The sequence below is a fragment of the Puma concolor genome, chromosome A3 (genome assembly GCF_028749965.1).
Source record: "Puma concolor isolate L17-30 chromosome A3, mPumCon1.1.hap2, whole genome shotgun sequence".
In the NCBI taxonomy this organism is placed as follows: Eukaryota; Metazoa; Chordata; class Mammalia; order Carnivora; family Felidae; genus Puma; species Puma concolor.
This window is the reverse complement of record NC_141669.1, coordinates 92809187-92881275: the sequence shown is the minus strand read 5'-3', so window position 1 is coordinate 92881275 and position 72089 is coordinate 92809187. Positions and strand designations below refer to the sequence as shown.

Sequence of the window (72089 nt, the reverse complement as noted above, 5' to 3'; positions counted from 1 at the left end):
TCCATCATAGCCCCCATACTTCTTACTGGACATTTTATAAATGAAAAATATAATAGATGAAATTAAAAAGAAAAAAAAAACACTGAATGGATAGGCTCACTATAAGAATGGAGGGCACAGAGAAAATTATACTGAGCTTTAAATAGAATAATAGAGGGGCGCCTAGGTGGCTCAGTCAGTTAAGCGTCCGACTTCAGTTCAGGTCATGATCTCTTGGTTTGTGAGTTTGAGCCCCATGTCAGGCTCTGTGCTGACAGCTCAGAGCCTGGAGCCTGCTTGGGATTCTGTCTGTCTGTCTGTCTCTCTCTGCCCCTCCCCTGCTCATGCTCTGTCTCTCTCTGTCTCAAAAATAAATAAAAAACATTTTAAAAAATAAAAAAAATAGATACCTGAACAACAGAGAGAATATAGGCTTAAAAAAAAAAAAAAAGAACAGAGCTCAGGGACCTGTATGACCACAAAAAGGTCTCAAATTTGTTTCATCAGAGTCTTAGAAAGGGGGAAAGAGGGCATAAATGAAAAAGAACTTTAAAATAAAATGGCTGAAAATTTCCTAAATTTAGCTAGAGGCATAACTGTACAAATTCTAGAAACTGAGAAAATCACAAACAGAATAATTCCACCAAAATCTACACAAAAATTGTAACTTAAACTTCTAAAAACTACAGATAAATAAAACAAATCTTTAAACCAGTCAGAGAAAAATGACATTCTAACTATAGAGGAAAACCAATTTGAGGGGCAGCTTATTTCTCATTGGAAACCTTGGAGCAAGAAAGAACTGGTATAAATTTTTTCCATCAAAGCATGTAAAACCAGTATCCTATATATGGTAAAAGAAAATACTTTAGGAATGAAGGGGAAATCAAGGCATTCTCAGATGAATGAAAACAAAGAAAATTTGTTGCCAGGAGACATACACTAAAATTATCACTAAAGAAAGTTCTCTAAACAGAAAAGAAACAGAAGAAGAGAAACACTTAGGACATCACAAAAGAAAAAAGAACACAGGAAACAAAAATGTAGGTAAATAAATAGGCTTTTCTTCTACTCTTGAGTTTTCTAATTATATTTGATGATTGAAGTGAAATCATAACATTGTCTGAAGTGGTTCTAAATATATGTAGAGGAGATACTTAAGACAACATATTAAGTGGGAAGTTAAGATATAGAGAAATGTAAAGGTTCCTATACTTCACTTGAACTGGTAAAATGATGGAACCAGCAAAAGTGATAATTATGTCTGTGTGTGTGTGTGTGTGTGTGTGTGTGTGTGTGTGTATAATTACTTCCAGTAACCACTAAAGAAGCTGTCACTTCTTTCGAGATATCACCCCAAAACAAGGCAAATACAAATGAGATTTGAAAACATTTGTCAAGTAATTCATAGGAAGGAAGAATCAATGAAATGGAAGAGAGAGAGAGGGGGGTGGGGAGAGAAAGGACAACAGAAAATAAAATGACAGACCTAAGTCCCAACATACTAATAATTAAATTAAATTAAATTAAATTTAAATAGTCTAAATACACAAATTAAAAGATGGAGACTGGCAGAGTGGATTTAAAAGCATCACTCAAAATGACCTATCAGACAAAGGGTTAGTATCCAAAATCTATCAAGAACTTATCAAACTCAACACCCAAAAAACAAATGATCCAGTGAAGAAATGAGCAAAAGACATGAATAGACACTTCTCCAAAGAAGACATCCAGATGGCCAGCCAACACATGAAAAAATGCTCAACATCACCCATCATCAGGGAACTACAAATCAAAACCACAATGAAATACCATCTCACACCTGTCAGAATGGCTAACATTAACTACTCAGACAACAACAGATGTTGGTGAGGATGCAGAGAGAGAAGATCTCTTTTGGACTGCTGGTGGGAATGTAAACTGGTGCAGCCACTCTGGAAAACAGAATGGAGGTTCCTCAAAAAACTAAAAATAGAACTACCCTACGACCCAGCAATTGCACTACCTGGTATTTATTGAAGGGATACACGTATGCTGTTTCAAAGGGGCACATGCATCCCAATGTTTATAGCAGCACTATCAACAATAGCCAAAGTATGGAAAGAGGCCAAATGTCCACAAATGGTTGAATAGATAAAGAAGATGTTGTATATATACACAATGGGGTATTACTCAGCAATCAAAAAGAATGAAATCTTGCCATTTGCAACTATGTGGATGGAACTAGAGGGTATTATGCTAAGCGAAATTAATCAGAGAAAGACAAATATCATATGACTTCACTCATATGAGGACTTTCAGGCACAGAACAGATGAACATAAGGGAAGGGAAGCAAAAATAATATAAAAACAGGGAGGGGGACAAAACATAAGAGAGTCTTAAATATGGAGAACAGAGGGTTAGTGGAAGGGTTGTGGGAGGGGACATGGACTAAATGGGTAAGGGACATACTCCCGAAATCATTGTTGCACTATATGCTAACTAACTTGGATGTAAATTAAAACAAGAAATTAAATTAAAAAAAATAAAAAAAGTAAAAACATCACTCAACTATTTGCTGTCCAAAAGAAACTCACTTTGAGTCTAATCATGTAGGAAAGTTGAAAGTAAAGGATGGATAAAATATGTCAGGCAAACATTAAGCAAAGGAAAACAGGACTGGCTATATAAATATCAGAGAAAGTAGACTTCTGAGAAAAAAAAATTAAAAGAGACAGAGAGGGACATAATGTAATGATAAAAAAGTCAAGAAGGCATAACAATCCTAAATGTGCATGCACCACACAACAGAGGTTCAAAATATGTGAAACAAAACTAATAGAACTGAGAAAGAGAAATACCTAATTCCATAATTACAGTTAAAGACTTCAGTTGTCTTCAACTTTGTCAACAATAGATGGAACAAATGATAGAAAAACTAGACATAAAATCAGCAAGGATACAGAAGAATCTGACAATTTCCCTGACCAACAGGAATAATCAACATTCATAAACAGCTGACTACACATTCTTTTCAAGTGTCCACAGAACATGTACTGAGATGGACCACATTATGGGCCATAACACACACTTTATAAATTAAAAAAAAACAACTTATAAAAAAATCTTATGGGGCACCTGGGTGGCTCATTCGGTTAAATGCCTGACTCTTAATTTCACCTCAGGTCCTCAGATCTCACCGTTTGTGAGTTTGATCCCCACATCAGGCTCTGTGTTGACAGCGCCGAGACTGCTCCAGATTCTGTCTTCCTCTCTCTCTGCCTTTCCTCCACTTGGTCTCTATCTCTCTCTCAAAAAACAAATTAACAAAAAAGTCTTAAAATCAAACAGAATATGTTTTCTGACCACATGGAATCAAACTAAAAATCAATAACAGGAAGATCACAGGAAAATCTCCAAACACTTGGAGACTAAACAGCACAGTTCCAAATAATTCATGGTCCAAAGAAGAAGTTTCAATGGAAATAAAAAATACATTGAACTGAATTAAAATGAAAATACAACATATTTAAATTATGAGACACAGCAAAAACTGCTGAGAGGGAAAATTATAGCACTAAATGCATGTATTAGAAAAAAAGAAAACTCACCAATCAATAATGCAGATTCTCACCTAAAGAACCTAGAAAAAGAAGAGCAAAATAAATCCAATACAAGCCAAAGGAAGGGAATAATGAAAAAAATCAATGAAATTGAAAACAAAACAAAACAAAAAATCAATGAAACAGAGTTGCTTGTTTGAAAAGATCAATAAAATTGACTAACTTCTAGCAAGACTGTCTAAAAAGTGAGAAAAGTCACAAATTACTAATAACACAGGGGAAAACAGTATCACTACAGACACAATCATAAAAAGAATAAGGGAATGAACAACTTTATTTACAGACATTTGACAACCTAGATGAAATGAACCAATTCCTCAAAAAACACAAACTACCAGAACTCAACCAAAAGATATATAGATGGCAAATAAGGTCATGCAATGTGTTCAACATTACTAGCCATTAGGGAAATTGTAATTAAAGTTCAATGAGATACCGCTATACATTATCAGAATGGCTGGAGAAAAAAAAAAAAAAAAGTGACACTGCCAAATACTGCTGAGAAGGCAGAAAAGCTGGATAATTCCAACCAACATTGCTTGTGGGAACATAATACTGTAAAGCCCCTCTGGAAAACTGTTTAGCAGTTTCTTTAAAAATTGTGGGGCACCTGGGTGGCTCAGTCGGTTGAGCATTTGACTCTTGATTTCTGCTCAGATAATGATTCCAGGGTGGTGGGACTCGAGATGTATTGGGCTTCACGCTGAGTGTAGAGCCTGCTTAAGGTTCTCTGTTCATCTGCCCACCCCCTTCTCCCTCTGTCTCTAAAATCATAACAAAAAAATTAGATATGCAATTACCATAAGACCCAACAATTTCACTCCTGGCATTTACCCCAGAAAATGAACTTGTATCCACACAAAGATCTGAATATGAATGTTTATGGAAACTTTATTCATAATAGCCCCAAACTGGAAACCATTCAGACACTTTTCAGTGAATGGCACACCCTTACTATGAATACTGAAGAATAAAAAGGAATAAACTATTGACACAGGTAACCACCTAGAGGAATTTCCAGAGAATTATGATGAGTGAAAAAAATCCCAAAGATTGTATATTGTCTGTTTCCATCATATAATATTCTTAAAGTGACAAAATTACAGAAATAAGGAACAGATTAATGGTTTCCAGGGATTGAGGTGGGGATGGAAGCATGATGAAGTGGTGAAGCTATACAGGTGTCCCTGTGGTGATGGAAATGTTCTGTATTTTGACTGCCTCACTGTCAATATCCTGGTTGTGATATTGGAGTATAGTTTTGTAAGATGTTACCATTGGAGGAAACTGGGTAAAGGATACACAGAATCTGTGATTATTTCTTACAATTGCAAGTGAACTGGAGTTATCTCAAAATAAATAAGTTTAAGTTTTAAGAAGTTTTTAAAAAAAGTCCTGAGAACTTGGTATTCACTTCTCTCTCCTGACAAAGAACAAGCTGAATAGATTGACAAACCAACAACCCTTCATGGATTCATAAGAGATTGGAAGATACAGGACAAACTGCTGCCCCCAATATTGGAGAGACCCAGAGGCAAGTACAGGGGGTTATGGTTTACCAGAACAGACACTAGCAGAAACTGCTGCTGGAGCCAGTGTCAGAGAAGGCAAGCCTAAACTTCAGTTGACAAACTGCTAGAAGCTCAGTGAGGACAGCTCTGAGAAAAACTCCAGGGAAGCCCAGGCATTGCAGTTATGCGACGGGTGTCCACACAATATTGTGAGATTGACCACTGGCAATTCAACCTGATTCCCACAGTAAATAGAGAAAATCCCCCTCCTGTTTGAGGCAGGAGGAAGGAAAAGGAACCATTTGAAATACCCCAGAGTCCTCAGTTCTTTTTTTTAAATAAAAAATAAATTGTAAGTAGTTAATATGCAATGCAATATTATTTTCAGAAGTAGAATTCAACAATTCATCACTTACATAAAACACTCAGTGCTCATCACAAGGGCCCTCATTAATACCCATCACCCATCTAGCCCATCTCCCACACACCTCCCTCCATCAACCTTCAGTTTATTCTCTATTGTTAAGAGTATCTTGTAGTGTGTTTCCCTATCTTCTCTTCCTCCCCTTCCCATCTGTTCATCTGTTTTGTTTCTTAAATTTCACATGAGTGAAATCATATATTTGTCTTTCTCTGATTGACTTACTTCACTTAGCATAATACATTCTAATTCATCCACATCATGGCAAATGGCAAGATTTCATTTTATTTGATGGCTGAGTAATATTCCATTGTGTGTGTGTGTGTGTGTGTGTGTGTGTGTGTATATATATATATATATATATATATATATATATATATATAAAACACATCTTCTTTATCCACTCAGTCAATGGACACCTGGGCTCTCTTCATAGTTTGGCTATTGTTGATAATGCTGCTACAAACGTTGGAGTGCATGTATCCCTTCAAATCTGTATTTGGGAATCCTTTGGGTAAATACCTAATAGTACAATTGTCAGATCATAGGATAGTGCTATGTTTAGTTTTTTGAAGAACGCCCATAATGTTTTCCAGAGTGGCTGCGCCAGTTTGCATTTCCACCAGCAGTGCAAGAGGTTTCCCCTTTCTCAGCATCCTCACTAACACCTGTGGTTTCTTTTGTTGTTAATTTTATTTATTTTTATTTAAAATTTTAATGATTTTTTAAAACCTTATTTATTGTGCAAAATATCATGGTAAATAATGCAAAAGTATGGCTCAGTGAACAAATTTTTACAAATCCAGCACCTGTGTAACCAACACCTATGGTTAGAAATAGAATATTGCTACCTAATTGCCTAGTGATTTTGAATATCACATAAATAGAATTATTCACTATATAGTTTTTTTTAATATCTGGCTTCTTTTGCTTATTTTGTCTGTACATTCATTCATGTTATGATGTATGGCATGTTTCAGTACTATTCCATTGTTTCCTTATACCCACTGTACTTTTCCACTTTCCTTTTGGTGGAAATTTGGATTGATTCCAGCTTTTGTCTCTTTTATTTTTTACATTTTAAAAAATTTGCATTTAATTTTTATTTTAATTTACATCCAAGTTAGTTAGCATATAGTGCAACAATGATTTCAGTAGATTCCTTAATGCTCTTTACCCATTTAGCCCACCCCCGCTCCGCACAACCCCTCTAGCAACCCTCTGTTTTTTCTCCATATTTAAGAGTCTTTTGTGTTTTGTCCCCCTCCCTGTTTTTATATTATTTTTGCTTCGCTTCCCTTATGTTCATCTGTTTTGTATCTTAAATTCCACATATTAGTGAAGTCATATGATATTTGTCTTTCTCTAACTGACTAATTTCGCTTAGCATAATACCCTCTAGTTCCATCCACATAGTTGCAAATGGCAAGATTTCATTCTTTTTGATTGCCAAGTAATACTCTATTGTATGTATATGTGTATATATACATATATATATGTATACACACACACACACACACACATATATATCACATCTTCTTTATTCATTATTGATGGACATTTGGCCTCTTTCCATACTTTGGCTATTGTTGATAGTGCTGCTATAAACATTGGGATGCATGTGCCCCTTTGAAACAGCATACGTGTATCCCTTCAATAAATACCAGGTAGTGCAATTGCTGGGTCGTAGGGTAGTTCTATTTTTAGTTTTTTGAGGAACCTCCATTCTGTTTTCCAGAGTGGCTGCACCAGTTTACATTCCCACCAGCAGTCCAAAAGAGATCTTCTCTCTCTGCATCCTCACCAACATCTGTTGTTGTCTGAGTAGTTAATGTTAGCCATTCTGACAGGTGTGAGATGGTATTTCATTGTGGTTTTGATTTGTAGTTCCCTGATGATGGGTGATGTTGAGCATTTTTTCATGTGTTGGCTGGCCATCTGGATGTCTTCTTTGGAGAAGTGTCTATTCATGTCTTTTGCTCATTTCTTCACTGGATCATTTGTTTTTTGGGTGTTGAGTTTGATAAGTTCTTGATAGATTTTGGATACTAACCCTTTATCTGATGTGTTGTTTGAAAATATTTTCTCCCATTCCGTTGGTTGCCTTTTGGTTTTGCTGATTGTTTCCTTCGCTGTGCAGAAGCTTTTTTTATTTTGATCAGGTCTCAATAGTTCATTTTTGCTTTTGTTTCCCTTGCCTTTGGAGACATGTTGAGTAAGAAGCTGCGGGCAAGGCTAAAGAAGTTTTTACCTGCTTTCTCCTCTAGGATTTTGATGGCTTCCTGTCTTAGGTTTAGGTCTTTCATCTATTTTGAGTTTATTTTTCTGTATGGTGTAAGAAAGTGGTCTAGGTTCATTTTTCTGTATGTCGCTCTCCAGTTTTCCCAGCACCACTTGCTGAAGAGGCTGTCTTTATTCCATTGAATATTATTTCCTGCTTTGTCAAAGAGTAGTTGGTCATATGATTGTGGATCCATTTCTGGGTTCTCTATTCTGTTCCATCGATCTGAGTGTCTGTTCTTGTGCCAGTACCATACTGTCTTGATTACAACTTTATAATACAGCTTGAAGTCCGGGATTGTGATGCCTCCTGCTTTGGTTTTCTTTTTCAAAATTGCTTGGGCTATTCAGGGTCTTTTGCAGTTTCATACAAATTTTAGGATTGTTTGTTCTAGTTCTGTGAAGAATGCTAGTGTTGTTAATTTTAGCCATTCTGACAGGTGCGAGGTGGTGTCGCATTGTGGTTTTGATTTGTATTTCCCTGATGATGTGATGTTGAGTATTTTTTCATGTGTCTGTTAGTCATGTGGATGTCTTCTTTGGAAAAATGTCTATTCATGTCTTCTACCCATTTCTTAACTGGGTTGTTTGTTTTTTTGGGTGTCAAGTTTGATAAATTCTTTACAGGTTTTAGATACAAACCCTTTATCAGATGTATAGTTTGCAAATATCTTCTCCCATTATGTAGACTACCTTTTAGTTTTGTTGATTGTTTCCTTTGCTGTGCAGAAGCTTTTTATCTTGATGAAGTCCCAAAAGCTCATGTTTGCTTTCATTTCCCTGCCTTCTATGACATGTCCAGTAAGAAGTTGCTCTGGCTGAGGTCAGAGAGGTTGCTGCCTGTGTTGTCCTGTAGGATTTTGATGATTTCCTGTCTCATATTTAGGTCTTTCACCAATTTTAAGTTCATTTTTGTTTTGATATAAGAAAGTGGTCCAGTTTCATTTTTATGCATGTCACTGTCCATTTTTCTCAACATCACTTGTTGAAGAGACTGTCTTTTTTCCACTGGATATTCTTTCCAGCTTTTTCAAAGAAGAGTTGACCATATAGTTTTTTGGGTCCATTCATGGGTTTTTTATTCTGCTCTATTGATCTATGTGTCTATTTTTGTGCCATACCATATGTCTTGATGATTACAGCTTTGTAAGATAGCTTGGAATCTGGAATTGTGATACCTTCAGTTTTCTTTTTCTTTTTCAGGATTTCTTTGTTTATTCAGTGTCTTTTCTGGTTCCATACAAATTTTAGGATTGTTGGATATAGCTCTGCAAAGAATGCTGGTGGTGTTTTGATAGAGGTTGCATTAAATGTGTAGATTAGTTTGGGTAGTATAGTCATTTTAACAATATTTGTTCTTCTGATCCATGAGAATGGAATGTTTTACCAATTTTTTTGTGTCTTCTTCACTTTCTTTCATAATCTTTCAATAGTTTTCAGCGTATAGATCTTTTGTGTCTTTGGCTAGGTTTATTCCTAAGTATCTTATTGCTTTTAGTGCAGTTGTAAATGGGATTGGTTCCTTGATTTATTTATTTTTCTGCTTTGTTATTGGTGTATATAAATGCAACAGATTTCTGCATGTTGATCTTATATTCTGAGACTTTGCTGAATTCATGTATTCATTCTAGAAACTTTTTGGTGGAGTCTTTCAGGTTTGCGACATAATGTATTATGTCATCTGCAAATAGTGGAAGTTTGACTTCTTCCTTGTTGATTTGTATGCCATTTCATTTTTTTGTTGTTGTCCTATTGCTGAGGCTAAGACTTCCAGTACTATGTTAAATAGCAGTGGTAAGAATGGATGTGATTGTCTTATTCCTGACCTTAGGGGAAAGGCTCTCAGTTTTTCCCCATTGAGGATGATATTAACTGTGGGTCTTTTGTAGATGGCCTTTTTGGTGTTGAGTTATGTTCCATCTGTCCCTGATTTGTTGAGAATTTTTATCAAGAATGGATGCTGTATTTTGTCAAATGCCTTTCTGCATTTATTGACAAGATCATATGTTTCTTATTCTTTCTTTTATTAATGTGGTGCATCATGTACATTGATTTGTGAATATTGAATCAGCCCTACAGCCCAGAGTGAATCATACTTGATCATGGTGAATAATTATTTTAATTTATTGTTGAATTCAATATGCTAGTATCTTGTTGAGAATTTTTACATCCAGATTCATCAGGGATATAGACACAACCAATATCTACAGGTCTATGCCAATATCCCTGATAAGCTCTCTGTCCTTAACCAGGCCATCCCTCAGGGGAAACAAGTTAACCAGGGCTTGGCCTGCTGGGGATATTGTCAGATCCTCATTGACACTGGGAAGGGAACTATACATCTTCTAGCTGGCTTTAGCCATACTGCCCCCACCTATGTGGGGCAACAACAGGGGAGCCATTTGTGAAGTTCACAGATGAAAGGCACAGGATCACTGAAAGACAGATTTAACCCTGGGACTATAGAGCACTTCCCTCCCCCACACCTACCACCACACTCTTGAAGGCATGTTTACTATAGTTCACTTTACCCAAGACATTGAGTCTGGCTACCAAGAAAAAGTTGGAGTGACAGCTCTAAGAGGCAACATGGGAGACCCCGCATCTATCATTCCACAAAGGGCATCAATTAGACAGCTCTCTGTGAACAAAAACACCTCTGGGATCCACTGAAGAAACTTCAACATCCTGAAACCTGCCAGTACCACACAGAAAGGGTAGGAACACAGCTCTTTCTTACCTGCATCATCTCACGCCCATAGCCTGTATGGTTCAGCTGGAAAGGGTTCCCTTTGCTGAGAAAGAACAGTTTAAAAGGCACAAAGAAGCACATGTAATGACTTCTTAAGTATATGAGAAAATGCTGAGTGCAATCCAGGATACAGCAGCTGTCAAAAGGCCAGCATGAGCTATGCTTAAAAATCAATGTTATCTTCAATATTATCAATATTATCACAACACCAATTTAATTATTTAATAATTTATTCAATAATTATAAAAAGTAATAATGATTTCCACAGCACCTGTTAGACTTGGTTAGGATGGTGGGTGAGCAGAATTAAGTAAAGCCTTTCTAAATTTCTGTTGTTTGAATAGAGGCTAGCATTATTGATAACCTAGTGACAAAACAAAAGGCATATAAAAAATTACATTTCTTTCCTTCTTTTTTTTTTTGAGGGGCTTAAAAGAACACTTATTTTTACCATGTAGTTCTGGGGCCAGAAGTCCAAAATGGATTGGCAAGGCTGTATCTCTTCTGGAGGCTCTTGGGGAGAATTCATTTGTTTGTCTTTTCCATTTTCTGGAGGTCACCTGCATTTGGCTCTTGGTTGTCTCTCCCATCTCCAAATTCAGCAATGCAGCATCCTTGCACCAACCTTTTCTTCTTTCACATCTGTCTCTGTCACATCCTCACTCGTTCTCTTGCCTCCCACTTTCCCTCATAAGCAGTCTTGTGTTTACATTGCACCTGCCTGATAATCTGGGATAATTGTCCCTTTCAAGATCTTCATGAGTTATATTTCTTAATACATAAAACCAATAGAAAAGAATTAAAATGAAAAATTTCTAATTACGTTCATGATTAAAGAAAATAAAATAGCTGTGTAAGGATTAAAAGTGTACCCATTAGAGATCATAAAAATGTGAGTGGATTAAATTCCTTCTTCAAAAGCAGATAATTTCATATTTTTAATGTCCAGAAATATAACATTTACAAGAGATAACTGTCAATCAAAATGACCAAGAAAGATTGTAGGTGAATAGATGGATGAAAATAGGACACAGGAACTAGAATAGATGCTGGTTTAGAAAGTTTTAGAAAATGCAGTGAGGAAGAACTGGTGCAAATACTAGCAAATAGGTTAAAGAAATTTCTTTTTGTATGACTGTTTTTCTGGAGAATCTAAGAGAGTCTGGTGAAAAATATACACAGTCACTGGGCCTGTATAAGTTATCTGAGCAGGTGTGCACCCCACCATCCATGCTCTGTGGAAGCCCAGCCCTGACATGTTTAGAACAGTGTGACTATGCAGGAGACCTTAGAAAATATCTCTTGACAATACTTAATGTCATAAAAGATGACTCATCCTGAAAATGTAGTTAATTCTGAACTTAAATGCACCCCAAATTATATATATGCTTCAAAATAGAGACATCAGAAGTCAGAAGAACCACCAGATGGCACAGACACATCCCCAATGATAGTGGGTGTCTGTGCAGGTACCTGTCCCAGCAAGTGAGAACACGCAGCCCTGAACCAGAAAGGCCAAAAAGGGAGGCACCCAGGTAGAGCCTGCCACCCTCCTGGAGTGGGTTTGTGGGACGAGGAACCATTTTTCAGGAAGTTCCAGCCCATTGTTGAGGATTGACTGTGGGTTAAAGATAGCAGGTGAAGGAGCAGGAACAGAGCCCAGCCTCCCCTTCCTCAGGAAGGGGATGAGGAACGTCCAAAGCCTTGGAAGGTACAAGACACATGTCTGTATTTTGGTCTCTGTCCTGGTTTTTGAGAGCTCCCAGGCCTCTCTGAATCCCTAACCTTGATTCAGAACTGTCCTCTTGTTCCTACTTGCTTTCCATTTGGTTCACACTTTCCTCCCTGTTTCTCTTTTCCTCTTCTCTCATTTTCTTTTCCACTTCCTTCTCATCTCTCCACTGGCCTTGATGTGGGAACAAGGTATATGTCAATCACTAAATCATGTACAGAAGCTTATCTTCCTGGTTTTGGGAATTTAATGAGTTATATACACTGCTAATGTTCTCTCTCTCTCTCTCTGTCTCTCTCGGTCTCACACACACACACACACACACACACACACACACGAGATTGTTTTACAGTGCTTGTAATAAGTTTCTGCTTATTACATTTGCATGCATGGTGACTATGTGATTTTTCAAGAAAATATTTAAGCAACAAATTGGATATGTGCAAAGAGATATGCACAGAATGATCATTATGCTGCTAATAATACTAGCAATGATTCAGATGACATGTGTTCAGAATAGAGGCTAGACTAAATCAATCATGGGACATTATTCAGCCATCACAGGTGGAAAGGTCTTGTTTATATGATGGGGAAAGAGGGAGATGGCAACAGACAAAAGACCAATGAACAAATGAATACGATTATTTCCAGTATTCATAAGTGCTAATAGAATGGGTTAGTGGGTTAGAGATTGATTGGCAAGGGGGTAGGAAGGGTGAGGACTACCCGAAACTGGTGTATCATGCAGATACCTGACATTCCATTTGCCCCACATTCAACTGTCATGTTTCCTGCCCAAACCTTCTCCAGTCTCCACCTTAGCTCATGACACACCATCTGCTGCATAAGCCACTTATTATCTAAGGTAACGTTTGACTTTTGATTCTTCTTTTTCCAGGCCTGGTTAGCTCAACCAGCTCATAACTCCAGGCATTACTTGCCCCTTTGTTTGCTTATACTCCAGCAGCAGCCATCTCCTACCAACTGCAATATCCCAACAACCTTTTCACTGAGAATCCAACCTCTGCCACTTTTGTTTTATTTCAATCAATCATCTCTCATCATAGAGAGAATATTTTAAAAATTAGAAATCACCTGGATCAAAGCAAGAATTCCTAAGTCTCTTAATGTAGCATCTTGAGAATTCACCAATATTTGAAGGGTCCTTGTCTAAGAACTTGTCTCTAAATTATCAAGCTCTGAAAGAGAATCTTTACTATGAAGCTGGCAAAATCCTTGCCATTTCCTTGGTTCGTGGTGGTCCTTTACCTGGTTTCTTTTCTAAAACCTTGTTTAACTGCCTTGCTTATGGACCAGAAAATACCCAACCAATTTTAGACAATGTTTCAGACTTTGATGTGGTGCAAATGATAATCAGGGTAAATACTGCAACAACTGTGGCTGACTTAAACTCAATAGTAAATGAATGCTGTAACTATCTCGAGCTTATTGGATGTCTAAGACTTACAACATCAATAAGTGACAAATACATGTTGGCAAAAGATATACTAGTTTACCATGTAATTAAGAGAGTCCAAGCACCCTTTGAAAGTTTTAAGCAGGGTCTGAAAACTCTTGGTGTTTTGGAGAAAATTCAGACTTACCCAGAAGCACTTTATAGCATCTTCTGTCATAAACCTGAGAATCTTTCTGCAGAAATCCTTAGTGATCTTTTTTACAGTCCGCACATTATCCAACGTACAGTCTTTGGGGTTTTGGAACAGTTATTTACAGGCTGTTGAGGATGGTAAATCTGCAGTAACAATGGAAGACATTCTTATTTTTGCAACTGGTTGCAATTCCATTCCACCTGCTGGATTTAAACCCACTCTTTCAATTGAGTGTCTTCATATGAATTTTCCTGTTGGAAACAAGTGTAATAACTGTTTAGCTCTTCCAATCACCAATACATATCAAGAATTTCAAGAAAATATGGACTTTGCCATAAAAAACACTCTAAGACTAGAAAAGGAAGAAAGTACTCACTACATTGGACATTAAATGTTTTTGAACAAAGGCATCCTTCTTTAAAAGCTGCTATTGATACTTTTTGTTTCAGAAATCTGTCCATCATCATTTTTGAACAAACTTGTCAGCTTCTTGGCCCAATAAAATTTATGATATGAACATTAAAAAAATTAGAAATCATACCATGGCAGTCCTCTATAACGCCATATTTAAGCATCTATTGTTTTGTTTTTCAAGTTTTTGGATCATCCAACAGGCAAAGCACAGTTGTGGGAAGAGGGACAAATGAGGATTTGAACAACATATGGTGGGACAGAGGGATAAAGGAGGTAATTGAATAGATGGGGCTGCTAACACCCTTATCCTATGGAGATAGGTTCAAAAGAAGTTCCTGGGAGTTGATGAATCAAAAGAGGTTTAATTATATTTTTAAACTTATACAAGTAACAAGTAGAATATCTATCGATTGATCCATCAATCAGTCCATCCATCAATCGATCCGTCCATCAGTCCATCAATTGATTGATCAGTTGATCCATTGATCCATCCATCCATCCATCCATCCATTCATCCATCCATCCAATGAGCAGAAGGGGAAAGATAAAGAGCTAACATGTGCACCAAACTCTCATCTTTTGTATCAAGAACTCACAATATCTTTTATGAGTCATGTGGAATGGAACTGAGAGGTTAAGAGTGGATTAGGCACTTGCTTGTCTGCATCTTAAGGTCTTCTCTATATTTATTTTTACTATGGAGCTTTGAAATTTTTATAGAAGTTATTCCACTTTATTATTAGTTCTATTTTATTATTAAGAGCTAGAGCATTATGGAAATAATTAACTTAGAATATGATGTTCCTGTGTATTCCCATACATCAGGCACTGGCCTGTGAATGGTTCAAAACCCTAAAATTTCCTTTTCTTTTTTTTTTTGAGTTTGACAAATCATGATGTATTCATAACAAATCCAGACCTTTCTCTGCTTAATGTTTTACACCTTGCTTATTTATATAGAGCAGATATCATTCCTTGTTAATACATACCCATGCTTTGATTGATTTTTTAGATCTCATTTCATAGTTATTACATATTTTTCAGTTTATTAAGTTTTTATCATAATTCCAGTGTAGTTAACATATAGTGTTATATTGGTATCAGGTGTATTATATAGTGATTCAACAATTTCATACATCACTCAGTGCTCATCACAAGTTCACTCCTTCATCTCCATCATCTGTTTCACCCATCCCTCCACCCACCTCCCCTCTGGTAACTATCAGTTTGTTCTCTGTGGTTAAGAGTCTATTTCTTGGTTTCTTTTTCTCTCTCATTAATTCTTTCTCTTTTTTCCTTTGCTTGTTTGTTTTGTTTCTTAAATTCCATATATAAGTGAAATCATATGGTATTTGTCTTTCTTTGACAGACTTACTTCACTAAGAATTATACTCTAGCTCCACCCATGTTCTTGCAAATTACAAGATTTTATTCTTTTTTTATGGATGTATTTTATATATATATATATATATATATATATATATATATATATATATATCTCACATATTCTTTATCCAGTCATATATATATATACATATACACACATATATATGTATATGTGTATATATACCTATATCGCACATCACATCTTCTTTATCCAGTCATTTATTGATGGACACCTGGGTTACTTCCATAATTTGGCTATTGTAAATAATGCTGCAATAAATATAGGGGTGCGCATATTATTTTGAATTAGTATTTTTGTATTCTTTGGGTCAATACCTAGTAGTGTGATTACTAGATTTTAGGGTAGTTCTATTTTTAATTTTTTGAGGAATTTCCACACTGTTTTCCACAGTGGCTGCAGAATATTAAACATTTTATTTAGTAGTCTACTATAGATACATATTTGGGCTGTTTTCCTCATGTCTTTTTTTTTTATTAGAAACTGTAATACAGTGAATAATTTTCAATTTTGTGCTGATAGTAAAGTATTTCTGTGAGACAATGTCCCAGATTGTGGAACACTGTGCTGAATAATATGTAACTTTTAAATGTTTAACAGTTATTGCTAAATCACTGTTAACAAAGACTGTTTGATTCCTACTCTGTCAGTGCGGATGAAGGTGATTTATCAACAGACCATTGTCATTGTGTTTAATTTTCCCCCCATGTATGGGAGAATAGTGACATTTCATTGCTGGGTTAACTTGAATTTTTATTGTTGAAGTTAAGCTTATTTCCACATGAGTAACACAGACATATATATTTCCTTTCTGTGATTTGTATGTTCATGACTTTTTTTTCTGAGTTTCCTATTGGATTCTTGTTTTAAAAAATTACTCCTAAAAGCACTTTGATATTATGGAAATTAAAATTTACTGTGTCACATTTGTCAAATTCTTAGCACTTGTCTTACTTCCTTCCCACTAAGATGACTATAATCAAAAAGACAATAACCAGTTTTGGCAAGGATGCATGGAAATTAGAAACCTTATATGCTGCCGATGGGAATGTAAAATGGTGCACCCACTTTGGAAAACCATCTAGTAGTTCATCAAAAAATTAAATATAGAGTTACAATGCAACCCAATAATTCCATTCTTAGGTATATACTCAAGTGTCCATACAAAAGCTTAGAATAAAGATTCATAACAGTATTATTCATAATAACCAAAAATTGGTGTTAAAAGGAAATTCAATGAATAAGTTTGAAGGTCTAATTGGATTTACTAAATGATTCATGAGTTAGGCATTACCTGTCTAGAAAGTAGAAGGGAACTCTGCTGAGTTAAACAAACAAATAAACAAGTGTTTTTAAAGGTAGAGGGCAATTGAAGAAGAAGAAGAAGAAGAAGAAGAAGAAGAAGAAGAAGAAGAAAGAGGAGGAGGAGGAAGAGGAGAAGAAGAGGCACAAGAAGAAGGGAGAGGGAGACGAAGAGGGGGTAGAGGAGGATGAGGGGTAGGAGAAGAAGAAAGGAATTTATTTGCAAGGAATAAGTTTAAGCAAAGTCGCCCTTCTAAGGAAAAAAAAAAGGGGGGCCTATCAGTTAATTTCCTAGTGCTGACCAGGAAATTCCATGTTGACTGGTTAAAGATTCCATTTCTATGTGGTTGAAACTGTAGTTAGGTTAGGTATTAAGTCTTGGTTTACTTACTTGGGGCCTTTACCTAAGTGATGATATTTGGACCTGTGGTTTTCTTTTTAACAGTAGAAACAATCAAAATGTGCACTAATTGGTGAATAGATCAATGAAATGTGGTGTACACATACAAGAGAATATTACTTGGCAATAAAAAGAAATGAAGTAGCAAGACATGCTATAACATGAATGACTTGAAAAAATGCTAAGTAAAAGAAGCCATGACCAGTAAAAGGTCAGGTATCATATGATTCCATTTATATGAAATGTCCAGAATAGGTAAATCAATAGAGAAAGAGATTAATGGTTGTCTAGGGCTAAAGGGGGTCAAGAGGCTGGGGTGACAGCTTAGTAGTGCTGGGTTTCTTTTGGGAGTAATGAAAATGTAAACTTGATTGTGGGTTTGGACATTAAACTCTGTGAATATGCTACAAACCACTGAATTGTTTACATACATGGATGAATGGTATGGGAATTAGATTTTGATAAAGTTGTTTAGAAGACTACACTACACATGAGTAGTGAACCCAGATGCATCCCAGTTGCACTTTGAACACAAGGGACACTTTGAGTGACAAGCACCCAGCTGGGCCTTTCTTCAAATCCTGATGCTGAAGTCATGAGCAAAATGACCTGTGGGTCCACGCCCATCACAGCATTCATCCACTCTCCCACCCCACAGCCCCTCTTGCCTTATGAATACCACCTTCTTCAGAAGATATGGGGTCACAAATGCCTGGGTTCCTGTCCAGACCTATGGCACAGATGCCAGGTATAATGTGGATCAACAGAGGTGGCTACAGAGAGGCCTCACCACAAGCCAGTTGTTTTCTAACAATTGATGTGTGGCCAAGGGAAGAAATGGATTCCTTTTGAGTATATTGTCTGCTTGAATTCTTGGTTCACTTTGAGCCAAGCCAATGGGGAAATTGTCTTTTACTTTTGGATTTTAAAGAGCTTTTTCCATAAAAGAGAATTTCGTCCTTTGCCAAATATGAAATATCTTCCAAATAACTTAGTCTGTGTTCCCAATCTCTTGACTCTGTGTACATGTGTGCATGTGCAACAAAATGTGTGGCCAAATCAGTCGCTCTTTACCATTTTGGTGTCTGGGTTTTATGCATGCTTAGAAAGGTCTCCTCGAATAGAGCACACAGTTGTGTTTGTGTTAACACCTGTTAGCCAGGTGACTCAAGTTTTATGTGCCTAAGATTTCCTGTTTGGAGTTTTAGCTTATATATCTCAGGTATGACCCTCATTATGCTGATTTATATTTTGTTCTGGAAACACAAATATTAATTCCCAGGTTTCTGAATTCTTGGGAGCTCCCTCATTGTCATTGTAAGCTCTAACTACAGAGTGGGATGGAGGGTGCTCCTCAGCGGAGCCTGGCTTGGGGCCTGAGAATCACTACCAGAAGAGGGAACCCCAACAAGGGAGAGGGAGGCAGAATGGGGAATGCTTATCCGGGACAAGGTTAATGATGGAAATATAGCTAATGGGTCTGCTCATTTGTTCATCCTCTAGAGGTATGTTATATGAGCACTGCCATTGCCAAATGATGCCTTCTACTTGGTGTTTCTGGGGCAGCTCCTGGCAAGCCATAGGCACCACCTCCTCAAGGGCCTCCTGGTCCCAGATTCCGAGACTGGCAGTGTGGTGCCTCATCCTGCCTCTAGGACTATGGAGTCATATAACAGAAGCCTGACAGAAATGGCCATGAAGGTGCTTTAATTCCCAAGGGGTCAATTCCAAAGCCCAGGAATTTAGAAAGCAAGGAGGTATGGAACAGGCAAGATTTCTGCACTAGGGGCAGATACTGGTGGCTCTTACTGACCTTGTGGGCCTCTGAGAGCTGAGCGACCAATCAGAGGTGCCCCACACTTGAACAGCATCAGAGGGGCTGGGCTTACCTCACAAAGGGGTCATAGATGTGACCACCTGACCAGGGAGTGCAACCAGAGGGCAGAAGCACCCTTGAGCTCAGGTCTGACTGACACCCTGACCAGGGGCATGAACTGAATGTGTTGGGGCTGGAGAGTGGCTCACGAAGGGAGCTGCTTAGAGCTCAAGTCCTCAGGAAGGAGAAAGATACCACCTGTGGGTGAGGACAGCCAGCTTAAGCCTCAGCAAGCAGGAAAGTGGTGAAGAGCTTGGTTCTAAGGTACATCTGGGGTGTAGCTGGTGGGGAAGGACTGTGATGCCTGGGTGTCCTCCAAGTATACCCTGGGCAATTCATTCAGATATCATGGAGCAGAGAAACTCATAGGCCAAAGTTAGCTGCTTGAGCAAGTCCCATGTGTATCAAGTCAGTGCAAACCATCAGGTGAAAGGCTAGGAAAGGAAAGGGAGCAGATTAACACACTCCACATATGGAAGCAAGCAGGGGAGATGGAAAGGCCATCTTGCCAGGACCTTGGGCAACTCTTTGCTGCCTCAGGCTCCCCACTGATGGGGTTATGGTGTCCACAGTGGGGGTTTGATCAAAGTTGCACAGCAGGTCAGAAGCACACCCTGGCACTGAAGAGACACACAGGCAGGTCTGCCTGTCACAGCCAGACATCCTGAGGATTTGGTTGGTGGTTCCTAGGGTGAAGACACATGGGGCCAGGATAGCATCATTGTTGTGTGGTTGACATAAGACATCATAAATATTCTGTGTTCCATGGAACTCATGTGTAGTTAGTGTCTGATGGATATCAGGTGTCTTTTCGTTCTGCCATCACATCCCTTGTTCAACTTAGGCAAGATGTACTTACTGCTTGTCTGTGATGAACACAACTTATGGATTCTGCCTTTGTCTCTGCTGGGGGAGGAAAAATTTCCTGTCTCCTTCAAGATTCTTCTAACCAGACTAAGAACCAAATTGACATGCAACAAATTGACAGGAGAAAAATAAAATTTAATTTCATATACATGGGGAACCCACACAGATATGGAAATTCCAAAGACAGGCAAACTGAGGTATGCATGTGATTCTGAATTAAGGGAAAAGGGGCAGGGTCTGGAACTTCAAGGGGAAGGGATGTAATCCTCAGGAAGAATGAAAAATAATAGATGTTTGGTAAACAAATCTTTGTTGGGCCCACAGAAACAATGGAACACAGAGAGGGCTTTGATCCAACAGGCCTTGCTAGGTTCCTTCCTGTCTACCATACCTTGTTCACAGCATAATATAGTTGTTTGTGGTGGTAGCTCTCTTTCTGGAGCAGGCCCTCTATCTAAATTCTTCTTGGGCAATTGAGGGAGGGAAGGAAGTAAAGAACTTTTCCTGAATCTACTAGATTTTGATTGTTTTTTACTTTTAATTTTTAGTTTTTTAAAGTTTATTTATTTAGGGGTACCTGGGTGGCTCAGTGGGTTAAGCGTCCAACTTTGGCTCAGGTCATGATCTCACAGTTTGTGGGTTTGAGCCCCACATTGGGCTCTGTGCTGAAAGCTCAGAGCCTGGAGCCTGCTTCAGATTCTGTGTCTCTCTCTTGCTTCGCCTCTCCCCCTCTAGTGCTCTCTCTCTCTCTCTCTCTCAAAAATGAATAAACATTAATAAAATAAAAAAATAAAAAAATAAAGTTTATTTATTTATTTTGAGAGAGAGAGAGAGAGAGAGAGAGAGAGAGAGAGAGAGAGCTCAAGCAGGGAAAGGGCAGAGAGAGAGGGAGAGAAAGAGAGAGGGAGAGAGAGAATCCTAAGCAGGCTCTGCACTGTCAGCGTGAAGCCTAACATGGGGCTTGATCATGAACCATGAGATCATGACTGGAGCCAAAATCAAGAGTTGGAGCCACCTGGGAGCCCTGGTTTTGATTGTTTTTTAAATCAAAATAATCTTCATGCTAAAGTGGCTCATTTTGAGGTGGTCTGATCTTGACCCCTACATCTCTCAAGCAATTTGTTTCTTCATTACCTATATTTAACACATTAACTGTTGTGCCTCTGTCTCACGAACTACATCCTGATTCACCTTCTGTAGTAGAATGGAATCTCCTCAAAAACAAATTTATACTACAAGCTGTGATCTACACATTCTCATCTGTTAGACTGAGGTAAGTATGAAGGTATGTGTCAGGCAGGCAAAAGTTATGACACTCAGTCAAGCAGCCTGAGGCATTTACTTGAACTCTCTGTGAGTCCCACTTTCTTCCTGTGTAAAAAGGGGTTACTCGTTATGTGGCCCGAAAGGGGATAATTAAATAAGAGAAACATGTGACATCCTTATTATGAGGCCTGGCATGACTCAATAATACTCCATAAATAGATCTCAGTGTGATTGATAGTGAGCCTGACTGGAAACAGGGGAGATGCAGGGGGTACTTTTGAGGCAGGACAAAGGCTCTGGCTGAGGATTTTCATACATGCTCCTGGAGAGGAAATAATAAGATGAGTTTTGAGACCAATGTTCTCCCTGTGGCAGTGTGTCTGTTGCAGGTCCTTATCCCATTCTGTGCATAGAAACCTGATACAGGCAGGCACCTGCAGTGGATGTGTTGGGACCTCACAGACAAGGAGGCAGGAATCTCCTGGTAGGGAAGGGAAATGTTGTGAGTGCATGGAGGCATGCATCCTTCCAGAAAGAAACAGCCAAAATGGGAAAATGCTCTGAATTGTGATTGTGATTTATCACTCCTCTTCTCTTTGGGAAAGGAGAAAGAGAAGCCCAGAAGACACAAAGATAACAGAAGTTATCCCTCTTTCACTCCTAGCAGTGCCAGGAAGATCTAGGGGTGCAGAAGCAGCAGGGCCAGCCCAGCCCAGTCCAGCCCTGGAAGGAAAAAAGGAATAAGGCGTGTGCCCCCTTGGCTGAGGTGCCATGGCCAGACTCTGCCAGAGCCTGCTGCTCCTGGTGGCCACTGTGGCCCTTGTATCTGGAAGTGTTCATGCCTGGGGCAGGCCAAAGGTGGTGAGGAAATTCCAAGACATCCCTGAAACCTACGTCTATGTGCAACAAGCACTGTGGTTTGCCATGAAAGAATTTAATAAGACCAGCAAAGACAAGTACAGCTACAAGGTGGTGAAGGTCCTGAAATCCCAGGAGCAGGTCAGTGAGCATTTTCTTCTTGCTCTTTCTCTCCAAGATGCAGTCATGGGGGTACCATTATCCATGGAGGGCCACAGAGACCAGGGAGTGGAAAAGAGCTGAGAAATGTCTTTAGCCAAATATATATTAATTTTATTTTAGGGTTTTTTGGAGGAAAATTAATTAGGATTCATCCTTTATTATTCCAGGATGAAACATAAAATATCCATTAAAATAACAAAATTGATTATAGTCATATCAGAAAGCATAGGTGAGAACCCAAGAAGGGCTCTTGAAGGGCCCAGTTTGGGATAGTTTGGGCTGGTATCATCAAAATGAGTAATTACGGGCATGGATTGTAACAGTGAAAAAGCAAAGAAAGTGCACATCCAGCTTTTGCTGAAAAAAAGGAACCAGGACAGAGAAGGGAAGGCTCTTCTTTACAGGAAAATGCCTACCTCTAGATGTAAAAGACTATGTAAGTAGCAAATCGTAATGGCAACAACTACCTCAGGCAAACATCATCAATGAATCCTACATCCACTTGGTGGGACAGTGTGGAGGACAAATTGCTGGAGGGATTCTTTCATTAATTATAAGAGGGAAAATATACCCTTACAATTAGGAAATCTGGTGAATGCCTGGCTCACCCAATGCTCATCACCAACACTGGGACAAATTGACATCATGTGTCCCTGATGTGATGTCATGGAAAGGACACAACCTTATCTTTCTATGGTGTTCTTGTCTAAAATCCATCCCCTGAAAGAAGAGAAGGAAAAACAAAATAAAATAAAATAAAATAAATAAAATAAAATAAAATAAAATAAAATAAACAAACAAAATAAAATAAAGACAGAGAGGGAGGCAAACCATAAAAGACTCTTAACTATAGAGAACAAACTGAGGGTTGCTAGAGGGGATATGGGTGGGGGTACAGGCTAAACAGGTGATGGACATTAAGGAGTGATGTTGTGATAAGCACTGGGTGTTATATGTAAGTGATGAATCACTAAATTCTACTCCTGAAGCCAATACTACACTATATGTTAACTAACTTGAACTTAAATAAAATCTTGGGAGAAAAAAAAATCCATCCCCTGAAGGTAATACGAAGGAACAGTTAGACAAATCCATATTATAGAGCATTATGTAAGACCTCTTAAAAATATCAGTGTCATGAAAGACAAGGAGAAAAAGCAGGAAAACTGCTTGATTAAAGGAGATGTAAGAAACAGGACAACTAAATTCAATGTGTGGTCTTGTCTTATCTCTTGAATAATTAAAAAAAACATATAAAAGATGTTATTGGACTAGTTGGAGGAATTGGAATATGGACTGTATCATAGAAGAGAATACCAATGCTGTCTCCTGAGAACGATGATTGGACTGTGGTTTGGGGAAACCCCAGAGAATAATCAGTAGGCACACAGAAGGAAAGGGGGTTCAGCCAGTCTGGCTGGACTTTAAGAAAGGGAAGAGAGAGTGGCTAATGGGGCATGGGGGCTACCCTGTGACATCAAAGTGACATGTAGTACAGGGATGCATTTTTTGCTTTTCTTCCTCATTTACTAGCTCTGTCCCCTCTTGCCCCTCTTCCTTCTAACCTTTGCTGTACATCCCTCCAGGTCACCAGGAACCTACTCAGGTTACTCTTTTCTTAACAGGGTCAGGAGAGAAGGCTCATTTGGCAGCTTCATCCTCTATGAGGCTGGGACATTTGACCCCTTGTCCATCCTCAACACACACACAGACTTTGACTCTCTCCCTCACCACTGGGTGGCCAAAGTAAAGCCTCATAAATATCAATTGTCTTTGGGTCTCATTTATGGTTAGTGCCTGTCCTTAATGAAGTTCCCACCTTGTCCAAAACTATACTTTCATGGACTTCTCTTTATCTGTGCTTTTTCACTTCCACAAATAAATGGTTCTGCTTTATAGGCAGGTATTTAATCAAATATACTGCAAATTCTCATGTCCTCCAAATTATAAATTATTTTGTACTGTGTGCTATTTTTTTCCCCATGAATGTACATTTTATTTCTCAGCTCATAGTAACTCTTGAATGCAGGTAAGAATTCAAAAGAATCAGGTTGAAACAGATTCAAAAAGAGGCTAGAACAGAGGCATTTGAAATTCCTTGGAGCACCTGGGTGGCTCAGTCAGTTAAGTGTCTGACTTCACCTCAGGTCATGATCTCACAATTTGTCAGTTCGAGCCCCTCACTGGGCTTTGTGCTGACAGCTCAGAGCCTGGAGCCTGCTTCAGATTCTGTCTCCCTCTCTCCCTCCCCCTCCCCCACTTGCACTCTCTCTCTCTCTCTCTCTCTCTCTCTCTCTCTCTCTGTCTCTCATAAATAAATAAATGTTAAACAAAAAAAAAAAAGCAAAAAGAAAAGTGCTTGGTGATAATTCAGATTAAACTTAGTAACACACACACAGGTTCTATATAAAGAAAAGAGCTTTATTTTACTGGATGATTTAACTTAAACGTACAAAGATCTATATCAGGAGTTAGACAATTATAGCCTCCAGGCAAGTCTGGCTTGCTGCTTATTTTGTATGCCCCATGAACTAAGAATGGTTATAAGAAATAAAAATAGTATTTTGTGATATGAAAATTACATAAAATTTAAATTTCTGTGTCTATAAATAAAGTTTTATTGAGCATTGTCACCTGAATTATTTGAGTGCTGTCTAAGGCTACTTTTGCACTGCAATGAGAAGACTGTGTGTTCTGAGCCTAAAATATTCACCCTCCAGTTCTTAAAGAAGAAGTTTGCAACCACTTGCTCTAGTTCACAGTTGACTAAGGCTCTGCTGTAGATTTTGTGCGAGGTGAATGATGGTAAAAATGAGCACCATGGGTCCAATTATATGCTAATTTGTTTCAAGAAATACAGTGCAGTACTGTAAATATATTTTCTCTTCCTTATGACTTTTTTAAATAAAATTTTGTTTACTCTAGCTTACTTTATTGCAAGGATACAGTATAGAATATATATGACACACAAAATATGTGTTAATTGATTGTTTATGTTATTGTTAAGTCTTCTATTAGTAGTTAAGTTATTGAGGAGTCAAAATTCCCACTTGGATTTTTGACTGTGCCTGTAACCCCCACGTTGTTCAAGGGTCAACTCTGGTTGCTTTTCCTTTTCTTTCTCTATTTTGTTTTAAAGTTTATTTTAAGAGAGAGAGAGAGACAGAGAGACAGAGAGACAGAGAGGGAGAGAGAAAATCCCAAGCAGACTCTTTTCTGTCACTGCCAAGACCTATGTGGGGTTCCATATTAATAACCACGAGATCATGACCTAAGCCAAAATCGAGTCAGAAGCCTTTTTTTAATATGAAATTTAATGTCAAATTGGTTTCCTTACAACACCCAGTGCTCCTCCCAACAGATGCCCTCCTCAATGCCCATCACCCACCCTCCTCTCCCTCCCACTCCCCATCAACCCTCAGTTTATTCTCAGTTTTTAAGAGTCTCTTATGGTTTGGCTCTCTCCCTCTGTAACTTTATTTTTCCTTCCCCCCGCCCATGGTCTTCTGTTAAGTTTCTCAGGATCCACATAAGAGTGAAGACATATAGTATCCATCTTTCTCTGTATGACTTATTTCACTTAGCATAACACTCTCCAGTTCCATCCCTGTTGCTAAAAATGGCCATATTTCATTCTTTCTCATTGCCAAGTAGTATTCCATTGTGTATATAAACCACAATTTCTTTATCCATTCATCAGCTGATGGACATTTAGGCTCTTTCCATAACTTGGCTATTGTTGAAAGTGCTGCTATAAATATTGGGGTACAAGTGCCCCTATGCATCAGCACTCCTGTATTCCTTAGGTAAATTCCTGGCAGTGCTATTGCTGGGTCATAGGGTGGATCTATTTTTAACTTTTTGAGGAATCTCCACACTGTTTTCTGGAGTGGCTGCACCAGTTTGCATTCCCACCAACAGTGCAAGAGGGTTCTCATTTCTCCACATCCTCTCCAGCATCTATAGTCTCCTGATTTGTTCATTTTAGCCAGAGAGTCAGAAACTTAACTACCCAGCAGCCCTGGGGGCTGGTTGCTTTTCATATGCTCATTCAAATCTCGCAACTCATTACATAGAAACTACTTTCTTGCACTTTAAAGAGGAAACAGGCACTGAAGTGTTTAGTAATTTGCTCAGGAACACACAGCTAGTATGTAGAAAAGCCAAGATTTAAACCCAGGATATCTGCTAGGAATGAGCATATGTTACTGATTAAGTGATATGAATGAAGTGTGAGTAGTGGGACACTGTAGCCGGAGGGTCAGAGGGCCTGTCTATGGCAGGGCTGCCTCAGCAGCCAGGACCCCCATTCCCCTCCCTTTTCTGGGCAATCAGGGGTCAAGATAGGGCTGATGGTCGGTTGGTGGCTATTGAGTATGATTCAGAGCAGTTTGTTTTTATGATAATTTTAACTTGGAAGTATTACTCAGATATAAAGCAGTGTTTCTTAAGTGGACGTGGATTTTGCTTGGTAGGGAATTTTTGGCAATATCTGGAGGCATCTTTGGTCATCACAACCAGAGGGGGCTGCTGCTGACATCTAGTGGGCAGAGACCAGAGATGCTGCTAAGCACCCTACAGTTCCCAGGACAGCCCCCACCACAAAGATCGATCCAGTCCCAAAAGCTGATTGTATTGACATTAAGAAACTTGTTATCCCATCATAAAAACAAACTCTAGGAGTATGTTTGGATGTTGCTGAGTTAAAAAATGGAAATGAAGACTCAATTTCTGACTCATCATTTCCTGAGGGCAGTTGGCTCTGTCCTTACAAACATTTTATATACACATATATACATAACTGAAAAAATGTAAAGTATATATGATATTCAAGAACCATACTTAGAATTCTTTCCACCACAACCATTTTGTTTTAATGTCTGGGCAACTTTTTTTGAATGTCCAAAATGCTTACTGTATTTTGTGAATTGTCTCTGATTCTTCTAGGGTCAATTATTCTGTCTAACTTAGTGATTCTCTTTAATACTTTCTCTCCCTTAAGTCTTGTAAAATCTTACCTTGTTCTCACTTTTAAATAATGAAAGTCTCCATTTGCCATTGTGCATTTCAATTTCCCCATGGGTCCCTCTGGAATACAAGGACTGGTGGGGGGTTCTGCACAGGTAAAGAAGAGGACCTGAAGTCAGGGACTTAGGAGAGTGTATCACAAGGGGTTGCTAAAAGTACCGAGGAGAGAAGCTAGAGAGAGAAGCAATACCCTCCAAGTAAATTTGAGTTCTGGGATGTCTTGTCTTCTTCCCCCAATATCTATTAAGTATGAAGATATTTTAAACTCTGCTGTTTATTTACCTGGCTCCAATAAGCAAACCATTACCTTTCTGGGGAAAGCATTTTTGGGGGAATAGTTTTCTTGCCTTATCTTGGGGACAGTTGTCATTATTTAACATTCAACATCGTGATGAGAGACAGACAGAAGGAGAGGGATCAAGGGAAGAACCCCTGCCCCTCCAGTTATCCCAAAGTTTCTGGCAAGGAAACTGTAGGAGGGAGGCAGACAGGGAGACAGTCTTAGCTGTAAGTAGTCAACGACATGCTCGTTTATCAGAGATGGCAGTTGATATCATGTATTCGTTTATGATCTCTAATTTTTAAATTGCTCCTTGACAGGTCACAGAGAGTTTGGATTACTTTCTTGAAGTCAAAATTGCCCGAACAATGTGCAAGAAAATTTCAGGAGAAAATGAAAACTGCTTATTACAACAGGACCCCCAAATGCAAAAGGTATATGCCTCAAGTGGGGGCAGTCCTTAGTTAGGTCTGTGTACCAGACTGAGAACATCAATAGGACCAATCCTGCTTTGATTTTCTAGTTTCCTTTCTAAACCATATTCTGATCATATTCAGGATCCAGGATGGCCAGATTGTAGACACAGAGATTGTTTCTATCGTTTTTATTGGTGTTTGTTTGTTTGTCTTTTGTTTTGTTTTTTGCTGATACCACCTTCCCCTAACCCCCACCAGCATGCATATAGACACCTAGTGGCTTAAAGCAATACCTGTTCATTATTTCTCACTATTGTGCAAGCTGGGCTAGGTTCAGGTGGACAGATGTAACTTTTCTTTTCACTTTTTCAAATTTGTTTTGGTTATCTTTTCATAGAAGATCCATTTTTTCTTTTTCATGTTTGAAGCTGCATATACGTATATTTCTGTGTCTTCACAGAAGACACCTATTTAGTATGTACTTAAAGCTGGCATGACACATGGCTAAGCAAAAATAATGGCAGATTAGTGGTTCCTGAAAATTGCCCAAATGTGCAAATAAAACACATCTTCATATTCCAATGAATAGTAGGTATTCTAATGAATACCAAATGCAAGTCAATGGCTACATCTAGAAAGTTGGCTATTATTATAAATTATTAGAACTTCTCTTCAATTAAGTAATATTTTTATTTTTTAAGGTTTTTAAAGTTTATTTATTTATTTTGAGAAATAGAGAAAGACAGTGTGAACAGGACAGGGGCAGAGAGAGAGAGAGAGAGAGAGAGAGAGGTGTTCTTAACTAGTTTCTTTTTTTAATATTTAATCTGTGTATGTAGAGTTTTGCGTATTTTTCAAAAGGTTCACAAATTTTGGAACTTTCTCTTGTTCTTTTTTTTCTACTTAACAATATGTTTTGAGATTTGTTATGTTAGTACAATCTAATATTATTTATGCCAAATGATTTCTTGGGTCATTTAATGTATATAGAAATTGGCTAAAATTATTTGTATTAGTGCATATTAAGCTCTTATATGACTGTATTACATTGTATGTAACTATCTTGCTATTTTACATACCTGTGGTTGTCTTAAATTTTCACTTTTAACAAGTGAAGCAGTGACTGTTGAGACAGGTGCTGACTGAGCAGGTTTGGGACTTTCCCCCGGGGCAGGGGGGGCTCGGGAGTGGGGCCACCATACTGCCACACATGCAGCTTAAGCGTTCGTGGGCTACCACATGTGACTTACAACCTGTTTTACTCTCCAAAGTGGCTGAACCAGCATACCTTTCATCAGTGGTGTGTGTTGTTGTTCATGTTCCCTCAGCACTTGGGGTTGAGTCTTAAATGTTTTCATTCTGATGTATGAGAAAGGTGATCTTGTCACCTTTTCACATTGTCACTCCCTGATTTCTAGTAAGGTTGAGATGTTTTAATATCCCTAGTAATCATTAAGCTTTTCTTTTTAATATCTTTTTTTTTTTTTCTGGAGCAATATGTGGGTCCCTGTCAGGAACCACAGCCAATCCATTGGAACCCTCTGACCTCAACTCCTCATGCCTCCCACCTCCTGCCTCTGTCTCTCCTTGGCTGAACCCAACTGGAAGCCAGAGGGTGCTCATTGATGTGGTCTATATAGGTCAGAGGGCAAGAGTGCCCACTGACACAGCTCTTGGAGGGCAAAGGCACCCTTGGCACAGACAGTAGAGGTCATAGGGTAAAGGTGCCCATTGACACAGCCCATAAAAGTCATTGGGCTTTCGAGACATGCCAGGTAGAAATAGGAGTGCAGACATGGAGAGACACATGGAGAAGAGCCAGCATGGGGGCAGGGATGGAGACAGCAAGATCAGTAGGAGTCTGTGATGTTGGTTAGGATGCTAGAGGTACTGGGTTCTGGATGTCTGTGAAAGGCTTGGTTCAAATTTTTGATGGATTGGCCATGGAGAGTGAGAGAAGAATTGAGGATGACTTCAAGTCTTGTGGGGTTTCGAGACAGTTTGCTTTCTTGGTTTCCTCTTATGATCTCATCCTCTACATGGAGCTTCTGCTGCTCAGAAGACTTCATCACCTTGAATGCATCCACTTCTTATCACATGGAGAATCCTCTCTGTCTCTGTCCTTGCACAGGGTCCTTTCTCATTTCATAGAACTCTTACAGATTTGACCTAAACACTTCCTTCAATTATTTGTTGGGATTTAGAAATGATGAAAAGGCAAACATCTGAGCTCTTTGGAATATAAATTTAAAACTTGATATGATTTTAAATAGTTATTGGCCTGATTCATTTCATGTAGAAAATTTGGAACCTTCAAAAGTATTAAATTACTTAAAATCAACTATAAATACTCTTATGTAGAGTTTACCACTGTCAATATATTGTTATTTATATTAACTTTCCTATATTTTATATTTGTATTTTGTGCAGTTGGGCTCATACTCTCTACTGTATTATAATCTAGATTTTCACTTAATAATAAGTTCTAAGAATTTCTAAACTGTAAAATTATGTGAGAGCATCATGTAGTGAAACTGTGATTTCATTTAATGGTTTTACACATTTTTCTAAGCCAATTCCTGAGAATTGGTTAAGTTTTCCTAATTTTTAGCTATTATGAACAGTGCTTTAATTAATATTCTTTATTTCTATTTGAATGTATATCTGGTTATTGTTTCCATGCAGGTAAAGTTCCTGGAAGTTGAACTATACTCATTTAGTAATTTTTCGCTTCTTAAAGATTTTTGATATACATTGTTTAAATGTCCTCTAGAATTGATCCTGATATTTTGTTTTTCAATTTCTCTTCTTTCTGATTGTTTCCTGTCTACTTTGGCTGATCCAGAAATTAAGCAATTAGTTAACTGTCTGATAAATCCACTCTCTCCCCTTCCTACCACTGCTGGGAACCAGCTGAACCCATCCCAGATGCCACTCTAGCTGGGATGCATCCCTGGACTGGCCTTAGTTCTCCAATGGTCTGTCTGGATTGCTGGTAGCTTGGTCCTATTTTATTCCTCAAGCTGATTTTTTATCAGTACTTGTATATCAGTATTTTTATCTTATATAACTTCAATTCTATTGGATGTTGCCATTCATGTTTCCATTGATATAGTGGAGGCATTCCTAGTTTATATTTTTATTCTAACTGAGTAAAGATTTTAGTTGAACTCATCCCACACCAGGAACCTGAAATTCTGCTCATTCTGCAGGCCCTGGGAAGAGCTCTGTGTGTCCCCTTAGCTCCCTGGCTGCAGTCTTTGCTTCTCATCTCTGGCCTGATTTTGACCAGCCTCACCAAGGGATACATGACTCTATACTATTCTTGTTGGGTTGTAGCTCCTGGGTAGGATTCACTGGGCTTTCCATGCAACATGGAGTCTCAGTGGGCTGAAGGGAAGTCAGGGTGGCTAGATGAGCAACAGATCTGGAAATGAGGATTTCTGAGAATAATCAGTTTCTGGGGTCCAGCTATTCTGGGGTCCAGCTATCCATGATGGCTCAGACATCCGTGATGGCTTCAAATCACATGGAGATGAATTGGCAGTGGTCCATCCTGGTTAATGAGGCTGGCTCCTCTCCCAGACGGCCTCAGGTTCAACAGTTCCAGAGACTGTGGAGGCATGACTGGCTCAGGCAGCCTTTAGCCACCCTGAAGCCAAATACTGGTACCTGGAAATAGAAACATATGTTTATTTGTTTGCTTTTTATTTTTCTTTCTTATAAGCTGATTATTCTTTTTGTCTTTTTTAGATGTTTTATTGCACCTTTATTGTTGCAACCAAACCTTGGAAATTTGAGTTCACTATGCTGAAGAAACAATGCAAAGAGGTCTAATTATCTTCTAGCATATTCAGCTGCTCTCACTTCCATTTTAAAGAAGCAAAGACACTTGCAAAACATTTAAATAAACTGACCCATTGACTTCATTTTTGTGACTTTTTTGCTTTTTTATCTACTCTTTAGGGGCTGATACTGAGAACATAATGCCTTTTTACTGTATTGATCAGCCTGTTCTAATTGACTCTGTCATCTACTAGCAGGACAATCTGCTACCAACAAACGGAAGAACGTATGAACCTGTTTCCAATATCTCATTGAACGCTGAGGACAAATTACTTTTCACTGACAGTTGTTTCTGGAGAACTAACTGGAGGACAGCTGTTTCTGGAGAACTAACCAAGCTCAACTGTTTTGAGCTCATGTGTTATTTCATCAAGGTTCTGAGGGTCTGACTTATTTGGGAGTGTTCCTTCCATGGATTTCCACAAAAATCCTCCTGCCTAGGACTCCAGGGAAGATACAGTCCAATGGTTTAGAAACAGTTTTAGACAACCAATCCAACTGGAAGATAGTTGGGTCATTTTTAGATTTGCAATGTACTTTTGGTTTTGACGTGAAGCAGAAAAAAATGCAAGGGGATGGATATTTCATGGATAGTAAGCTGTTTTGTGTATGTGTGTGTGCACAGTTTTATGTGTTAGTTATCTAATGCTGCATGTCTAATCACCCTGCCCCTAGTGGCTTAAGAAATTTAAGTCTCTCAGGGTGTCAGTGGGTCAGGGATCTGAGGGAGACTTGGTGGGGTGTTTCCAGGTGTCACTGTCTCTCTTGAGTGAGTGTCTGAGCATCTACACTCAGTCATTGACTACACTGGCCTCACATGAGGGTTAATTTGGCTCTGAAGAATCCACTTCTCAGGTGGCTCACACTCATGACTACAAGTTGACGTTGGCCATTGACAGGAGATCTCTGTTCTCCTCCATGTCAGTCTCTCCACAGGGCTGCTATGTGCTTCATATGGCTTCCTCCAGATAGAATGTTCTGAGAGACCAAGATGGAAACCAAAGGGTATTGAGCCCTTTGTGATCCAGCTTCAGATGTCACACACCATCACCTCTTCCTTGTACTATTTGCCACCCAGATTAGTTCTGGTTCAGTTTTGGGGGGACTCTACAAGGGTGTGAGACCAGGAGATGAGGATCAGTGGAGGCCATGTGAAGGTTGGTTACCACTGTGTGTGTGTTTGTGCACAAGTGTGTGTGTGTGTGTGTGTGTGTGTGTGTGTGTGTAGATGTGGGCTAAGATAATGAAGATAGTTAACATGACCAGAAAGAGGCACTTTCTGAAACCTGGATGTGGAAACTGCAGCACTAATGTGCAGGTCAAGGCCAGCCAGGGCAGTGTCAGTAGTAGTACAGGAGCTACTTAGATGACACATGTCATCTTAGACATATGAGAGTGAAGATCAGAGGCCACCTGGCTGACAGGTAAACAGTACCCACACTGAGCCTCTTTGTCTGAAGGCTTTCTCTCCACCTGTGGGAAGTGGCTGGAGTGCTGTGGAGGGAATGCCTCAGACTTTGTACCCCTGGAAGAAAACACTAAGGCATATTCTATCCAGTCTCCGAGAGGTGAAAAGACAAAAGCCCTAGTTGCCCACATTGTTAATCTGCTCACTGTTGTATACTGCTTCCCATTCCTACTTCCCTATTGTCTTCTGGTATTTTCTATAATTACCTCCAAGTAAACAACTTGCACTTGAATTTCTGTCTTAAGGTCAGATTCTGGAGGAAACAACTTCATAGTGGAGTTCAGATCCACTGTGAAGGACAGCATGGGACCACCTGAGCTATGTCTGGGGGAAGCCAGGCAACAGGACACAGTTTGCACCTTCTCGCCTCAGCCAGCAGTGGTGTCCTGGGGAAGGCACACCTTGGCCTCCATCCTCCTCCACATGGTCATGGAGCTCTGGGGACACAGTCAGAGTGGGTCTCATCACATTGCTCCCCCTACCTTGGGATGAGGATCCCTATACCTGCAGCACCTATATCTTGTACTTCTCTACTCACCTCTGCACTTAAGCCCCCAACCACTGTGGGTGCACAGCCTGAACTGCCAGCATACTTTCTCTCTTGCTCTATAACTGGAGTTAGCCAGCCCCACTTGTTCCCATGAGCAGCCCCTGGCACATGACTTTCTCCCCTAGCCCTGACAATGAGGTTCCACACATGGAAAGACCTAACACATTCACACACCCTGGACTAATTGTTTGCATCTTATCCATAATACCTGAAATATCTGGGGCAAATCAGACTGTACTAACCACAGCCAAGTCATCTGGATAGTATTAGTGGGATACTGCTTTGGGTTTAACTCTCCAAAACTACCTGGGCCCTTCTGATGCACTGAGTTAATAAGAATGAAGAATCAGGATCAAGACAGTTACATTGACTGAGATTTCTGAGTTTTTATTTCGACAGTTGGCAGGGGTATATGTGAGCATGAAGAGAACTGGAATGTGTGGATGTATAGGCTCTGAGACACTTGAGTGTCTGAATATTGGCTCATTCCCTTCCAAGATTCGAAGGCTCATTAAGTCTAAGCCTGGGCTACTGGTGTGTGTGTGTGGGGCAGCTGCCAAAGATAAATTGCGTCCTTCTCTCACACTTCTCTGGAAATTGTGTTCTTTAGAAGTCACATGGAAGCCAGAAGCATTGGCTTTGCCACCATGTCCTCGTTTTCCCTTTGATCATGAGAAATTTTGAAAAAAAGAGAGTCAAAAATGTACCTTGAAGCAGGACATGCTCCTTTTCTGGGCTAGACAAGGGCCAGGGAGAAACCCATGTCTGAATCCCATGTAAGGTATTGAGATCTGAGGGGTATCAGCATCAGGGACTGGAGTAGATATCTGGAATGTACAGAGTCATGCTAAGGCTCACGCATATGGCAAGGACTGCAGGCTGCTGGGATATATTCTCATGTACATCACCTGCCAGCTCCCCCTCCCCCAGGTTCCAACCCCCTTATCCTTCTGGCCCCAACGGGAGAAGTCTGGGCATCCTCCAAGTCCTCCTCAAGCTTTCCACTTTGTTGTTACTTTGTGTTCAGTCCTGTATTTATTTGAGGCTATATCATGACCCTGACACCCTGGAAAAGTTGAGGAAAGTGTCAATGTCCCCTGGAAGTTGGTGAAGTGGCCACAGAGCAGAACACTATTAATATGTGAAGAGCATTTGATAGCCAGTACAGCTATTTTCAAGGCTTCAGGTCTTGACCCAGAGACTGAGGCTGACAGGTCAACCAACAGCTAGGGTGGTGGAGTCAACACTTGACTCACATTTCAGGAGAAGAAGGAGCCCTCCTGAGACTAAGCCATGGACTGGGCCTCTTTTCCTTTCTGGGAATTGAGACCTGGCCAGGCAGCTGAATTATGTTTCTAGCAACTTGCTGCCTCTGTCTCTGCCTCTGGCAGGGCTTTGCCTAAGGACCTACCTCATGGCAACAGTGAGTATGCAGAAACCCATTTCCCTGTGCCTTTAACACACAGACTCTGGAAAAGAAGCAGGCAGGACCACCCCAAACCAATAAGGATGGACGGGGTAAGGGAGAGGGGTCTTCCCACAAGAACTGGTCTCTCAGTCCTACACTTATTACAAAGCTGGAACACCTGAAACATGTACTCACCCTCAGGGCCTTGGGCACAGTAGAAACTGTGACAAAATCCCTACTCTCTGTAGATTCCCATGGGAGGAGGAGGGGTGGAACGATTAATGAAGCCCCACAAATGTGATCTGGTACAAAATTTAGTGAGACCCTGCCAGGAGGCACAACTTGATGCCTTACCTTGTTGGCTCCACTCCCCCAGTTCCAGGAGGTGGGATGAGCTCACAAAGGGCCTGGACAGTTACCTCTCCCATTCCCACCACAGGAGACTGTCTCCTAGAGCCACCTGATGGTACTTCAGTAGAATTAGTGGAATTGACTGTGGAAAATATGTTGGGATCACAGTGGATAAAGAGGTCCCTTTATGCTTCCCTCTGTGGATTGAGGCACAACTCAGAACAGAACAATGTGGGAGCAGGCAGGAGGGTGGTGGGTGGGAGGATCTTCAGAAAAATCTACTCAAATCTGGGACTAGGTGGGGGTGCTGTGGGACAAGATCACAGCTGTGTCCATGCTGAGTGATGCTCAGCCAGCAGCAAGGATGCCCACTGCCAGGCTCTCCCCCGTCTCTGTCTGGAATAATGGGAAGCACATCCAGGTCTCTATGGAGGATAAGCCCTGAAGACATCTAATACCACATGTCTGCTGAATCCCCAGTGAGACCCTGTGAGGCAGACTGGAGGATGTAGATAATTCATTTCGGAGATGATCTCAAGGGCACACACAAAAAAAAGGGAGGCAGTGGAGGGAGAAGTCAATGTGGCTGTTGTTATGGGTCACTGAGCAGCCATGGGTTTTGTCCTGCAGGAGAGTGTGATACCCTGTGGATCTTGCCTCTGACAGCCTCTCTGAGGCTGGGACAATGGGCTCTTCCACACTACAGCCCCACCTGGGGATGGAATGTTGCCTTACTTCTCCCCACTGAGGTGTGCCTGCTCTGCTTCTGGAGTGCCACTTGTACAGAGGAAGCCCTGAGCAGAAATTGAGGGAGACAAGGACATTGGGGTGAAGCAGGGAATGTCAGCCACCGGGTAGTCCATCTGCATGGGCACTGAAGGGATGACTGGTTAGGGGGTGCTGCCACAGCTTGAGAACCAAATGTGGCCCCTGTCTGTGTGTAAATACAGTCTGACTGGAATACAACACCCTTATTTGTGTTCATATTGTCTATGGTACTTTTGTTTAAATTTTTTTTTTAACGTTTATTTATTTTTGAGACAGAGAGAGACAGAGCGTGAACGGGGGAGGGTCAGAGAGAGGGAGACACAGAATCTGAAACAGGCTCCAGGCTCTGAGCTGTCAGCACAGAGCCCGACGCAGGGCTCAAACTCACGGACTGCGAGATCATGACCTGAGCTGAAGTCGGCCGCTTATGTCTATGGTACTTTCAAGGCAACACTGGGGAGTTGAGAACAAGACCATTGGACCCTCAAAGGACAAAAGTTTGCCAAATTTTCTTCTAGAAGATTCATGAGACAGGTGCCACATTTGTCCTGAGGGCCAAGGGCCTGTCTGGTTTCATCTTTTACTTTGGGTTGCCTTCAGGGTCATGGTCATTGCACATCTGGAGATGTAGGTCATCCCCCATGAGCCCAGAACAGCAGCTCAGAAGCACTTGTGCTTCTAGATTGTGCCACCTGGAACTGGCCCAGAGGTCCTAGAGGGAAGAAAACACACACTTGGGACCATGAGGTTTCCCTGCTGGATGATTCCTTCACTTGCTCATCCCCTCCTTCTGGAACCCTGACACACAAAGCTTCTTGAAATGCTGATTTTTAATGATCTATTCTATATGAAAAAAAATGGACAATGAGGAATTTCCATAATGGCTGGAAGTGAGACCCAGGCACTTGCTAGAAAACAAACAGAGCTGGTGTTCCACAGCCACTGAAGAGACACCTATAAGGAGCAACTGGATCCAGACCAGCCAGAGTCAGGCAGGGTATAGCAGCACTCAATGGAAGCCCTCGAAGCAAACATTGCACAGGAGTTTGAAGGTGGTTTCCCAGGGTATAGTGGCAATGGTGAAGAAGTCGTTGAAAGTCTGAGGGATCAAGCACAGGTGGAAGGTGAATGGAGAGTGGTGGAAAACAGAGGCTCTAGCTCTCAACACAGCACACATCCCAACCACACCTCCTGAGGTGAGCAGCTGGGGATGCAGACTGTGGACCTCAGGTGCATCTCTGCCTGAGCCCTGTCTGTTTTGTGCCTGGGGCCTTGTCCTGACCTCAAGGGATCCTGTACCATGTTCTCATCCTTAGACAAGTGGACTCCAGGGGAACACTCAGGTGGATGCAGTGTGACCCAGGCCCCTAGTAGAGCATTAGGGTGCTCTCTCCCAGGGGATGCTATGTCAGAGTAGCCCCTCGTACCAGGTGGTCATGTCCCCGAGCTGGGGTTCACCATGAACTTTTCCCCTGGAGCAGCAGCTGATAGATCAGTGGGATGCAGGTCAGGGCATGGGAGGGAGGAGTGTGGGATTCTCCTCAACCCTCACACCATCATGCACTCAGCAGAGACAAGAGAACCTCAGAAATAGCCACAACAGGCCAGGCGATGTAGCCCATCCTGACATGCCCCTCTCCTGAAGGCAGGAAAGGGAGATGGATAAAGCTCAGAGAAGGGACTTCCTGTCTCAGCCCCAGGAGACATGGACCCTTGTGGCCAGGAGCAACCTGACCCCACTATGGCCCATGGGACAGGTGCTAGAATGAGGTGAGTGGACAGAGTCAGTTATGACATTGGATAGGGGCCTACCAGTGGACCCTGGGCCTGGCCTGCCTGGCTCATTCCTACTGCAGCACCAGCCACGGGTGTGACAGGGCCGGTTTCTCCCTCACTCCTTTGTGTTCCAAGGAATGGCACTGTTATCTACTCCCCCTCCCCCTCTGCCCCAAGCTGTAACCTTAGCTATGTAACACAAGGGGCCTTCTGTGTGTCTTACATTGTTCAGCTCTGGGCTTTCTTGGAAGGGACAGTTGTCAGTGTCATCATCAAATTTCCCACATTTGGTTCTGCAAAGCTCCAACTACATGGAGAAGGCCAGGCTCTTTTCTATCTGTGGTACATGGAGACATTAGATGCCAACCCACCATGGTTCTGTTGAGCAGCTGCTAGTGTAGATCCATGTAGTGTAGGGAGAACTCAAACACTCCCCCACTAGGGAGGTGCCTCTGGGGCTGGGTCAGCTTGCTGGGGGTAAGGCCAAGCTTGGGGAATTCACAGCAAAGAGGCCTGTGATTGGTATTCAGGCCAGGGGGAGATGCCAGCTGAGTCATACACCATTAATACATCACACCCTGGAGCTCCAAGTCCCTAGATGCCCCTGGGAGACCCGGCCTGACATCCAGCATGCTTCTGAAGCTGCAGCAGCACTCCTGGGGCACAGGTGCCCAGTGCCCAGTGTCCAGGTGGGTGTTGGCTCTGTAGAGTTTGTTGAGTAACATCAGTCCCAGAGTGGGAGACTCATATACAGCCCCATTGTCACACCTGCCACCTGCCAAACAATAGGAAAAGGCCCTGCAGTGCTGATGGAACACTCCCATGTAGGCGTGCACACACCCACACATGAACATGGCTTCTGGATGCTTCTTGTCTTATTACAAAGTGCTGCTGGAATTCTCTCTACTCCTCTCCACTCTATTCTGCTTCATTCCATCCCATACCCTCCCTCCACATTGCATTTTCCACAATACCCAAGCTCAGTGCAAGTGCAGATCTGGGAAACCCACAGCAGAGGTGCAGCCTGAGAGAGCTTGGGTGGCAGACCCAGCCGGGAGCTGGCACTGCAGCGTGTGTGAGTGTGTATGTCTGTGAATGAGTTTGTGTGTGCACATTGGGGGCCCAGGACTTTCCTCTATCTCTCTCTGGACCTCTGCCCTGAGGGCCAGAGGGAAGGGCAGTAGGAGCTCCACCCTGCATGAGCTCCAGCCTCTGTGGACGCTGCAGTGGCTCCCTGTGGCTCAGCCTAGAATCATACATTCCTGGGAGGTCCATCCAGGTCTCTGTAGAGGATGAGCCCTGAAAACGTCTAGCATACATGTCTGCTGTAAGTCCCCAGGGAGACCTTGCAATGAAGACTTTATGGGGCAAGTAGTGCATTTAGGAAGTGATGACAGGGGACACAGAGAGGAAGGGAGCCAGAGGAGGGAGAAAGTTAATGTGGCTGTTTTATGAGTCACTGAGCAGCCATGAGTTTTGTCCTGCTGAAGTGTGTGAGAACCCTGTGGTTCTCATCTCTGGCTGCCAGTCTGAGGTTGGGACCCTAAGCCCTTCCCCACTGAAGCTTTTCCTGGGGGTGAAGTGTGTCCATAGTCCTTATCTTTCCCCACTGAGATGTGTGTCCTCTGCTGATGAAGTGCCACTGGTACAGAGAAAGCCTTGCTAACCAAAGCTAGGGGTAGAGGAAGATATTGATGTGGAGCATGGAGTGTGAGGTCCTGGGGTCACCAGCTGCACTGGCACTAGAGAAAAATCTGTGTGGGGGTGGGAGGCATCCATGGCCTTAAGGACAGAATGCGATCCTTGCCTGTGTGTGTGTAGATACAGTCTCACTGAAAGACAACATTGTAATATGTGTTCACATTCTCTATGGAACTTTAAAAGCAATGAGACAATGATAATAAGACTAATGACTTACTAAAGCAGAGGTCCTAGAGGGAAGAGAACGCACACACTTGGGACTATGATGTTTCCCTGGTGGAGGATTTCTTCACTTGCTTGTCCCATCCTTCTGGAACCATGCCACAAAAAGCTTCTTGGAATGCTAATGTTTAATGATTTTTCTATATGAAGTAATGAGGAATTTTCACAATGCCCCAATAGGAGATACCAGATATTTACAAATAAAGAGAACAAAACTTGGACCTAGTCAACCACTGAAAGGCCACCCACAGGACAACACTGGTGTCCCAGAGGAGAGCAGCCAGAGCCAGATGGGCTGGAGTCTCATTTGTGGAAGCCATCCAAGCAGGTCTTATTCCAGAGTTCAAACAGTGTTAACCAGGGCTCACTGGCGATGGTGAAAAAGCAGGTGATGATCTGAGGGTCAAGCACAGGGATGGAAGGTGAGTGGAGAGTGGTTAGAAATAGTAGCTTCAACATTAAACACAGCACACATCCCAATCACACATCACAGGATGAGCAGCTGAGGGGCAGGCTGTGGCCCTCAGGTGCATCCCCTTGCCTGTTCTGGACCTGGGCCCTTGTCCTGATCTCAGGGACTCCTGTGTCATTTTCTCATCTTTAGGCCAGTGGTCTCCAGGGGACCTTTAGGCTGACCCAGTGTAACCCAGACCCTTAGTAGAGCATTGGGGTGCTCTCTCCAAGGGGGTGCTAGCTCAGAAGAGCCCATCACTCCAGGTGAGGTATATCCCAGAGCTGGGGTTCACCTTGATCATTTCCCCTGGAGCAGCAGCTGATAAGTCAGTGGAACCTGGTTAAGGCATGGGAAGGAGGGTCATGGGCCCCTCCTCAATCCCCATCCCATCGATTCTTTTCTCAGTGGGACCTGAGAAAGCCATTTTGGCAAAGGTCATGTTGCCCATCTCAATATGCTCCCCCTGAATTATTTAGAAAAAGGAGGTCAATAAAGACCAGAGAAGGGATATCCTATGGCCTTCCCAGGAGACCTGAATCCTCGTGACCAGGAGCAATCTGATACCACTGTGGCTTTGGGGACAGGCAGCTAGCATGGGGTGAGCATTCAGAATCAGTTCCCAGATTGGCTATGGATCTACAAGTGGATCTTGGGGCTGGCTTTCCCAGCTGGCTCCAACTGCAGCACCAGCCATGGGTGTGACAAGGCCTGAAGCTCCCTCACTCCTCTGTGTCTCAAGGAATGGCACTGTCATCTTCACCACCTCTCCTCAGCTCCATGTTGCATCCTCAACTGTGTAACCCAAAGGACCTGCTGTGTATCTTACATTGTTCTTCTCTGAACTTGCTTGAAAGGGACAGTTGTCAATGTCTTCATCAAATTTCCCACATCTTGTTCTTCTAAGCTGAAGCTCAAAAGAGAATGCCAATGTGCTGTCCTCCTTGAACTGTTACAGACATGGACATTAACATGAGAACCCACCTCATGGTACCCTTGAGCAACTGCTACTGTAGATCCATGCAGTGTAGAGACAGCCCCAAACACTCCTCCACTAAGGAGCTGCCTTTAGGGCTGGGTCAGCTTGCTGGGGGTAAGGCCAAGCTTGGGGAATTCAGAGTAAAGAGGCCTGTGGTTGATATTCAGACCAGGGGGAAATGCCAGCTGAGTCATTCAGCATTAATACATCACACCCACTGCCCCATGTCCCCAAATACCCCAAGGAGACTGAGCCTGACGTCCAGCATGCTTCTAAAGCTACAACAGCACCCCTGGGGCACAGGTGCCCAGGGCCTGGCAGGGTGTTGTCTCTGTAAGAGTTTGCTGAGTAACAGCCCCAGAGTGGGAGGCGCATCTACAGCCCCATTGTCACACCTGTCACCTGCCTGACAATAGGAAAATGCCCTGCAATGCTGCCGGAACACTCACATGTACACACACATGTGTGAGCACACACGCACACACACACACATAACACACACACACACGCACACATGAACATGGCTTCTGGATACCTCTTGTTCTAATACAAAGTACATTCTGAATTTTTTTTATCTCTTCTTCACTCTATTATGCTTCATTCCATCCCATACTCCCCACTCCACCCTCCATTTCCCCCAACACCCAAACTGAGTGCAAGTGCAGATCTAGGAAACCCACAGTAGAGAGAGCCCAGCCTGAGAGAGCTTGGGTGGCAGACCCAGCTGGAAGCTGGCATTGCAGTGTCTGCAGAGGGTGGAGCTCATGCAGGGTAGAGCTCCCACTGCCCTTCCCTCAGGCTCTCAGGGCAGAGGTCCAGAGGGAGAGAGAGGAAGGTCCTGGGCTCCCAATGTGCACACACAATTCTCTCACAGACATACATACTTACACACACTTGCTGTATGCTCACACTCACAGACATACTACACACTAACCCACACTCACTCACACTCATACCTACACACACAAAAAGTCACACACTCACTCAAAAATTAATACTAACACACATATACACTTGCATTCAAATTCACTGAGACACTCACACCCACACTTACACACCCCAAACCCCTTCATACACACACAACCAGACTTGTTCCTGTTAGAGCCCCTGTGAAAATGGCATTCTTGGCTGCATTCTGTAGACTCTCCATTATAAGAACAGTACTCCAGGATTGAGAATCATGGTCTAGGAAGAGTATGGGAGGAGTGCAGAGAAGAGGCCCTGAGGTCACAGTGGCTGCTCTGGATGAGGAAGAATCCTTTCTCCCTGGATCCTCCATCCCCACTCCCACCTCTCTTGGTGTCTGTTCTCTGTTCCTGTTTGCATATGTTTTCTTAGAATATTTCTTCATTATGTCTCCTCTGCATTTCTCAATCTGTCTCCTTCTCCTCCTTTCTGTCTTGGTCTTTGCCTTACTCAGGATCATTTCATAGGACTACCATTCCATAGTCCATATTTTGATCATCAATAAGTAACTTCTAAAAATGATGAAGAGGAAAACATCTTACATGTGGTATACATTGAGCTGGGTGTTTGCATTTTTAAATTGTTTCTTTCATAAAACTGTAACTAACTGTGGTGTTTGTATTTTTGCTGTATTACGGACTTCAGATGGTGAACAATATCCCTAGATAGGACCCCTGACTGCACCTCTGATACTGACTTCATAGCAAGTGCAGGTAATTAGGCCAGAAGATGTGGTACATACCTGCTCTCTCCTGGGCTTTAAGATGCGCACCAGCCTGTAGGCATTTGTATCATTGCTCTGCAGGTTGAATATGTGTATGGCATACTCCACAGTTGCAAGTAAGTAGCTCATTGTAGGTTTTTCATCTTCACTCTCTACTTCTTCCAGGAACTCAGAACCTAAGAGAAGCAGCAGCATGGCCCAGGGCAGAGCCCACCGGCACCACCAGTTTGGAATGACTACAGATACTTGGACACCCATGGCCTTTGTCCTTCTAGCTCAGGCTCCCACTGAGCCTCCTTGGGAATTGGTCCAGTATATCAGCTTCAGAACAACTCCTCCCTCTGGATCTCCTCTCTGCTATTATACCCTGTCCCTTCCCGCATGTCACCCTGACTCCCCCATCCCAAGCTGCATAATTGCCTCCTGTCTAGAGACAGGGGCAAGCTCAGGCAGGGTGGTTTGGAAAGAACCAGCAATGAGAGGGAGGGGTCCCCTGTAGCTGATTTCCAGACAACCTCTCCCTCAGCACCTCACTGGAGAGGGACTTCATTTGTATGCCCCAGAATCACAGGCTGAAACAAGGACACAAGAGCAAGAGGTAGAAGTGGAAGGTGATCCCAGGGCAGAACAGTAGAACGAGAGCCACTGAAACAAGGACAGAGCCAAAAGGTTGAGTTAGTTGCTAAGAGTTAGCTTTGGGAGAGACAGAAGTCATCCTGTCCAGAGAAAATGAGTATCCTGTGAAGGAAAGACCACGGAGGTCTTGATGGGTCCATGTGTCTGTGTCCCTCCTCAGCTTCCCAGCCCACCTTGAGCAGGAGAGCAGATAAGGCTCATTGACTCCTGGGATTATGCCAGGCTATGGAAGTTTGGGATCCCAGAAGCAGGAGGTTCCAGCTGAGCTCACTGCATCTCCTTTTGCACTTCTCAGCCATGTGCTCAGCCTGGGGGCCTGGCTGGATGATGTAAGAGTCCTCTCTCCAAAGGTGTTGCAGCAGGGTGACCCTTGACACACCCTGGGCCTATAGATCCCTTTGTAGGAATTTGCTCTAGGGGAGGGAGGGTGGAGTAAGAGACAGACCCAGAGCAAAGCCAGTGAGCTTCAAGATAGCTGAGCTGTGACCAGTAGGTGAGCATAGGTGCCCTCTAGTGGCCTTGGTTCTCAGGGTTCAGTGGACACAATCTCTTGTGTGCAGAGTCTGGGTTCTAGAGAAAGACCCTCACAGCCTCCATCTGGAATAGCAAATGAGGCTCTGGAAGAACTAAAGAACACATCTTTCCAAACAAGGCTTCAGCTCTGTGCCTGTGAAAGGCTTCAGCACATGTCTGCAGCTACTTGTGAACTCAGGGGGACCAGAATGCCCTGAAGGCCTGTGGACACCCAGGACCCTGGACCTTTTCCTCACTCAGGATTCTGACCCAGTCAAGTCTGGCAGGGCTGGAGAGTTTGCATCTTCACCTGCTCCTGGGGGATGCTGCTGGTCCTGGTCCTGGACCACATTTTGGGGAGCACAGTTCTGAGTGAGTCCCTGGAGAGGATGCCGCTGAATCACAATGAGAAGTCACCCAAGTGTAGGGCATGGGCCCAGGCTGAGGCTGGTTCGTAGAGGCTGCAGTGGATCAGGGAAGGGGTTGCCACTCCTTGTCTGCTGTAAGATTTCAGACCCCCAGGCCTCAGTGACCATATAGCTCTATGGATGGAAAAAAGGCTGCTTTGAAGCTGGCAGCCTGTTCTCATGCACAGAGGCCCTCAGAGCTGGTGTCCTTCCCAGGATGAGGCCTCTCAAAACTCATTCTCACATTAAACAGTGCCCATGAATTGACTGATTCATTTTTTTTTCTATAGTCCGCTATTGTGGTAAGTGTTGTGCCAAATATTTATTTTTTATGTAGTAAAACCTTGGTTTGCGAGCATAATTCATTTTGGAGTGATGCTTGTAATAGAAAGCACTTGTATATCACAGTGAATTTCAAGAACCATTGGCTCAGTTGTGATCATGTGATGTTTGGCATCACATAGGACTTGTATTACAAGACATCACTTGTTTATCAAGTTAAAATTTATTAGAAATGTTTGCTCAGGTTGCAGAACACTCGCAGAACAAGTTACTCGGAATCCAAGGTTTTACTGTTTTTATTTTTATACCTGATTATTATTTCTTCGTAAGCAAATTTTCCAGATGTTCAATTGCTTATTTTATATTGTTTAACTTATTCAGAATTTTGAATACACATTTTGTAAATGTCCCCTGTAATTGTTCTTGAAAAAAAAATTTTCCCAAGTCATATTGATGATGATTCTATCTACATTGGCTTCTCCAGACAGTAAGCAATTGCTTTACCCTCTGATTAGTCCAAATCTCAATCACTGACCTTTCTAGGAATTCTCTGTACCTGTTTACCCATGCTGGAAGCCCCTCCAGCCTTGATATAGGTTGCTTGGTGCTATTTTCCCCTTCAGAGTTACCCTACACCTTTATATTTTTTAAAACTGCAATATACCTGATGCTGCCATATATGTTTCCATGTCATGGAGGTATTCTTATTTTCTTCAGAGATGTGGAGAGCTTTGATGAGTCTCACACACATGGCAGGGACTTCAGACAGCTGGAGTAGGTCCTTATGTACATTACCGGACAGTCCATTGTCCCCTGCTCTAGCATTCTTCCTCCTTTCTTTGTTCCCTAAGGGGGAAGGCTAGGAAGCTATTCACCACTTCATTGCTACTTTGTGTGCAGTCCTGTATTTATTTTACCTAGGATGTGTCCAGACTCTAACACCGTGGGAATGCCGAGAGTAGTGTCCAGTGTCCCCTGGCTGGTGCAGAAGAGACCACAGAGCTGAGCTTTTGATAATCAACATAGGTATGCTCTTCTAATGTCCCACATGATTCCCGACTACAGGCCTGGGAATTTATTCCTGAGAATGTTTGCCAGAAATCTTGGCTTTCAGGTGGTTCCAGGGAATGGAAATTGCCCCTACCAACACATAGTGTCAGGTGTTCATGTCCAGATATGTCTTGCCTTCCAAGGTTGCCCAGTGTTCTGGCTGTTATCATTGTGCGGGGCCAATTTCTAGCCCCCATTGGTGAAGCTTGGGAACAAAGCCTGTCCCCACAGCCTATGAGTCCAGGGCACAGAGCCAGGCTGTTGCATTGGCAGATGCCCACAGCCGGTGAGGCATCACTGGAGGTGGCATTAGCTCTGACCCTTACATGGGCAAGTGTATAGTCTAAAACAGCATTTCCTTCAGATTATTGCTTTCACGCACTGTCCACTTCCAGCAAATGTGAGGCAGGCATCCCAGTGTGCTAAATTAGTAATGCCCCTCTGCAGTGAGCTCCCTGAGTGTTCCTGCCTGAGCTGGGGCCATTTCCATCAAGTGTTGGGCTCCAGTGATTTTTAGGCAAATTCCCCACAGTCAGGGTTGCATATTGCCCCTCTCTTAGGATATGTCTGTATAAATGTCCATTCTTAGGTCATTCAAACATTGTCATTCTCTGTTTTAAGATGAGTTATTTCTACGGCATTGATTTCAAAATGATCAGTGAGGATCATCTCTCTGCTGGTAAGATATTCCATTCTAGAACATCTCTGTAGAATAATCTCATGACAAAAAGAGTCAAGGGCATAAAAGTGGTTCTGTCCACCATCTCATTATTGACACGGAAACAACAATATCCCAAGGAAGTATTTAAAATCTAGTCTTAAGTGCTTGTTCCAAGACTGAGGTATGGTGTGTGTGTGTGGTGTGGGGACTGTAGCTGCAGGGTGATTCGTTGCTCAGATGGTACTAGGATTTAAAAGGTTCACAATGCAATCAAGGTGGCCTGTCTCAAGTCTTTCCTGCCGTTGCCCCAATAGACTCATTGACCATCATATTACAATGTGGTTAATAACAATTCTTGTCCTTAGCTCACAAAGAGTTTGACTGTTGTACTAGAAACAAAAAGAGGACACATTGATATTCCAGTTTGGCTTTTGAACAGTGCAGACCCTCTTTCTTGCTGGATTAAGGATGGGAGGATGAGACTCAAGTTGTCCCTAGATCTCCTCTTAGCATGCTGCGGAGGCTGAGGCACAGGATCGGATCGTGCAAGGACATCAGGCAATAGAAGGAGTACCCAAGGGAAAAAAGTCAATTGTTGTGGGCTCCAAAGAAGCAACTTTCCTAACTAGTGGGGAGAGGGGGCTTTGCATCTTAGTTTCAACCAGGTCTGTGTGTCTATCTATCTATCTATCTATATCTATCTATCTATCTATCTATCTATCTATCTATCTATCTATCTATCTATCTATCATCTATCTATCGATCATCTATCATCATCATTATATATCTCTATCTATCTATCTATCTATCATCTATCTGTCAATTACCTATCTTTCATGTCATTTTATACACACACATACACACACAGATTCTTTTTCTTGGTTAAATAAACCTTAATTATCATTTCAATGTCTGTGGGTCAGAAATTCAAGTGTGACTTAGCTGGTACATCTTGCCCAGAGTTTCATGATGCTATGGTTGAGATGAGATGACATCAGGGGTTGCTGTCACCTAAAGACTTGACTGGGCTGGATGATCTACTTCTAAGAGATCTGTCCCCATGACTGTTGGTTGGAGGCCACACTTCCTAACCAGTTGTGTTAGGAATACTCATGGGCTTTTTTTTTTCTTTTTTGACATAAAAAGAAAATTTTTTATTTACTTTTTTCATTTTTTCAAAATTTATATCCAAGTTAGTTAGCATATAGTACAATAATGATTTCAGAAGTAGAGTCCAGTTGTTCCTCCCCTACATATAACCCCAGTGCTCGTCCCAACAGTTAACTGTCCTCCTTAATGCCCCTTGACCATTTATCCCATTCCCCCACCCAAAACTCCTCCAGCAACTCTCAGTTTGTTCTCTGTGTTTATGAGTCTCTTATGTTTTGTCCTCCTCCATGTTTTTATATTATTTTTGCTTCCCTTCCCTTATGTTCATCTGTTTTTTATCTTAAATTCCACATATGAGTGAAGTCATATGACATTTGTCCTCTGATTTCACTTAGTGTAAGTGAAATGCTCTAGTTCCATTCACATTGATGCAAATGGCAAGATTTCATTCTTTTTGATTGCTGAGTAATATTCCATTGTATATATATGCCACATCTTTTTTAAAATTTTATTTTTAATTTTTAAAAATTTATATCATAATTAGTTAGCACATAGTGAAACAATGATTTCAGGAGTAGATTCCTTAATGCCCCTTAACCAATTAGCCCATCCCCCCTCCCACAACCCTTCCAGCAACCCTGTTCGTTCTCCATATTTATGAGTCTCTTCTGTCCCTCCCTGTCCCTGTCCCTCTTCTGTCCCTCCCTGTTTTTATATTATTTTTGTTTTCCTTCCCTTATTTTCATCTGTTTTGTCTCTTAAAGTCCTCATATATATATATATATATATATATATATATATATATATACATACATACATACACACACACACACACACACACACACACAACATCTTCTTTACCCATTCATCGATTGATGGACATTTGGGCTTTTTTCATACTTTGGCTATTGTTGATAGTGCTGCTGTAAACATGGGGGTGCATGTGTCCCTTCAAAACATTATACCTGTATCCCGTGGATAAATGCCTAGTAGTGCAATTGCTGGGTCTTGAGATAGTTCTATTTTTAGTTTTTTGAGGAACTTCCATACTGTTTTCCAGAGTGGCTGCACCAGCTTGCATTGCCACCAACAATGCAAAAGAGATCCTCTTTCTCTGCATCCTTGCCAACATCTGTTGTTGCCTGAGTTGTTAATGTTAGCCATTCTGACAGGTGTAAGGTGGTATCTCATGTGGTTTTGATTTGTATTCCCCTGATGATGAGTGATATTGTGCATTTTTTCATGTGTCAGTTGGCCATCTGGACGTCTTCCTTGGAGAAGTGTCTATTCATATCTTTTGCCCATTTCTTCACTAGATTATTTGTTTTTTGGGTGTTGAGTTTGATAAGTTCCTTATAGATTTTGCATAGTAACCCTTTATCTGATATGTCATTTGCAAATATCTTCTCCTATTCTGTCGGTTGCTTTTTAGTTTTGCTGATTGGTTCCTTCACTGTGCAGAAGCTTTTTATTTTGATGGGGTCCCACTAGTTCATTTTGCTTTTGTTTCCCTTGCTTATGGAGACGTGTTGAATAAGAAGTTGCTGTAGGCAAGATCAAAGACGTTTTTGCCTGCTTTCTCCTCAAGGATTTTGATTGCTTCCTGTCTTACATTGAGGTCTTTCATCCATTTTGAGTTTATTTTTGTGTATGGTATAAGAAAATGGTCCAGGTTCATTCTTCTGCATGTTGCTGTCCAGTTTTCCCAGCACCACTTGCTGAAGAGACTGTCATTGTTCCATTGGATATTCTTCCCTGCATTGTCAGAGATTTGTTCGCCATACGTTTGTGGGTTCATTTCTGGGTTGTCTATTCTGTTCCATTGATTTGAGTGTCTGTTCTTGTGCCAGTACCATACTGTCTTAATGAATACAACTTTGTAGTACAGCTTGAAGTCTGGGATTGTGATGCCTCCTGCTTTGGTTTTATTTTTCAAGATTGTTTTGGCTATTTGGGGTCTTTTATGGTTCCATACAAATTTTAGGATTATATGTTCTAGCTCTGTGAAGAATGCTGGTGTTACTTTGATAGGGATTGCATTGGATATGTAGATTGTTTTGGGTAGTATTGGCATTTTAACAACATTTGTTCTTCCTATCCAGGAGCATGGAATCTTTTTCCATTTCTTTGTATCTTCTTCAATTTCTTTCATCAGCTTTATATAGTTTTCAGTGTACAGATTTTTCACCTTTTTGGTTAGATTTATTGCTAGGTATTTTATGGTTTTTTGGTGCAACTGTAAATGGGATCGATTCCTTGATTTCTCTTTCCGTTGCTTCATTGTTGGTGTATAGGAATGCAACTGATTTCTGTGCATTGATTTTATATCCTGCAACTTTGCTGAATTCATGAATCAATTCTAGAAGTTTTTTGGTATAATCTTTTGGGTTTTCCATATAGAGTATCATGTCATCTGCAAAGGGTGAAAGTTTGACCTCCTCCTGGCCGATTTGGATGCCTTTTATTTCTTTGTGTTGTCTGATTGCAAAGGCTAAGACTTCCAACACTATGTTGAATAACAGTGGCGAGAGTGGACATCCCTTGTCTTTCTCCTGACCTTAGGGGGAAAGCTCTCACTTTTTCCCCGTTGACGATGATATTAGCATCGGGTTGTTCATATATGGATTTTATGATCTCGAGGTATGCTCTTTCTATCCCTACTTTCTTGAGGGTTTTTATCAAGAAAGGATGCTGTATTTTGTCAAATGCTTTCTCTGCATCTATTGAGAGGATCATATGGTTCTTGTCCTTTCTTTTATTGATGTGATGAATCACGTTAATTGTTTTGTGGATATTGAACCAGCCTTGCATCCTAGGTATAAATCCCACTTGGTCGTAGTGAATAATTTTTTTAATGTATTGTTGGATCTGGTTGGCTAATATCTTGTTGAGGATTTTTGCATCCATGTTCACCAGGGAAATTGGTCTATAGTTCGCCTTTTTAGTGGGGTCTCTGTCTGGTTTTGCAATCAAGGTAATGCTGGCTTCATAGAAAGAATTTGGAAGTTTTCCTTTCATTTCTATTTTTTGGAACAGTTCCAAAAGAATAGGTGTTAACTTTTCCTTAAATGTTTGGTAGAATTCCCCTGGAAAGCCTTCTGGCCCTGGACTCTTGTTTTTTGGCAGAGTTTTGATTATTAATTCAATTTCCTTACTGGTTATGGGTCTGTTCAAATTTTCTATTTCTTCCTGTTTCAGTTTTGGTAGTGTATATGTTTCTATGAATTTGTCCATTTCTTCCAGATTACCCATTTTATTGGAATATAATTGCTCATAATATTCTCTTATTATGGTTTTTATTTCTGTTGTGTTGGATGTGACCTCTCCTCTTTCATTCTTGATTTTATCTATTTGGGTCCTTTCCTTTTTCTTTTTGATCAAACTGGCTAGTGGTTTATCAATTCTTTTAATTCTTTCAAAGAACCAGCTTCTGTTTTCATTGATCCATTCTACCGTTTTCTGTTTTTTGGGTTTTTTTTGGTTTTGATAATATTAATTTCTGCTATAATCTTTATTATTTCCTGTCTCCTTCTGGTTTGGGGTTTTATTTGCTGTTCTTTTTCCAGCTCCTTAAGGCATAAGGTGAGGTTGTGTATCTGAGATCTTTCTTCCTTCTTTAAGGAGGCCTGGATTGCTATATACTTTCCTTTTATGACCACCTTTGCTGTGTCCCAGAGGTTTTGGGTTGTGGTGCTATCATTTTCATTGACTTCCATATGCTTTTTTAATTTCCTCTTTAACTGCTTGTTTAGTCTATTCATTATTTAGTAGGATGTTCTTCAGTCTCCAAGTATTTGTTACCTTTCCAAATTTTTTCTTGTGGTTGATTTCAAGTTTCATAATGTTGTGGTCTGAAAATATGCACGGTATGATCTCAGTCTTTGTACTTACTTAGGGCTGATTTGTGTCCCAGTGTATGGTCTGTTCTTGAGAACGTTGCATGTGCACAGGAGAAGAATGTATATTCTGCTGCTTTAAGATGAACTGTTCTGAATATATCTGTTAAGTCCATCCAGTCCAGTGTGTCATTCAAAGCCATTGTTTCCTTGTTGATTTTTTGATTACATGATCTGTCCATTGTTGTGAGTGGGGTGTTGAAGTCTCCTACTATTATTGTATTACTATTGATGAGTTTCTTTATGTTTGTGATTAATTGATTTATATATTAGGGTTCCTCAACATTTGGTGCATAAATGTTTACAATTCTTAGGTCTTCTTGGTGGATAGACCCCTTGGTTATGATATAATGCCTTTCTGCATATCTTGATCCAGTCTTTATTTTGAAGTCTAGATTGTCTGATATAAGTATGGCTACTCTGGCTTTCTTTTGTTGACCATTAGCACAATAAATGGTTCTCTATCCCCTTATTTTCAATCTGAAGGTGTCTTTAGGTCTAAAGTGGGTCGCTTGTAAACAGCATATAGATGGATCTTGTTTTCTAATTCATCCTATTACCCTATGTCTTTTGATTGGAACATTGAGTCCATTGACATTTAGAGTGAGTACTGAAAGAAATGAATTTATTGCCATTATGATGCTTGTAGAGTTGGAGTTTCTGGTGGTGTTCTCTGGTCCTTTCTAATCTTTTGTTGCTTTTGGTATATATATATATATATATATATATATATATATATATATATATATATATTTTTTTTTTTTTTTTTTCATCTTTTCTCCCCTCATAAAGTTCCCCTTAAAATTTCTTGCAGGGCTGGTTTAGTGGTCACAAACTCCTTTAATTTTTGTTTGTTGGGAAACTTTTTATCTCTCCTTCTATTTTGAATGACAGTCTTGTTGGATAAAGAATCCTTGGCTGCATATTTTTCTGATTCAGCACACTGAATATATCCCACCACTCCTTTCTGGCCTGCCACATTTCTGTGAATAGGTCTGCTGCAAACCTGATCTGTCTTCCCTTGTAGGTTAGGAACCTTTTTTCCCTTGCTGTTTTCATAAGTCTCTCCTTGCCTGAGTATTTTGTGAATTTGACAATGATATGCCTTGTTGATGGTCGGTTTTTGTTGAATCTAATGGGGGTCCTCTGTGCTTCCTGGATTTTGATGTCTGTGTCTTTCCCCAGGTTAGAAAAGTTTTCTGCTATGATTTGCTCACATAACCCTTCTACCCCTATTTCTCTCTCTTCCTTTTCTGGGACCCCTATGATTCTGATGTTGTTCCTTTTTAATGAGTCATCGATTTCTCTAATTCTTAAATCGTGCTCTTTTGCCTTAATCTCCCTCTTTTTTTCTGCTTCATTATTCTCTGTAAGTTTGTCCTCTATATCGCTGATTCTCTGTTCTGCCTCATCCATCCTTGCCGCCCCTGCATCCATCCATGATTGCAGCTCAGTTACAGCATTTTTAATTACATTTTGGCTATTTTTTACTTCTTTTATCTATGCAGAAAGGGATTCTACTCTATTTTCAACTGTAGCTAATATTCTTATTATCGTGATTCTAAATTCTGGTTCAGACATCTTGCTTGTATCTGTGTTGGTTAAATCTCTGGCTGTCATTTCTTCGTGCTCTTTCTTTTGGGGTAAATTCATTCATTTTGTCATTTTGAAGGGAGAAAAGGAACTAATGAGGTAGAAAAATTGAAATAAAAAAATTAAAATTAAAAAATATTGAAATTAAAAATTAAAACACACACACACACACAAATCGAATAGATGATGCTAGATCCTAGGTGTGTTTTGGTCTGGGTGTTGAAAGTGGTTTGACATATTAGAGAAAAAAAAAGAAAAAAATGGGGTGGGAAGAAAAGAAAAGGAAATCGTTTGAGAATTTGAAAAAATGAATACATCGAAGTAGACTAAAATGAGATGGTAAGGGTAAAACATAATTTGAAAAAATTACACAAAAGTAAAGAGTATAGTAAAAAAATTAAAGAAAAATATTTTTAATAAAAATTAAAAATAAATATGAATTTTTTGTTTTCTGCATTTAAGAAAAAAGACAATAAATGAAAAGGAGAAAAAAGATAAAAAAATAAAAAGTAAATAAAAAAATAAATCGTTTGAAAATTTGAAAAAGTGAATACGGTGTGGTAGACTAAAATAAAATGATGGAAGTAAAATTGATTTTTAAAAAATTTACTTAAAAGCAAAAAATACAGTAATGAAAATTAAATAAGAATATTTTTAATTGAAATTGAAAGTAAAAATGAGTTTTTTCTCTTTCTGCATTCAAGAAAAAGAATAGAAATGAAAAATAGAAAAAAGAAAAAGAAAGAAAAAAGAAAAAAAAGGAAATTGACTGCAAATTTGAAAAGGTGAATACACTGAAGTAGACTAAAATAAAAAGATGGAAGTAAAGTAGAATTTGAAAAAAAAATTACAGAAAAATAAAAAATATGGTAATGAAAATTAAAGAATGATATTTTCAACAAAAATTGAAAATAAAAATTTATTTTTTCTCTTTTTGTATTTAAGAAAAAGAAAAGAATTGTGAAAGAGAAAAAGAAAAATGAAAAAAAAACAAGAAAATTGAATAGATGAACCTGCTAGCAGATTGAAATAGGACTAAAATTGCTTCGTTTTCTCCTAGAAGTCAGTCTATGTAGCTCTTTATAGTCCATAAATTAAGCCGGCGGTGAGACTTGTGTTCTTGAAGAACGAAGTTGGCCCAGTTGGGCGGGGCTCAGTGTAACAGCTCTGCTCTCCACTAGATGGAGGTGATAGCTTACTGGGGTGGATTGTTGCGGAGCTTGTAGGTGCGTATGCACATGCGTGGGAGTGGTGTAAATGGCGCCACCCCGCTACACAGTCTGTTCTCTTGGATCAGCAATCGCACACCTGTCCTCTGTCTTCAGCTCTTGTCCAATCCCTGCTTTTTCATTCTCTGTGACCAGGCCCCAGGCAGTACCTCTCTCCCAAGTTTTGTCTCAGATGCGGCTGTTTTCCCCAGCCCCTTACTTCTGAAGGACTGTGGCTCTGACCCGTTCTGCCCCTCTGCGGGAGGGTCTCACAGGAGCAATGGCCAAATGAGCAATGGATGAATGTCAGCTGCTCCCAGGAACACCTGCTGGACCCTGCTGCTGCCAGTGCCCTGAGACTGCAGCCAGCTGCCAGCCTGTCCCAGAAAATGTTCGCAAGACAGTGTAGCAGCAGCATTTCAGGGATTATGGAAAAAGCACCACACACATCTGGCACCAGGCCAGACCCTTTATGACCTTGACCCAGCACCAGCAAATGTGGCCACCTTCTAGAGTCTGCTGGGAGCAGGTGGTTTCAACAGTCTCTACCAAATGTCCTTACAGCAGTGGAACTGCTTTTGCCTGTGTAGCCTGAGAACCTCCCGGACACCACTCTGTTCCTGGGGATTCGCTCTTCCCACCAGAGCACCACCAATTATCAAGCTGCAAAGTTGCAGCCTTTGCGCTCCCCTTGTTTACAGTCTTAATGGAATTTAAGCCCTCTCCTTTCTCCTTTCTCCCTTCTCCCTTTTTAGTTTAGTCCCTGTGGCTGTTTCCAGTTTTCTACTTTCTCTCAGCTGCTTTTGGGGAGGGTGCTTTTCCCGTATTCTCCCCCTTTCCCCAGTCTCCATTTTCTCTCTGCCCTCAAAAAAGGTTCCCTACCCTTCATGGCTTCTCGCTTCCCAAGTTCAGCTCTCTGCACCAAGTACCTGCTGAATTCTGTGGTTCAGGTTGTGCAGATTGTTGTTAATCCTCCAATCAGTTTTCTAGGTGTGTAGGATGGTTTAGTGTTGGTCTGGCTGTATTTCATGGATGCAAGACACACAAAAGGCTTCTGTGCTGTTTTGCCATCTTGGCTTCTCTATATATGCCACATCTTCTTTATCCATTCATCTGTCAGTGGACATTTGGGCTCTTTCCATACTTTGGCTATTGTCAGTAGTACTGCTGTAAACATTGGAGTGCCTGTGTCTCTTCAAAACACCATACCTGTATCCTTCAGATGAATACTTAGTAGTGCAATCGCTGGGTTGTAGGATAGTTCTATTTTTAATTTTTTGAGGAACCTCCATACTGTTTCCCAGAATGGCTGCACTAGTTGGCATTCCCTCCAGCAGTGCAAAAGTGTTCGTCTTTCTCCACATCTTGGCCAACATCTGTTGCCTGAGTTGTTCATTTTAGCCATTCTGACAGGTATGAGGTGGTATCTCATTGTGGTTTTTATTTGCATTTCCATCATGATGAGTGATGTTCAGCAAGTTTTCATGTGTCTGTTAACTATGTGAATGTCTTCTTTGGAAAAGTGTCCCATCGTGAGTTTTGCCCATTTCTTCACTGGATTATTTGTTTTTTGGGTGTTGAGTTTAATAAGCTCTTTATAGATTTTGGATACTAACCCTTTATCTGATATGTTATTTGCAAATATCTTCTCATGGGCCTTTCTGTAGGTATGCTCCACACCACACCTGGCTCAACCCAAAGCAGTGATCCAAGAGAAAGCTAGGGACTAAGGGAAGCAGGAAACCTCATTGCCATTTATGAGCCAGTACCTGAAGTTGTAGACTGTCACTTCTACTTTATTTATCAGTTAGAAGCAAGACACTGAATACAGCCAACAGAAACTGGGAAAGGAAGCAGACTACATGTCTTGAAGACATGTCAAAGAATGTCAAAGACTTTGTGAACAGATCACTAAACTGCAGCATATCTACACAGAAAATGTATGAAGGTAGCAAAATAAATATTTTACATATGTCTTATGCAGCCACTCTGGAAAACAGTGTGGAGGTTCCTCAAAAAATTAAAAATAGATCTACCCTATGAACCATCAATAGCACTGCTAGGAATTTACCCAAGGGATACAGGAGTGCTGATGCATAGGGGCACTTGTACCCCAATATTTATAGCAGCACTTTCAACAATAGCCAAGTTATGGAAAGAGTCTAAATGTCCATCAAATGATGAATGGATAAAGAAGTGGCTTATATATACAATGGAATACTACTTGGCAATGAGAAAGAATGAAATCTGGCCATTTGTAGCAACGTGGATGGAACTGGAGAGTGTTATGTTAAGTGAAATAAGTCATACAGAGAAAGACAGATACCATATGTTTTCACTCTTATGTGGATCCTGAGAAACTTAACAGAAGATCATGGGGGAGGGGAAGGGAAAAAAAAGTTAGAGAGGGAAGGAGGCAAACTATAAGAGACTTAAAAACTGAGAATAAACTGAGAGTTGATGGGGGATCGGAAGGAGGGGAAAGTGGGTGATGGGCATTGAGGAGGGCACCTGTTGGGATGAGTACTGGGTGTTGTATGGAAACCAATTTGACAATAAATTTCATATTAAAAAAACAATATGTCTTAAATGCCTATCAAATCTATTAGGGAAGAAATCAACGTGAAAACTGAGAAGAGAAAAAGGAAAAATATGGAGAGAGGACAAACTTGAGAGAATAGAAGGCAAAGTGGATAAGACTGAGAAATAAATATAAAGGGCCAATGAACAAGGTACAGGGAAAACAAAAGAGAGACAGTGATGAAAGAGGCAGAACAACTCTCCAGAAGACTCTGTCTTGTCCTGGGAGGATGCCCTCTGTGAGAACATGTTCTCCGGAGTCTGCATTCTCAAGGTGGGTCTGCCGGCTTCTTAGTGCTCCCGCTGAAAGCCCAGGCTGAGTTCTTGGTGATCTCAGAAGCAAAGGCCAGAAGAAGCTGGTGAAGATGTTAATTATAGTCTATGAAAGGGAAAGCAGCAACATTAGGGCTGATGAATATACATGCCTCAATGTCAGAAGTTGATATGGAATTCCTCATGGATCAGAAGTTAGGCTGTAACTTGGTGTCTATCCCTTTTTGCATTGAGGGATATTCAATGGAAATGCATTTAAGACTTTATCAATTTGAGTTTATTTTTGTGAATGGTGTGAACAAACTGAGGGTTGATGGGGGGTGGGAGGGAGGAGAGGGTGGGTGATGGGTATTGAGGAGGGCACCTTTTGGGATGAGCACTGGGTGTTGTATGGAAACCAATTTGACAATAAATTTCATATATTAAAAAAATAAATAAATAAATAAATAAAAGACTTTATCAAACTGTGAGTATGTGGTTTGAACTCACTGAGTCTGGAAGGGGCCTGCATAGAACACAGGGGGCTCAGTGAGTGTGGCTGAGCCATGCTCCCCTAGGATTCTTGGCTAGTGTATCCCCGGCAGGCAGAAAGGGCTGATCTGCTGGGGTTCCCTCATTGCAGTCTTCACTCAGAGCTCTCATATCCCATCCCTGAATAGACCTGAGGTGATCAGAGCTCCAAGCAGCCTCCATGCCCCTAAGAAGCCTCATTTCCAGGCCAGGGTTCCTCTCGAACTTCCTCTCCCTATTCTGTAGGCTTCTGGGAGAGTGGTTTAGCTTCTTGCATCCTTGATAATTTTTATGCCTTTTTCCTGATTTGGGAGCTCATCTGGCCTGGGGCACTGAGCCAACTCATTCCCTGCCTATGCCTTGTCCTAGCCTCGGAACTTTGGAGGCAGGAAGATAGGAGGTGAGCTGCCCTTGCATCCAGATATGTCTCCCTGTAATTCAGGGAGCTGTATATGGTGACTGTCCCCAAGGTTTATTCCAGGGGTGAAGCAAGGTAACCCAATGGTCTTATGTCCTTCTTGGGGTAAAGTTTATAGCCGCTTGACTTAAATCAAGGTCTATACACTCAGTGATCCTCAGAGATTCTCAGGGGAAAGTCCAAGAGCCCAGTGTTGGGGCAGGTGGTGACTTGTGAAACTCACCACTGGAAGTTTAGAACTGGCCCCAAGCCAGGCCTGTCTCAAGATTTCCCAGGGCTCAGGCATCATCCTGCAACACTTGGCCATGGTTCAGTGCTTCCCTGAGCTCTACTCTGCCTCTGTAGTGCTTCAGCCAAGGTCAAAGAGGTTTATGCTTGTGTTCTCCTCTAGGATTTTGATGGTTTCTTGTCTCACATTTAGGTCTTTCATCCATTTTGAATTTATTTTTGTGTATGGTGTAGGAAAGTGGTCCAGTGTCATTGTTCTGCATGTCATTGTCCAGTTTTCCTATCACCATTTGCTGAAAAGATTGTCTTTTCTGTGTTGGAGATTCTTTTCTGCTTTGTGGAAGATTTGTTGACCATATGGTTGTGGGTCCATTACTGGGTTCTGTATTCTGTTCCATTGAAATATGTGTCAGTTTTTGTGCCAGTTACATACTATCTTGATAACTACAGCTTTAAAATTTAGCCAGAAATTTGGAATCGTGATGCCTCCGTTGTTTTTTTTTTTTTTTTTTTTTGCCCGAATTTCTTTGGCTTTTCAGGGTCTTTGGTGGTTCCATACAAATTTTAGGATTGTTTATTTTAACTCTGCAAAGAATGCTAGTAGTATTTTGATAGGGATTGCATTAAATATGTAGATTGCTTTCAGTAGTATAGACATTATAGCAATGTTTGTTCTTCTAATCTATGAGTATGGAATGCTTTTCCATTTCTCTGTGTCCTCTTAAATTTCTTTCATAGGTATGCTATCGTTTTCAGAGACCTTTCTTGCTTCTTGCAATATACTTCCCTCTTAGTACTGCTTTTGCTGCATCCCGAAGGTTTTAGACTGTCACATATTCATTTTCATTTGTTTTCTTATACTATTTTATTTCTCCCTTAATTTCCTGGTTAACCCATTCATTCTTTAGTAGAATGTTCTTTAATCTTCATGTATTTGAAGGATTTCCAATTTTTTCTTGTTTTTCTTTTGATTGATTTCTAATTTCATAGCATTGTGTTTTGAAAATATCACAATATTTTTGTACTTATTGAGGGTTGATTTATGACCCAGTATGTGACCTCTTCTGGAGAATGTTCCATGTGTACTTGAAAAGAATGTGTATTCCACTCCCTGAGGATGAAATGTTCTGAATATATCTGTTAGGTTCATCTGGTCCAGTGTGTCATTCAAAGTCATTGTTTCCTTGTTGATTTTTTGCTTAGATGATCTTCTCATTGTTGTAAGTGGCATGTTAAGTGCCCTAGTTTTGCTGTATTATTATCAATGAATTTCTTTATGCAAAACCTTATATTTCTGGAAGCATTCCTTTCAGAAATCAGAAAATGTCAGCAGTGGCCAGGACCAAACCACCAGCTCTTCTCTGTGGAGCCAAAGGTGAGGCAGCAGGTGAGCAAAAGCCATCATCTCTGTTCTGGACATGTGGCATTCCTCCTCCTGAGCTCCCTCCCTCCGACCTCATAGCTCAACACCTACCAGGTGGTCTAACTCACTATCCAGCCTGATTCAGCCCCACCCTCCAACTGTCCTGCACCATCTTGCTCAGGATTGCTTGTTTTGTTTCCAGACCACTTACTAAGGGCCCTGCACTTACAGCTTAATATTCCCTCATGGGGCTCTACCCCGATAACCCAAGATTGCTCATGTTCTTGTACTGGGAAACAAGAATGTGCCCAGAGTCTATGTGAGCAAAAGAGGAAAACAGCACCAGAGAGAACCCCAGGACTCATCACAAAATACAATGATCACAGTTAGGTCAAAGGAAAACACTGAGGGAGCAGGAAATATCCAAGTATGGCAGAGCTTCTTTCCACCCTGGCCCTCCCTTCACCTGGTTCTTCCATCTGGAGTGCTCTTCTTGCCTGAGTCTTCAGGAGACTTTGAGTCCTGATCATTTAAGTCATGCATCTCTGCATCTCATTTAAACTTCCAGAAAATTTAAACTGATGAAGAAGAGTAACAACTGAATGTATAAATGGCCAAAGGAAGAATAAAAATGTTAATGTTACCATAAAATAGGTGAGGCCTCAATCAGGAATCACTTGCAGTATGCGTGGGTGGAAAATCACTAGGGCAGTTTCTCCTCCTTTCACCCATCCAGCCTGCAGTGTGATCATGAACTAGTGGTCTTGCCTAGTGCACATAGGTGGAACCCACCAGCCTCTTGTCTCAAGGAAGCTATGCTCCCACTGAGCTAGAGTGCTGACCCACTCACCACTCCATTCCTCACTTTTGGAAACTGTCCTTTGCCTTTCTTGTGACCAGAGCTGGCTGTTCCATCTCTTTCATTGCTGTTTACATGAACATAGAGGCTTTTTGTGAACTTTGGTCTATACAGCTGACCCTTGAACAATGTGGAGGTTAGGAGCACCAACCTCTGTGCAGCCTATAACTTTTGACTCCCCAAAAACTTAGCTATGATTGACAGGAAGGCTTACTGATAATTTAACAGTTGGTTAATCTGTATTTTGTGTGTTATATGTATTGTACACTGTATTCTTACAATCAAGTCAGCTAGAGAAAAGAAAACGTTAGTAATAAAATCACAAGGAAGATAAAAATATGTTGATAGCAGTGTCTGATATTATTTATTGAAAGAACCCCACCTATATTTGGACCCATGCAGCTCAAATCCATGTTGTTCAAGGGTTAGCTATATGTGGACAAAGTGTATTTGAAAACTGAAACAAGGAGAAAAACAGCCAATCCTGTTATAAATGTGACTGTAGTTGCTGAGATCTTGTCATCTAAAACATCTTTCTTTCACTCCAACAGGCCCTGAACTGTCTCACTTTTGTCTAAGGTGCACCTGCACCCACCTTCTTCTTCAACAAGTCTCTGTGTGCCCAGAACAGAATTTTCTCCTAACATTGCCCATTATTTTTCTTTTGTATGTACTTTATTTTTTTATTTTAAAATATTCTAAATAAATTTAACAAATATGAAATGGTACTCTACCACTTTTACTGGGTAAAATGTAGGCCCACCTCAGCAGAACTGAAACTGCAAATAACAGGGCCTTCAACAAGCAAGAGGTTTATTTTTCTCTTAATAAGGACGGTAGCTGATATTCATGTGTGCTCACTCTTGCCAGGCACTGTCCCAGGCTCTCTACACGTATTGTCCCATTGATGCTTAAAGGGAGAAAGTCAGCCAAAATGATGTATAACATTAAGTTACAGGCTTTTATCATTTTTCATAAATAATATCATACTACATTTCTTGCAACTTTATGCTTTACTCAAATCGTATCGGCGAGGTTGCCCATGTGGGCACTTGTCAATCTAGTTCTTCCACTGGCATTGCTTTTGAGTAATGCATTAGAACCTTGTCATAATTGACCATTGTTGATGAAATCATTCTCTGCTGCGTGACACTGGGTCGACCTACTCTTTTCCTGTTAGAGTTGGTCCTGCAACAGGCACCTTCATCCTGGTGTCCACATGCAGATGTGTGAGTTACTCTGGGGTGGACCTCTGAAGGAATATTGTTAGGATATGGGATAACCCCTCCTTTAGCCTCATCAAGGATCACTGTGCTAATGATTTCTGTTATTATACAGATTAAACTGAAGACAGTACATTATACAGATTAAGTTGAAGTCAGTTCAGTGTATCAACATCTTTGTTGAGGGTTTGTGTTCTTTTTATGTTTATTTTTAAAATCCTTTCTCATATTATCCTATATTTTCTTTGAACTGTGTTATTTTCATTGATTTTTCCTTTAGGTGTGTGATCCAGCTGGAGTTTGAGTGTGTGTTAGGTGTAAAGTAGGGATCTGAGGCTTGACACCTGTCCCCAGATGCACAGGTGGCTTTTTGGCGTTGTTCATGGAACAATTTTTTCTTTACTCGCAGATTCCAAAATCATATCTATCTTATGCCTCTTTTCCAGACATGTTGGTTCCTTTTGAGTTTCCTTTATATTCTTTTGGCTGGGTTAAGAAGGTATAGGCTTAACATAAGCAGGTGATTATTTAACCTTGGCCAGAAAAGGGAGTAAAATGTCAGGACACATTAGTAGGCTTTGGCCTTGCTTACCGCACAGGGCTGTTCCCTTCCAGCCCCAAACTTGTGGTTGTGGCCTTAGGTCAGTAGGCCTGTGGCCCTTTGCACTCTTCATTTAGAGTCTGGCTTTGGGGAAGGTGGTCTGGGTTTTATTCCAGGTTTTAGGAAGCTCTTCCTGGATGAGCCATTATAAGCTATGCTGTTGTTAGTATCCCCAGTACCCTATTCCTTTATCATTTGGAAACATGAAATTTTTTCTTTTATCCTTTTCTGAACTTTTTTTGGTTTTATTCTTCAAGAACTTTGTATTGCTAAGAAGTTGGAATTACCTCTTGGATACAGGCAAGTCCTTGCCCAGAAGAGCAAGAGAAAAACCTGGGGATGCAGACTGAGAATATGGGTTGATTATGAACAAGCTGTACCATCATTGTATCCATTTATAGAAGCTCAAGTTTTCAGATGATTTGCATCATCAGTATGATGTAATTTATAGAAACCATGGAAGGAGGCAAAGCTGAGTTGACGAGGTCTTTGGAGTTGGACACACCTGAGTTTGGGTCCCCTTTGCACCTCTTGCTGGTTGCAGTCCTGGGGCACATTTTTACTTTACATGAGCTTCTGTTTCCACAACCATGAAATTAGAATCATCTGGTGTCTCACCCAAGGGGTTGTTATGAAATGAATGAGACAATGGTACATAAGCCAATGGCAGAATGTCTGGCAGAACTCGGTGCTCAACAAATGATATTTGTGGTGCTTGATTCTTCTCCTTGATTATTGGAAAATTGTCCCTCAGGGCCCAAGCTGGTTCTAACAATTATCATACCCAGCAGGAGATGACTGGAGCCAAGGTGGGCACTATTACATATTCTGAGCTGTGGGACCAGGGCGTGTGTGGGGAAGGCAGGGGAACAGAGGTTTCCATGGCTCTGTTACCAACTATCAGGCTCCCTGGGATGGTGTGGAAGTAGGAACAGACACTGTTGTTTGGCTCTAAGTTTAGACTTATGGTCTGATTCATGTTGAGATCAGAGCTCAAAAAAACTTATTCTGGAGAATCAAGTATGATAGTTTTCTCTTTGAGAGGCTCTGCCAACCAAAGTCACCCTCTTGAGCTTCAAATTGGTGTTGAGAAGCTTGGGTTCAAGTCCTTGTGTTCTGACCTTGCAGCTGTTAACCCCCTGCCCCATACTCAGCTTTCCTGCAGCCCCTTCCCCTCATCTGTGACATGGTCTTGTGTCAAGTTACATGCAAGGCATGTACAGAGATGCTGTATGGCCTCTTACACACAATTTAACTGCTACCTTGTGTATTACCCCTGTTCTCTACCCCCATGCTGAAGTCCAAGCACCCTTTGGATCTTCTTGTTCTCTACTGGGAGCAAATTTTATTGCATTATAAAATAAGAAATAAGAAATAGAACCTCAAAAATCTCCATCCAACTGCTCCATTTTATTTCACACTGGCTCTTTGTCACAGGAGCCCTGTCTGCACTGCCTATCGAGGTTGTCCTGCCTTAGACATTTTACTCACATTGTGAACAGTGTTCTCAATTCTTTTCAATTTGGCAGTTTGGGGCAAGGTTTACTGCTGCTTCTTTCAAAATAGTCTTTTTAAACTTGGCCAATTTGACAAATGAGTCCTTTTTGCCTTCCTTAATGGTTATCCATGCATGGACAACGGCTGCTTTCTCCCTGAAATAGTTCCATTCAGAGTTCCTTTTGGGTCTTCTGCAGCAGTTTCCGTTGACTCAGCCAAATTTCCACTTCCTCAATTAGTGTTGTTTGGAGATCAACCACAAATGTCCAACATTGGCACTTATTTTGGAAACATAAAATAGTCAACTTGCTGCAAAGATAACACTTCCTTTTGGGGAACAAAATACTAAACCAGTCCATTTTCCACCTTTTTTACTTTTCTAGGCACATCAGCTGCCCTTGACTAAGCTAATGTCTTTCTTAAGCTTCAGGGAAATCCATGTGAATTCAGGCTAAGGAATTAGGTTTGGGATATATATCTCCAATGTCCACATACATAGTAGTTCAAATTAAAATATAGCAAATAGTGGTATTGAAGTATAAACATCAAATATTGGAGATGGGGTTATGTCTGTGTTGATCAATTGCTACCTTTCATATCAGAGACCTGACAGATCTTGTCCAACACTGAAAAATATGGTTAGGGTGATATAAGCCTATGGCCTAGACAAGTCATAAGGGAAGGCACTAGAGGAACTGGAGGATACCAGCCTGCTCTCGGGGCCAGGACAGTAGCTTGGAGCAGAGGAGACTACTGTTTTTCATGTTAAGTTCAGCTATGCTTCCTATTCTATGCAGACATTACTTTGACAAAAATAAAATAATGGTTCTCAGCTTTTTTTTTTTTTTTCATCTTCCTGACTGTAAAGGGAAGCTGTCAGAGTCAATAGGATGATACAGTTTGGGATCAGGGAGAGAAGGGTGGGGTAGGGTGAAAGAGTGCATTAGGGGGTGCTCCATTCTCTTTAGGGGATGCTCCCTCTTCCTTTGGGGTGTTCCATTCTCCTTATGGGTACCCAAGTGAGCAGCAGGACAGAAGGGCAGGAAAGCCCCTGAAAAATACAGTGAGTCATCTGGGGAATAATTTGTGGCACTTGTCTTTAGTTTTACAATTAAATGGTCTAAGATAATCCTGGAAAATTCTTCATTCACTACCGCATGTATCAAGAGCTTGAAGCCTGGGTCTTCACAGTCAGATTCTGAGGTTGTGGTATCTGCCTTCAGGCTCCCCAGTCTAAATCTATCTCTGTGCTCCTGTCTCTGCTTCTGGACTTTTTTCCTCAGAGCTTTCACACTATCCTGCCTCATGATATTGAAAGATATCTTTGGAAAAATTGATTCACAACAATGTTTATGCACTCTACCACTAAACACACACACACACACACACACACACACACACACACACACACACACACACAAAATGCCAACCAACTGAACAAACAAAAATACCCAAGGAACCAAAGGATTCCTTAGTGAAAATTCAGAGTACTGAATTCAGCCCAGCACAGGTGTGCTCTAGCCCCAGAGGCTCACACGTTCTACTGTGTCCTTAGATGGGTTACTAAAGTCTTGGAGGTGTGACCAATCTCAAAGTCTACTTGGGTCCTAGAGGGCATGGGCAGGGACTATTTGGTCCAAATCCTCCTTATGCTACAGGGAGACCACTGAGCTCTACCAGACTTACACTCAAACTCTTCAACTTCAATTGCAGGTTACATTCAGTGTTACTTGCCATTGGCAACAATCTGAAATCTGACTCCCTTTCAGAAACACCTGGAGAGTTTAAAAATGTATAGAGATTCTGAGGTCTTATCTGATAGACTCAGACCCTCTGGCAGTAGGGCATGGGAACCTACATTTTTCTTTTAAACAAACTCTCCAAGTGATTCTGATGCAGCAGGAAGGGCATCATCTATAGGCCAGCCTTTGGAAACCACTGAGTGGAAGGTCTCAAGGGTCCTCTGACCTCTCCTGTGTCACCATCTTTTGATGCAATGAATGCATTCCTAAGCACAAGGCAACATGTTAATAGGAGGAGGATCTGAAGTTTCTTCAGGGTTACCCACAGCTCACTGCATAAGGAGTGTCCTGCCCATGTCATGCCTCTTGCAAGTCATGGATCTTTTGGGCACTGAAAGGAGCTGTCATGGGAAGAGCACACACTGTTCCTTCTCCTTACTGTGACCCTCTTTGGGTCCTAGCCCAGCATGTCCCTACTGGAGAACATCAGAGCCTTTTGTGGGAGATGAGAACTGTCCTCAGAAATCCACACTCCAAACCCTGCTCTGACCATCCTAGTCTTAGTGATGGGTAATGAATGAACTTGCCATTTTGGAAAATTGTTTCTGGCATGAGGCGAGACTTCAGTGTCTGCAACCACTGAAAAGGAAGTGATCAATGCAAGAAACACTCTAGGGGAAAATTAATTTGCCTGAAATTGGAGGTTTTTTCCCCCATTTTTTTTATTGTGGTAAAATATATGTAACATAAAATGTACTACCTTAGCCATTTTAAGAGGCATTGAGTATATTCACATTGCTGTTGAAATCATCACCATCATCATTTCCAGGATTTTTCATCTTCCCCATCTGTATGCATTGCACAGCTCTCCATTCTACCCTCCCCCCATTCCCTGGCAACCACCACTAGACTTTCCATCCCTATGAATTTGATTACTCCAGGCCCTTCATATAAGTGGGATCATAGAGCTATTATCTTGTTGTGACTTAGCATAATGTCCTCAAGTTTCATCCATGTAGCAGGTGTCAGAATTTCCTTCCTTTTTAAAGCTGAATGATATCCAACTGGATATATATACCACATTTTGTTTATCCATTCATCGGTCCATGGACACTTGTGCTGTTCCACCTTTTGGCTGTCGTGAGTAAGGGTGCTATGAAGATGGGCATACAAATACTTCTTTGAGTCTCTACTTCCAATTTTGGAGGGTATATGCCCAGAAGTGGAATTGCTGTACTGTTTGATGACTCCATTTTTAATTTATTGAGAAATCACCACACTCACCATACTATTTTCCATAACAGCTATACCATTTTACATTCCCACAACAGTGGACTAAATTTCCAATTTTTCTGCATCCTCATCAGCATCTATTATTTTCCATTTTTGTTGTTGTTTTGCTTTGTTTTTTCTTATCATTTCTGTTAATACTTCATGGGTGTGAAATGGTATGTCATTGTGGTTTTGATTTGCATTTCCCTAATGATTAGTGATGCTGATTATTTTTATGGGATTATTAGTCATTTGCATATTTTCTTTGAATAAATGTCTGCTCAAGTCTTTGTCCATCTTTGAATAGAGTTTGTTTTTTTTTTTTTTTTTTTTTGAGTTGTAGGGGTTCTTTGTATTTTCTGGATATTAATGCCTTTTAGATATGTGATTTGCAAATACTTCCTCTTGTTCCTTGGATTGTTTTTTCACTTTGTTGATAATGCCCTTTGATGCACAAAAGCATCCAATTTATTTAATTTTTTTCTTTTGTCCCCTGTGCTTTTGATCCAAGAAATCATCGCCAAATCCAGTATCATGAAAATTTTCCCCAATGTTTCCTTCTGAGAGTTTTATGTTTTATCTCTTACATTTAGGTCTTATATCCATTTTGAGTTAACTTTTGTATATGGTGTTAAGTAACGTCCAACCTCATTCTTTTACATGTGGATATCCAGTTTTCCCAGCTTGTGCAGTATCCTTGCCTTGTTTTAGCCATTTGTTGAAAAGACTCTCTTTTTCCAACTGAGTGGCTTTGGTATCCTTCTCAAAAATCATTTGACCATATATGCAAAAGTTTGTTTCTAGGCTCTCCATTTTGTTCCATTGGTCTTTATGTCTTTTTTTTTTTTTTTTTAATGTCAGGATGGCATTGCTTTCATTAAGTTTGTAGTCCGTTTTGAAATTAGGAAGTGTGAGACCTCCAACGTTGTTCTTTTTTGAAATTGTTTTGGTTATGTAGGGTCTCTTAAGGTTAGATTCATTGTAAAATGGATTTTTCTATTTCTACAAAATGTCATTGAGATTCTGATAGGGATTAGTTTGAATGTGCAGATTATTTGAGATAGTGTTGCCATCTTAATGATATTGTCATATCTCCCATGGATACAAGATGTCTTTCCATTTATTTGTGTCTGTTTTAATTTCTTTCATCAACACCCTGTACTCATCAGTATATAAGTCTTTGATCTCCTTAGTGAAGTTTATGTCTAAGTATTTTATTATTTTTGATGCGTTTGAAATAAAATGGTTTTCTTTCTTTTTCAGATTGTTCATTATTAGTGTATAGAAATGCAAATAATTTTTTATGTTGATTTTGTATCTACAACTGCTGAATTTATTAGTTCGAACGTGTGTGTGATCTCTAGGGTATTGTACGTATAACATCATGTCATATGCAAACAGATATAATTGTACTTTCTCTTTTCCAATATGAATGGTTTTTGTCTTTGTTCCTTGCCTAATAGCTCTGGCTAGAACTTCCAGTACTACATTGACTAGAAGTTGGAAAGGCAGACATCTTTGTGTTGTTCTGATCTGAGAGGATAAGCTTTTATTCTTTTACCATTGAGAATGAGGTTAGCTGTGGGTTTTTCTTGTATGACCTTTAATATGTTGAAGTAGTTTTCCTCTGTCTCTATTTTTCATTTTTATCATTAAAAATCTGAATTTTCTAGGGAGCCTGGGTGGCTCAGTCAGTTGAGCGTCTGCCTGCGGTTCAGGTCATGATCCCACAGTTGACGAGTTCGAGCCCCACGTCAGGCTCTGTGCTGACAGCCTGGAGCCTGCTTCGGATTCTGTGTCTCCCTCTATCTCCGCCCCTCCCCCACTCATGCTCTGTCTCTCTCTGTCTCAAAAATAAATAAACATTAAAAAAATTTAAATGTGATGAATTTTTAAAAGAGAGGTTTTTTTTAATGTTTATTTTTGAGAGAAAGAGAGAGAATGCAAGAGCAATCTTCTATGCTCTGTTTATTCCTGTTTTTTCCTTAGTCTTGGAAACACTGATCTTTTTACTGCCTTTATAGTTTTGCTTTTTCCAGAATGTCATCTGGCTGGAATCCCACATATTTTCCCAATATTTTTCATATTGGCTTCTTTCACTTACTAATATGCATTTAAGTTTCCCCCATGGCTTGATGACTCATTTTCTTGTAGCAATACATAATATTCTGTTGTGTGGATGTACCCAGCATATTTATCTGTTCACCTACTGAAAGGTGAATGCCATTTGTTCCTGGGCTTTTCTTTGTTAGGAAGTTTTTGATTACTGACTCAATCATGAAGATTGTTTTAATATGGAGAGGGGTGAGAAAAGAGAGAGGAGAAGAAGTCAACACAGGTTTCAGTTTGGGTAGTAAAGAAAATGATGGCTGTATTAACAGAGATAAGGAAATTAAGGAAAGAAGGTGATTAGGGACAAAGAAGGGAAAAGAGAAAGAAGGTACATTAAAAAAAAAAAAAAGAGGTAGGCTAAGAGTACAGGAGGGAGAGAGGAATAAAAAGATGTATGTCTGTAGTAGCATGTGGTGCACTATAACCCACTTAGTTATCCTAGCCTTGTTGCCCATGAAGAGATGTCCTGAAATAAAGTAAGCTAATTTGGTCATTTAGTAAAAGTCAATTCTTTTCATCGGTATCAGTAATCCTTCCCAATTAAAGTTAAGAGAGGGCTACATGATCTCCCCTTCCTCCCAACCGCATCACACAGCTATAGAAACAAGCCTCAGATCCAACTTTTCCAAACACACATTATTAACATGCAGGCACCAAGCAGTCCTGTGGGCTCTCCCTGTGGCTCACTCTCCGTTCTCCAGCTGGTGTTTACTTGAGAAGGTGACTCGGGAATGAAGACATTATGTGGGCCAGCTTCCCTTCTCTGGGTGTGGCTCAGCATGAGGACCTCCAGGAAATGGAGTGTCACAGGGCCAGCACAGCCACCCACTTTGAGCATTGCTGCGAGATGCTGGGGGTTACTGGACTTTCCTCCTTTATCCAAGGGTGGCAGACTCTGTGCAACTTTTCTTCAGCCAAAACATTATACCATTTTCACACACACACAAATAAATTCTATCAGCTTTTATGCTGATTAAACATTCTGGTGTAGGTTTCAATAATAATAGATGTTACTTTGCTGGACATTTTACTAATTAGTAACTTCTGATTCAAATCTCCACTCTGGGATGGAGATTCCTGATGAAGCCATGAGCACTCAGCTGTTTTTAGATTGTGCAACTTTATCTCTGTGAACACATACACTTTCCACTGTTTATGCTGAAATAATTTGAAATGCATTACCATACTTACCAGCACAATCAATAGAAATATGCGAGTCATGTGTATAGTTTCAAAGTATCGTGGAGCTGCATTTTCAAAAGGAAAAAGAATCAGGTGAAGTTATTTAATAATATAGTTTTATCGATCAAATGTATCCAAAACATTATCATTTCAATAGGCAACCAATATAAAAAAATTAATAAGATGCTCTGTAGTACCAAGTTTATCTTGATCCAGACACCAAATTTCCAGCAGTTAAATTTAAATGTAATCCTACCAAAACAACAGAATTGTGTTTAATGAAAAAAGTTTCATATGGCTCAGTTTTAAAATTCAAAACAAAGTAACAAATTAAAGATTCAGTTTCTCAGTCACACATGCTACAGTTCAAGTGCTCAATTGCCACAAGTGGATAGAAAACGTGTGCGTCATCACAGCAACCTGTCAAATGGCCCCAGTACAGACAGAAGACAACACAGTATCTGTTTCTCAGTGTGGAACCTCAGGATTGGGATATTTTCATCACGTCCTGGGGCTGCCCACGTTTCCATGTGGGGTTGGATATTAGTGTCTGACTTTCTCTACATCCAAATGAAATTCTCCAACAAGAGGTTGGGAAATAGCATTCATCTGAAATGATGTGCTAATTACATTTTTAAAACCAGATAGGAGCTCTGAGAGAGAAGGGAAAAGAGAAAAACAGAGGGCCACAGCCATTTGGAATAGGATACAGGGAAGAAACAATTGTCAAAGGGGAAAAATATCAGCAAGAAGGAATAAGGGCCACACTTAGGGTCAGGGGTTAATTTTATAGGTAGAGGAATGCTTTGTCCACATATTTTTAAAACACAGGTAAGAATGTTAAGGAAAAGGTAAGGAAGAAGAGCTTTAGGGAATTAGCGGAAAACGTAGTCATTCCTCTGGAAATAGAATGTGCTTGTGTTTAAGTTTCTTGTCCTAATGGTCACTTAGAGTTTTAGCTAACCTTTGGCCCCCAAGGGAGTTTCTTATTTGAAAATGTAGCACCAAAGAGCAAAAACGTGTACCTGGAATGATAGCACTGTTGCCCCACACCTGGTCTGTTCTGCCAGTGATTTTTCCGTTGTCTGCTTCCCACTTATCCACCTTTGGGGTGTTGACTCACAAATCCTAAAAACCTGAAAGCATATACCCTAATTTCTTTAAGATATAATGTCTCCTGCCTTCCCAAGCCAAATGAAGGATCTAACCCATCAGAGAACCAATCCCCCTCTCTCCCTCTCTTTGCTCATACACACGTATTTAAAGAAGGAACAAAACTATTAAGTGGTGGAAAATATTTTGCACACATGCAAGCTGGGTTTAAATTTTTAACTGTATCTTGAACAAGGGTCTGTGACTACCTTCTCCAATTGTCAGCAACTGCTGCCTCTAAGCTTCACAGGTCCTCCTCCAGTCTCTGCCCTGGCGCTGGCCATGAACCTCTGCAGCACTTTCGGGCCAGCGACCAGCTGCCCCCTGTTGGGCTCTGCCAAGTTGGGGT

The 72089-nt window shown here is 40.8% G+C and overlaps 2 protein-coding genes across 3 annotated transcripts; one reads left to right on the top strand and one right to left on the bottom strand.

Moving 5' to 3' along the window:
• Nucleotides 1-19320: 19320 nt before the first annotated feature.
• On the top strand, nt 19321-32091 carry LOC112869458 (cystatin-13-like). 2 transcript variants are annotated; one of them, XM_025932599.2, is made up of 4 exons: nt 19321-19549; nt 22086-22417; nt 28067-28180; nt 31916-32091. In XM_025932599.2, the coding sequence occupies exons 2-4, from the start codon at nt 22190-22192 to the stop codon at nt 31997-31999; spliced, it is 426 nt and encodes a 141-aa protein (XP_025788384.1). In that variant the 5' UTR covers nt 19321-19549; nt 22086-22189; the 3' UTR covers nt 32000-32091. The 2 variants fall into 2 exon arrangements, with proteins under 2 accessions (XP_025788384.1, XP_086555969.1); XM_086699843.1 differs by having other exon boundaries at nt 19322-19549; nt 22083-22417.
• Nucleotides 32092-40362: 8271 nt separating this feature from the next.
• On the bottom strand, nt 40363-43701 carry LOC112869432 (cystatin-9-like). The gene is made up of 3 exons (XM_025932552.2): nt 43391-43701; nt 41533-41652; nt 40363-40648 (listed from the first exon to the last, which is right to left on the bottom strand). Exons 1-3 carry the CDS (start codon nt 43628-43630, stop codon nt 40556-40558), a joined length of 453 nt encoding a protein of 150 aa, XP_025788337.1. The 5' UTR covers nt 43631-43701; the 3' UTR covers nt 40363-40555.
• Between the last annotated feature and the right edge of the window lie 28388 nt (nt 43702-72089).

Bases quoted from the DNA above. Each gene is read 5' to 3' on its own strand.
- LOC112869458 (XM_025932599.2), top strand. From the start codon at position 22,190: ATGGCCAGACTCTGCCAGAGCCTGCTGCTCCTGGTGGCCACTGTGGCC. The intron at 22,418-28,066 runs GTCAGTGAGCAT...GCTCCTTGACAG, and splicing joins TCCTGAAATCCCAGGAGCAG to GTCACAGAGAGTTTGGATTA. The intron at 28,181-31,915 runs GTATATGCCTCA...TGTCTTTTTTAG, and splicing joins AGGACCCCCAAATGCAAAAG to ATGTTTTATTGCACCTTTAT.
- LOC112869432 (XM_025932552.2), bottom strand. From the start codon at position 43,630: ATGGGTGTCCAAGTATCTGTAGTCATTCCAAACTGGTGGTGCCGGTGG. The intron at 41,653-43,390 runs GTATGTACCACA...TGTCTGTAACAG, and splicing joins TAAAGCCCAGGAGAGAGCAG to TTCAAGGAGGACAGCACATT. The intron at 40,649-41,532 runs GTAAGATACACA...CTTGACCCTCAG, and splicing joins CAAGTTCAGAGAAGAACAAT to ATCATCACCTGCTTTTTCAC.